At 34.9% G+C, this 72,089-nt stretch overlaps 2 protein-coding genes across 11 annotated transcripts; both read right to left on the reverse strand.

Moving 5' to 3' along the window:
• Positions 1-14,368: 14,368 nt before the first annotated feature.
• LOC139875044 (uncharacterized) lies at positions 14,369-14,869 on the reverse strand. The gene has a single exon (XM_071862421.1). The coding sequence runs from the start codon at positions 14,867-14,869 to the stop codon at positions 14,369-14,371; it is 501 nt and encodes a 166-aa protein (XP_071718522.1).
• LOC139876672 (uncharacterized) lies at positions 14,381-48,578 on the reverse strand. 10 transcript variants are annotated; one of them, XM_071864042.1, is made up of 11 exons: positions 48,393-48,578; positions 18,717-18,845; positions 18,472-18,597; positions 18,298-18,372; positions 17,510-18,179; positions 16,483-17,423; positions 16,014-16,377; positions 15,743-15,885; positions 15,386-15,509; positions 15,015-15,316; positions 14,381-14,922 (listed from the first exon to the last, which is right to left on the reverse strand). In XM_071864042.1, the coding sequence occupies exons 6-10, from the start codon at positions 17,312-17,314 to the stop codon at positions 15,193-15,195; spliced, it is 1,587 nt and encodes a 528-aa protein (XP_071720143.1). In that variant the 5' UTR covers positions 17,315-17,423; positions 17,510-18,179; positions 18,298-18,372; positions 18,472-18,597; positions 18,717-18,845; positions 48,393-48,578; the 3' UTR covers positions 14,381-14,922; positions 15,015-15,192. The 10 variants fall into 10 exon arrangements, with proteins under 10 accessions (XP_071720143.1, XP_071720139.1, XP_071720144.1 ...); XM_071864038.1 differs by having other exon boundaries at positions 15,015-15,509; positions 17,510-18,171; XM_071864043.1 differs by having other exon boundaries at positions 15,015-15,509; positions 16,014-16,242.
• Positions 48,579-72,089: the final 23,511 nt, after the last annotated feature.

The raw sequence follows: 72,089 nt of genomic DNA on the forward strand, positions 1-72,089 counted from the left end.
CTAATATATGATCATTTATCGAATCTACTTCTTCATTTGTCGGAGCGAGTATGGCCTTGGAACTAAAATAATCTCCAACACCTAGATTATCATGGAGTGATGGATATGTAGAGTCAACAATGGTCTGAATAGCATTAGAATTCGTTTTTAATAACATGTCATCATGAAATTCTACTTCTGCTTCACCATCATTAGGCTCGTTGATTTTACCTTCCCCTGTTTTTAATATCCATTCAGCAAACTCAGCAATTTCTTGATGGTTAGTAACATTGCTATTAGATCTAAGGCACATGTTTTTAGTTAACTTAAGTACCTTACAGTGGCGCCATAAATCTGATGAATGAAGTAATGCGTGCACAATTTTAGCTCTAGTACCTTTTTGTATTACCGGTAAGATCTGACAGAAATCACCACCAAAAACAACAACCTTACCACCAAATGGAGCTTTACTATTTGGTGACACTATTATGTCTCGCATAGTTCGGTCAAATGCTTCAAAACAATGTCTATGCATCATAGGTGCTTGATATCGCGTATTTCATATGCATTTTCCTTAGCGATATCGGGTACATTTTGGTCCTTTTGGATACGATTTAGAGTTATTTTGGTTAAAGTTGTGAAAGTTTGAGTTCCAAGACCAAGAAGGTTAAATTTGATGTTATTTGATGGTTTTGGATGTCTTTCGATGTTTACGAGTGAAAAGGTTTGATTCGGTTCGAGTTTTGGTGTTTATATGATGTTTTTAAGCTCGTTTCAGCAATATTATAATGGAGCGCCGCTCCAAAATAGGGCGCGCCGCGCCAAACAACTAGAAAAACAAGTCGAGCAGTTTTGAAGTTCAAAGGATTGATTTTCAGTGATTCGGCGCGCCGCGCGGTATATTGGCGCGCCGCGCGGGGTTGTGCCCGGGTTCAGAATTCCCTCCTATAAAAGCCCGAATTATACCCTAACTTATAATAATCGTATCCTGACGAATTCCAGCCACTTTTTGACGAACTTAGGTGATTTTTGGAGATCTTGAAGGTCATTCTAAGGTATTAATCATTCCGGGAACAAGTCTCGATTCGTGTATCATTCAGATTTCAATCTTTAATTAGTTTTATTCTTTTGTTATCAACAATGAATTATTCTATGTCTTTGATTGTTATTTTGATTTCAGCCATGATTGTAGGCTAAACCTTTAATGTTTGTCTAGATTGAATATTTGCAAGTGTTTGGATGTTACTTTGAGGTTTTATTGATTGATGCATGATTAATTATGAGTTTTGATTAAAGAACCATTCTTGTGGGTGTTAATTATTGTTACTAGGCTGATTAGTGAAACTTGTTTGAACAAAGGGAACCCTGTTTCAATTTAGTGATCTAATTTCCAATTGATTTGTCTTAACCGATTGGGTGCTTACTGGACCAAGGGGGTAAACCGTGTAACGTAATTAACCAAAATAGGGGTGAATTGTGTGGAGCGAACGCGTAACCAATTGAATCTTAATCTTGTAATTAGCTAGTTACTAAGTCACAAACGAAAGATAGTTTTTGGTGAAAGGGAACCCTAAGCCAATAAGTCCTAGTTTGATGTGTTTGCTAAAAGAGAACTCTGGGTAAACCGACTCTGTAATTGCGTGCATTGATTAATAGAACTAGTGCTTAATAACAAATCATCCAACACTGCGAATAGGATATCTAGGCGAACATTCTTTTATCCATTGAATTCAAATATCTTTATTTTTCTGTCGAGTCTGCATTTATTTTATTTAAACTTAAAAATCCAAAAATATTGTCTTTTACTTTTAAAGCTATCTTGATTTGGCTAATCGTTAAATAGCCGCAAAACAAACTATCTCGTACTTTCGATTTTCATAGTTTAACTTAGTTTACTTTTATTAGTTTCAAACTTAATTCTCACGTTAATACTGTCCTTGGAACGATACTTGGAATTACCATTTTTATACTATTGCACGATCGGGTACACTGCCCGTTAGTGTGTAGTAATCTTTAAACCAGGCATATTTCCAGAGATAATTTATATACTAGATTTAACACATCAAGTTTTTGGCGCCGCTGCCGGGGACAGTTGTGTTGAAAATTAAGTTTGATAATTAAGTTTGTTTTTAGTTAATTTTAACTGTTTAGTTTAATTTAATTCTAATTGAGTCGGTGCGTTTAATCGGTTTGTTAGCTGTGTTCTTGCAGTTACAGGTAGTGCATGCAACATACGCGTTCTTCAGATTCTCCAATTGTTAAACCATTTGACGAGCCTGAAAGAGAGTTGTTTAAAGCTTTAAGTCAGAAGCAAAAGTTAACAGTGGATTCATCAGTTTCATCGGGTGATACTTACGTTAATTTGGGAAGTACTTCTGAGACTGTGGTGCCCGAGACACCACCTGAAATTTTTAACGAAGAAGACTCTTACGCTTCGTCTGATACTACAGAAACTGAAGAAATGGCCGAAGGAGAAGCACCCCGTCCTCAGACTATGGCTGAAAAGTTAAAGGCCACCCGAGGAGGCCAAGGCAATTCGATTACTCAACCGAATATTACTCAGCCTTTTCAAATTACAGGGCCGATCCTGAATTTGATTTCTTCTGATTGCCGATTCTATGGCAAAGATACCGAGGATGCTAACGAGCATCTTCGTAATTTTAATGATGTTTGTAACTTGTTTAAGCTACATGAGGTTGCCGACACTTCAATTAAGACAAGACTTTTCCCTTGGACTCTTAAGGGAGAAGCTAAGAGATGGTTAGATAAGCAACCCGAGGGTACGATTAGATCTTGGGAGACTTTGGAGGATAAGTTTTTGTCAAAGTTTTTCCCTGCATCTCGAGCTGCTCGACTTCAAGCAGATATTTCTCAATTTAGACAAAAGAGCAGTGAGACATTGTTTGATGCTTGGGACCGTTTTGCTACTTTGTTACGCTCGTGTCCGCAACACGGGTTGAATGATTTACAGAAGGTTCAGATTTTCTACAAAGGTTGTGATATTCCTACGCGTCAGTGTATTGATCAAGCTGCAGGTGGTACGTTAATGGATAAGACTGAAGAAGAGGCGTTAGAAATCATTGAAAAGCAAGCTGCTTACTCTCATGAGTGGCATCAGGATCATGAGTCTTTCCAACCGGGTACAGGTGCTTATGATGATTTTGGGTCTATCAGTGCTAAGTTGGATTCGTTTGGTAGGAATTTGGAGAAGATGAACAAGGATATTCATGGTATGAAGGTTGGTTGTGAATACTGTGGAGGTTTGCATCTGGGCAAAGATTGTGATGCGGGTTTGACTATGAATCAGAAAGAAGAGGTCAACTATATTAGTCAGCAGAATAACAATCAGTTTCAGGGACGTGCTCAGTTTAATAGGAATTTCAATAATCCTTATAATCCGCAAGGTAATCAGGGTTCGAGGTTCCAACCGGGTTCTAGTGGAGGTTTTCAGCAGCAAGCTCCCGGTTATTTTCAGAAACCACAGGTCGAAGAGAAAAAGTCCAACCTTGAGGCTATGCTTGAGAAGTTAGTGATATCTCAGACTCAACTTGTCACTACCGTTACTCAGAATAATGAAAAGAATGACCAAATGTTTCGAAATCAACAAGCAGCGATTCATAATCTTGAACAGCAGATTGGTCAACTTGCTAATAAGAGTAGTGAGAGGAAACCGGGAGAGTTACCTAGCAAGACGGATACTAACCCGAAAAACGGGCATGTTAATGCTATCACCACCCGAAGTGGTTTAGCGTATCATCCACCGAGGAAGCCCGACGAGTATGATTTGAGGGTACCGTTAGTTAATGATAGTGAGCCGGTTGTTGAAAGTGAACCGGCAAAGGAAAAGGAGCCGGAACAGGTGGCTGAAAAAGTTGTTAAGGAACCGGTTACTGTTGCTGCTAAACCGGTAGTTAGAGAGTATCAACCACCGCTCCCATTCCCGAGGAAACAGCGATTGGAGAAGCTAGAGGCCGAAAAGTCCAAGTTCATGGACTTGATTAAAAAAGTTAACATAAATATGCCTTTTATTGATGTTATTGCAGGTATACCTAAGTATGCGAGGTTTCTTAAGGATTTGCTGACTAACAGGCGGAAACTGGAGAACGTGTCTTCAGTCAGGTTGAATGCCGCATGCTCAGCGGTTGTTGCAAACAAGCTTCCCGAGAAGCTTGAAGATCCTGGAAGTTTTACCATTCCTTGTTTACTTGGTAATTTGGACTGTATGAGGGCTTTGGCGGATTTGGGGGCTAGCATTAATTTAATGCCTTATTCTATTTACTTAAAGCTAGACCCCGGGGAGTTAAAACCCACGCGTATGGCTGTGCAGCTAGCCGACCGCTCTATTAAATTCCCTCGTGGAATCATAGAGAATATGCTAGTGAAGACCGGGTCGTTAGTTTTTCCGGCGGATTTTGTGGTTTTGGATATGGAAGTGGATGAAAGGATTCCACTAATTTTGGGTCGGCCATTCTTAAACACTGCTAGGTGTATGATTGATGTGTATGGCCAAAAGTTGACCCTTAGGATAGATGATTTGAGTGCAACATTCTCAATCGACCATGCTTTGAAATACCCTGGTTACACTGATGATACATGTTATTTTCTTAACACTGTGAATGTCCAGTCTGAGTTTTTGCAGGAATTCCCAGAGTTACAGGGTTCAGGAGAATGCTCATTGGTTGAGATTGATGAGGATGTGCAGGTTGAGGAGGTGGATCTTTTAACCACCTTGATGGAAAACGGCTATGAGCCGACTGAAGAGGAGTTCAAAGAACTCGAACGTGATTCAAATTACCGGAGCAAATCTTCAATTGAAGAACCTCCCGAGCTTGAATTGAAGCCACTTCCAGATCATTTGGAATACGCTTACTTGCATGAGGAATCTAAGCTTCCGGTAATTATTTCTTCTTCTCTTTCAGCAGGTCAGAAAACTGAGCTTGTAACCATGCTAAAGGCCCATAAACCGGCCATTGCATGGAAGATTCACGACATTAAGGGTATTAGTCCCTCCTATTGCACCCACAGGATTCTAATGGAGGATAACTCCAAACCCGTGGTGCAACGCCAAAGGAGGTTGAATCCGCACATGCAAGATGTCGTGAAGAAAGAGATCATAAAGCTCCTTGATGCAGGTCTGATTTACCCGATTTCTGATAGCCCGTGGATTAGCCCGGTACACTGTGTACCTAAGAAAGGTGGAATGACTGTTACCACCAATGATAAAAATGAGTTAATTTCCACGCGGACTGTCACGGGGTGGCGTGTTTGTATCGACTACCGAAAGTTGAACGACGCCACACGTAAAGACCACTTCCCGCTACCTTTCATGGATCAAATGCTAGAGAGGTTGGCGGGAAACAGTTTCTATTGCTTTCTCGATGGTTTCTCGGGCTATTTTCAAATTCCTATCTCGCCCGAGGACCAAGAGAAGACTACTTTCACGTGCCCGTATGGAACGTTCTCTTATCGACACATGCCCTTTGGCCTTTGCAATGCTCCGGCCACTTTTCAAAGGTGCATGATGGCCATATTCCATGACATGATCGAAGATTGCATGGAGGTGTTCATGGATGACTTCTCGGTTTTCGGTGACACTTTCGATTCATGCCTTCTTAACTTAGAACGGATGTTGGTCAGGTGCGAAAAGTCCAATCTTGTGCTCAACTGGGAGAAGTGCCATTTCATGGTTCAAGGGGGCATCGTTCTCGGGCACAAGATTTCTAAAAACGGTATAGAGGTGGATCCCGCAAAGGTTACCGCTATTAAGAACCTTCCACCCCCTACCGATGTTAAGGGTGTTAGGAGTTTTCTCGGGCACGCCGGTTTTTACCGGCGATTCATTAAAGATTTTTCTAAGATTGCCAACCCGATGAATAAACTCCTTGAAAAGGACACCCCGTGGAACTTCTCCGACGAGTGCCAAAAGGCATTCGAGCTTTTGAAGGAGAAACTCATCAATGCACCGATCATAATTGCTCCGAATTGGTCTCTTCCATTCGAGCTTATGTGCGATGCATCTGATTTCGCTGTTGGCTCAGTTTTGGGTCAAAGGGTCGAGAAGCATTTCCGACCCATCTACTATGCAAGCAAGACCTTGCAAGGAGCGCAATTAAATTATACTACCACTGAAAAAGAGCTCCTTGCGGTGGTCTTTTCGTTTGATAAGTTCCGGTCCTACTTAGTCTTATCTAAGACTATTGTCTTTACGGACCATTCTGCTCTAAAGTACCTTTTTGCTAAACCGGATGCAAAACCACGACTTCTTAGATGGATCTTGCTTTTGCAAGAATTTGATGTGGAGATCCGGGATAAAAAGGGTGCTGAAAACTTGGCGGCCGATCACCTTTCACGTCTTGAGAACCCCTCCCGTGAGGTTCTCGATGAGACTACCATTCATGATGATTTTCCCGGCGAATATCTCATGAAGGTGGATAAGGTTGATGAGCCGTGGTACGTGGACATAGCTAATTATCTCGTTGGGAGATTCTTGGAGAAAGGGTGGTCACATCAAAAGAGGAAGAAATTCTTCAGTGACCTTAAGTACTATTTCTGGGAGAATCCCTATCTTTTTCGTTGTTGTCCCGATGGTATTATCCGCCGGTGTGTTTCCGGTGATGAGTGTATGCGGATTTTAACCGAGTGCCATAGTGGGCCTACCGGTGGGCATTTTGGACCCCAAATTACGGGGCGTAAAGTCTATGATGCCGGCTTTTATTGGCCGACAATCTTCAAAGATGCCCACCTGGTTTGTAAGTCATGTGATTCGTGCCAAAGGGCCGGTAAAGTCACCAAACGTGATGAGATGCCTCAACAAAGCATCCAAGTTTGCGAAGTATTTGACGTTTGGGGAATTGACTTTATGGGGCCATTTCCGAAATCCCAGAATTATAGTTACATACTCGTTGCCATCGACTACGTGTCTAAATGGGCTGAAGCGCAAGCTTTACCCACAAATGATGCACGAGTTGTGATTTCGTTCCTTAAGCGTTTATTCTCTCGATTTGGAACTCCTAAAGCTTTAATTAGCGATAGGGGTACTCATTTTTGTAACGCTCAAATGGAGAAGGTATTGAAGCGATATGGAGTTGTCCATAAAGTTTCTACTTCATACCATCCCCAAACGAGCGGACAAGTTGAGAATACCAATCGAGCTCTTAAAAGTATTCTTGAGAAAACTGTGGGTTCGAATCCGAAGGAGTGGGCAAATAAGCTCGATGAAGCTTTGTGGGCGTTTAGAACCGCCTTCAAAACGCCACTTGGTACCACTCCTTATCGGTTGGTTTATGGGAAAGCGTGCCATCTCCCATTGGAGATTGAGCATAAAGCTATGTGGGCACTTCAAAAGTGCAATTTAGATTTGAAGGAAGCCGGACGCCTAAGGGCGGGGCAATTGAATGAGCTTGGTGAGTTACGCCTTGATGCGTACGAGAATTCATTGATTTATAAAGAAAAGACCAAGAAATGGCATGATAGGAAGTTAAAGGGTCCAAAAGAGTTTAACGAAGGCGACCGAGTGCTTTTGTTTAACTCTAGATTGAAGCTTTTACCAGGAAAACTTAAGTCCCGGTGGACGGGACCATTTGAGGTTGTTAAGGTGTACCCATATGGTACGATCGAGTTGAAAAATGCGAATGGTATCACCTTTAAGGTTAACGGACATCGTGTGAAGAAGTATGTTGATGGTCCGTTAGTGATTGATGATGAGGTTCACGTTGAACCCGATCCCAACGCCACTTGAAGTTGGGGACGAGTCGTGTGAACGACTCGTTAAATAAGGTTCACGTTGTTGTAAAGTTTGTATATTTTTGGTGCTAGTTTGATAATATGTGCAATACGATCATGTTTAGTTTTTATTGGGGATGGTTTGGTTGTTTTATGGCGAGAAAACTGGGTTTTATTGCTTAAAAATGCGGATTTTTGAAGTTACAGTACATGGAGCGCCGCTCCAATAAGGGGCGCGCCGCGCCACTTGAGTATATCTGAAGTACCAGTTTTTGAAAACAGCTCGGCATCAATTTTTAGTTAATCGGCGCGCCGCGCGAGACTTTGGCGCGCCGCGCGAAAACACTGCGCGCCGCGCGATATCCTGGAGCGCCGCGCCACCCTGTCAGCCAGCTGTTTTTGGGTTTTTATTTAAAGTCAATCCGAATTTTTACATCCCCACAATTTAGAAACGGGTGACCAGCTGTTTTTATACCCTTTCACTTCAATTATTTTCATTCTTACATCTCTTAAACACCTACAAATCCTTTGATCTTTCAAAACCCTAATTCTACAAAGTTTAATTTCTTGTTTCAAGTAACCTTAATCTTTCAAGAATGGCACCTAAGAAGGTCCGAATTTGTTCTTTTCTTTACTAATTTCATCTTATTATATGTTAATTGCTTGTTTAATTCTTAATTGTCTTGATGAATTAGTGTGGGGTTGCTTTAATTTGGGTTATATGATTCAATTAGTCATGGGTTTTTGTTAGATATTGTTTATATGCTTTGATTTCATGCTAAAGTTGGTGTTTTTAGAAGTTTAACATGAACCTAGGGTTTGTAGGGTTAAAGGTCCGAATTTTGTAAGTAAAAAGGGGTTTATTGCTTGAAAGTGTGATGTTCTTTGAATTGTTCATATGTTTTTGAACTAGTGTGGGGTAGTGTCCATATGGGCGGGTCACTTTGTTTTGAATGACTTTTGCTACATTGTTCCAATTATGTGATATGCCATGCTAGTGACGATTAAGTATATGATTTTGTATTGAGATGAAGCTTTTGTTTAATGGTTGTTGAATTTGTTAAAAGTTGCTAACATGATGAAGTTGATTGGATTTTTAGAATTTAAAGGAGTTATAAGTAATCATGTTGGTCGTGTTTTGGTTATGTTGTTTGATGACCAAGGTTATGAATTATTTGTTTATGGATAATGTGATTTGGTTGAGAGTTAGTTTTTGAAAAGTTTTCAAAAGAGTTATTGGTTTAAATGGTTATTGTATTTGAAAGTGATTTAGCATGAAACAAGGATTGATTGTAAAGGTGTTTGGTGCTTATTATGATGACTAACACTAACTTTTGAGTTTTGTGTTTGTTTTCTTTACTTGTTTCATGAATGCAGAGAACAAGAGGTAACCCACCACAGCAACCACCGAACAACCCTGAATTGTGGTTGTCCCAAGTTGGTAATATTGAGGATTTGGAACAAAGGTTTAACATCAATCTTGCTCGTCCGATTGAGCAAACCTACTACTTGGATTGAACGCCACTTCGAAATGAATGTGTTCAAGCTTATCGAGAATTGCGCGGTTACTTATGGGTTACGTATAGCGGTAATGAGTTGAGACCGTATGAGCGTTTGTTTCAGATTAACGAAGATGTTTATGAGCAATTGACTGTCGAGTTCTTTTCGACTGTAAGTTGTCGGCCCCGAGTTGCTCCTCGTGATTCGGACTTTTTGATATTTAGGCTTGGCGGGGCGGACCGTCAAATGAGTAAAGTTGAGTTAGCTCGGGCGTTGGGTTTGTACCCCGAGTTAAATGATGACATCGATTTAGGGTACCATTTGTTGGGGTGCAGGGTATTCGGTGACGGCGAGTTTAGTGAAAGTGAGTATTGGCCGACGATTATTAATCCGGGGGTTAGGGCTTTCAGTTCTAGTAGAAGCATTCAGTCTAATCTTCGACGTCCGGTGGACCGTATTCTGTTTAAAATGATTGCTACTATGTTCATGGCCCGGAGGAATGCAAACAAAATCAAAAGAAAGGATCTTTGGATCCTCCAGCAGATAAAAGCGAGAGAGGCAATTGATGTGCCGACTATGTTGGGGTCCTGGTTTCAGGAAATCGGTGAAGATAATCGTCCCGAGCGCCCGTTGTTAGGGGGCCATTTAGTGACACGGATAGCTGAGGCATTTTCTGTGCCTACTGATAGGTGTACTATCGCGGGGGTCGAAGCAATGGTAACAAACATTTTGTTTTTCGCTAAAGCCGATTTTATTAGGCGAGGACCGAACGGTTGGGTTTTGGTAGAGGATGAAGAGCAACAACAGGGTCAAGGTCAACAACAACAGCAAGAGCAAGGTCGAGGTCAAGGTAGAGGACGTGGTATTGGGTCCACGTATGAAGCAGGGAGTTCTAGTGGTAATGTTCGGGGAGGATGGGCTCCCGATGAGGAAGCTTTTAATGGGTTGGTGAATAGTGTTGACGGGCTGCATCTCGAGTTCCAAGATAGTCGTACATTTTATAATGATCAGGTTGCGCATAATCAGCGTATGTATGACGAGCAGCGCCGTCATAATGAGGAGTTGATGACGTGGCACCAGGGTAACTATGGGTCGCTTAACACGAGTTTGGGTCAGGTTCGGACAGAGGTTGGTAATTTGGGCGACCGTGTTGACAGGATAGAGTATGATGTTCGAGGGATTCGGGCCCACAATCAGTGGGAAATTCATCAGAGGCAGCTCCAACGGCAGATGCGTCATGTGCCGGATGCGTACATTCCTACGCAAACCACTATTCCGGACTACACCGCCGTGACGCCTCCGAGACCGGATCCGTATTATGACCCGTATCAAGCTTGCCAAGATACTTATGGCGTGACTTGGGACCCGTTGAGAGATTTTTGGCCGGGAAGCGATTGATGTGTTGCACGTATTATTGTTGTATTTGTTTAAACTATTTCCGTTTCGATTTGGTTGTACTTGACTATTTTTATTTTTCGTATGATGTACTTTGAGACCTATTTGGGGCAAGGCGTTTCGGTACCGGGTGGTACCACCTTGCCCATTTATGTATTTGGTGTGTTTTTCTTTTTGTTAGGTGTGTTGGTGAAACGGTTTTTCAAGTCTGGCATTAAGTTCAGCAAAACTACTTTAATGATGGTATTGGTGTGAGGATCGGGAATGGACGATGTTCTTATGCTGGCAGTCAGTTCAGCGCCATCTGTCACTGTCATTCCACGATCTGTGGTTAAGCTCGATAAGTTTTTATTTTTCTTACCCTTTTGATTTTAATCCATTTTTGATCTCAAGTGATGGGGACATTACTTGATCTCAAGTGTGGGGTGGGGGATGTAAAATCTCTCGGGTTGGTTATTAATAGAATCATCATTATTTTGGTTTTGATATTTAAATGACGTTTCACGGGGTTTTGGTCGTAAAAAAAAAAAAAATTGAAAAATTTAGGGGAAAATAAAAAAAAAATAAAAAAATTAGTTAGTTAAAAAAAAAGAAAAAAAATATATAAAAGTAGTTAAAAATTCGACCAAAACCTTTGTTTAAGTATGGCTTGGAATTTATATTTCATGATGTTTAAAGAAGCCAAAGTTGTGTTACATGTTCATTACCATTGAACATGAAATCCTACGAGTTCGAAGAACTCAATAGTAGGTCACCTGTACCAAAACGGGTGTAAACCGTGAGAGATCGGTGATTGCATAGCGTGATTGTGACCGAATCACGTGCCAGATCAAAAACTTTTGGTTACTTGGTATAGCATACTTCCGAAACTATATCATTTTATTATTGCATCATTTAATGATGTGATACTGTGGGAAGAGGAGCCTTGAGCTTCACCAGTGCTGTCCTTTTCAGGAGCAATAGCTACGTGCTTGTGTTTGCTTAGACAACACAACCCATAGCCAAAAGCTATGGAACCCGAAGGTTTTCGGGATTTTTCAAAACCGGTGTCAAGTGAAACAGATTGGCACTTCCGAGTGATTCAGATCCACTCATAAGGAAGTAAAGTCTTCCGATCGTCCTACTTGGTTCGTATACCTCTTAAGCGTGCCATTTCATTACCCATCATTTCACGATGAGGTACTGTTAGAGGAGAAAGTCTTGAACTTTCAAAACACGTTCATTATTTTGAATGTGAAATCCTACATGAACATTCAGTTCATACGTAGGTCACTTGTACAAAAACGGGTGTCAACCGTATGAACGGTGATTGGATCGTGTGGTCGAAGCCGGGCCACACGCTAGATCGAAAACTTTATAGGGCGGTCTTCATTGTTTCTCCTAACAAGGACAATGTATGCGCTCGACCACCTTTTATGACCATACAGGATGTATCCACTCCATCCTAAAGGGAGTCAAGTCTCCCGAACGACACACTTGCTGATTTATTTCAGAAGTTGTAGTCCAGACCAGTCGTAGGGTGACGAAAAACCTTGAAAAGTCATTGCTAAAATCGACTGGAAATCTACCAGGCCTCAACATCAAACAGGGAAACTGGTAGTCAAAGCTTATCTCAATGAGGGAGATTTGCTAGCCAAATGGGAAGCGCACCATGATACACAAAATGTCAGTGATTGATCAGATTCCCAGTGGATAACCTCCGGAAAGGTAAGATATCAGCTTTTAAGCCTGATGAACCTCAATCTTTATGGTTGAAATAACGGATTAGACGGTTACCTCATAACCATCGATGATATCCGGACGTAATGTGTATCCTCCTAAGCACATTATTTTCTACCGACATCTCGCGATGTTAGGTACTGTGGGAGGCTTGGCTTGACCAATTGCGGGGTAGCCCGTACGTTCTCTTGGCACACATGGTTCGATTGTTACATCTTTGGTGCTTGGTTCCTACTTGATTCCCGGTTTCTTTGAAGACTTTTATTATGATTCGAGATTCTCTATTTCATCAGTATGGTACGTTATCGAGATTATTTTTGGTTACTATTTTGATTCATATTGATTGCGGTTTGGGAAGTTACATCGGGGGAATGCAAGTGGGAACCATGGTTGTTATTTACTCCAAATCGTGCCCACGCTAGTTGCTTGATTGGTTCTTGTTCGTTTGATTCTACATATTTGCTTGAAGACGTTATTTTATTGTAGAAGATTATTATCGAGTTTCATTGCTTGAGGACAAGCAAAACTCTAGTGTGGGGTTGTTTGATATCGCGTATTTCATATGCATTTTCCTTAGCGATATCGGGTACATTTTGGTCCTTTTGGATACGATTTAGAGTTATTTTGGTTAAAGTTGTGAAAGTTTGAGTTCCAAGACCAAGAAGGTTAAATTTGATGTTATTTGATGGTTTTGGATGTCTTTCGATGTTTACGAGTGAAAAGGTTTGATTCGGTTCGAGTTTTGGTGTTTATATGATGTTTTTAAGCTCGTTTCAGCAATATTATAATGGAGCGCCGCTCCAAAATAGGGCGCGCCGCGCCAAACAACTAGAAAAACAAGTCGAGCAGTTTTGAAGTTCAAAGGATTGATTTTCAGTGATTCGGCGCGCCGCGCGGTATATTGGCGCGCCGCGCGGGGTTGTGCCCGGGTTCAGAATTCCCTCCTATAAAAGCCCGAATTATACCCTAACTTATAATAATCGTATCCTGACGAATTCCAGCCACTTTTTGACGAACTTAGGTGATTTTTGGAGATCTTGAAGGTCATTCTAAGGTATTAATCATTCCGGGAACAAGTCTCGATTCGTGTATCATTCAGATTTCAATCTTTAATTAGTTTTATTCTTTTGTTATCAACAATGAATTATTCTATGTCTTTGATTGTTATTTTGATTTCAGCCATGATTGTAGGCTAAACCTTTAATGTTTGTCTAGATTGAATATTTGCAAGTGTTTGGATGTTACTTTGAGGTTTTATTGATTGATGCATGATTAATTATGAGTTTTGATTAAAGAACCATTCTTGTGGGTGTTAATTATTGTTACTAGGCTGATTAGTGAAACTTGTTTGAACAAAGGGAACCCTGTTTCAATTTAGTGATCTAATTTCCAATTGATTTGTCTTAACCGATTGGGTGCTTACTGGACCAAGGGGGTAAACCGTGTAACGTAATTAACCAAAATAGGGGTGAATTGTGTGGAGCGAACGCGTAACCAATTGAATCTTAATCTTGTAATTAGCTAGTTACTAAGTCACAAACGAAAGATAGTTTTTGGTGAAAGGGAACCCTAAGCCAATAAGTCCTAGTTTGATGTGTTTGCTAAAAGAGAACTCTGGGTAAACCGACTCTGTAATTGCGTGCATTGATTAATAGAACTAGTGCTTAATAACAAATCATCCAACACTGCGAATAGGATATCTAGGCGAACATTCTTTTATCCATTGAATTCAAATATCTTTATTTTTCTGTCGAGTCTGCATTTATTTTATTTAAACTTAAAAATCCAAAAATATTGTCTTTTACTTTTAAAGCTATCTTGATTTGGCTAATCGTTAAATAGCCGCAAAACAAACTATCTCGTACTTTCGATTTTCATAGTTTAACTTAGTTTACTTTTATTAGTTTCAAACTTAATTCTCACGTTAATACTGTCCTTGGAACGATACTTGGAATTACCATTTTTATACTATTGCACGATCGGGTACACTGCCCGTTAGTGTGTAGTAATCTTTAAACCAGGCATATTTCCAGAGATAATTTATATACTAGATTTAACACATCAGTGCTTCATCCCATATTATTAATTTAGCTTTATTCAATAATGTTGCAAGTTCACTATCTTTCTTAATGGAACAAAATGAATCTTCTTGTACATTTATGGGTATCTTAAAGCGTGAATGTGCTGTGCGTCCTCCAGTTAAAAGTAAAGTGGCTATCCCACTTGATGCAACATTGATCACTATATCACCCCGAGACCGAACAGCAGCAGCAAGTGTTTTCCATACAAATGTCTTTCCTGTTCCACCATAACCATACACGAAAAATACTCCTCCAACATCTTTATCGAGTGCATGTACGACGGTATCATATACATAAATCTGTTCATTAGTCATAGTAGATTTCAACTTTTGATATTCTGCTTTAAGGGCGTCTATATCATAAGAAATCTCATCCTGAATGAGCATGTTACAGGATGACTGTATGAATTCAAAATCTGGAAAAGGCATATTTGGTATGTTACGCAATGTGTAACCTGCACTATTAAGTTCCATTTCTATTCTGGCTAGAGCAATATTGTGTAGCACACATTTGAATGTCTCCGGATCTACAAAAAGTTAACTTATTTAGCATTTTTAATCATTTTACAAAAATGTAATCTATTCAATTTGTTGAATAATAATTATAAATGTAACATACCGTTAGACCTTATATGTTCTGGGCATTCTCGAGTCAAATCATCAGAAAGTAAATCACATGTTTCTTTCCAAACACGATCCGGAAAGGAAAGACTATCAGATGTAATCAAGGCTACGAAATGTGAACGACATGAATTTCCAGTAGACCAATGATGAACTTCTTTGATGGAAGCAATATATTATTTATCATCGTCTAATAGTCCCATAGCATAACACACTTCCTTAAAAGTATTGTATGTTGTGCCATCAACGGTCCTTAGATCTTCGTAAGAAGTAGCACCTTTTATTTTGTTCAGCATGATCCTAAGATAATATGCTTCATCAGCTTTAGGATGAACAAAATGTACTCTAGCTACAGTTTTTCGGCCTAACCGTTTTGTCCACTTTCGCAATTCTGCTTTCCAAACATAATGTCTTGGAAATTTAACATAAGTGTATTGACGCGCTTCATGATCTATTTGATTGCATTTCATCCACTCAATGAATTGAGATGCACCTACAGAAGGCTTAGAAATAATAGATTCCATGTTATCATCACCATAAAATAGTATTGGCTGTTGGTTTGGTAGGTGAAAGGAAAGTCTATAAACAGCTAGTGATCGAAATACAATCTCATAGTTAAACAAACGCCAGGAGGCCTCACATGCAGAAAGATAACGACAAGTATAATATTCATTGATCTCATCTTTAGGTACGGATGTGTTTCATTGTTGGTTGCATTACTATTACCTTGAATATGTATAGATATCCTATCTGGACATTTGTTCATATATTTGAATAAATACTTGATAGATCCAACCTGATTACACCATTCGATGTTCATATGTGCCTGATATTGTTTGAGTAAGCTCTTGTTATAACCTACTACGTTTCTGTAAACATATAAATAAAATTATAAGTTTAAATGCAAGAATATAAATATAAAATATATAAGATATATTATTAATCTATAAAATTGTATTTTAAGATATAATTTATGGTAATTAGAAAAAATACTAACCTATTGTCTAACTTTTCCCCTTTTTTCATTATAAATTTACCATCGTCGCGGCGCTTGTATAGTGGGAATCCATCTACATCAAAGTGAGTTTCGTTTGTGAAATCCTTTGGGAAATGTTTGGAACATCTACCTCTTTTCATGCATGAACACTCTAAATGTTTCGTTCCACATGGTCCATGTATCATAAAATTGGATACTAATTCATACAATTCAGGTTCTTCATCCTTGTCTGGTATTTCAGCAGATATGACATTGTCTATTTCAGATGCAGTTGGGCCATTTGAGATTTTTCCAGTTTTATCGAGAAACAAACACATGTGGACATGTGGTAAACCACGCTTTTGAAATTCTATAACATAAAGTCCTGTTTAATTTAAGAAGTACAGAGATAGATATTATATGTTGGTTTTGAAGAATATATTTTTAAATAAAATAAAGGGGAAAAATATAATGCTTTAATTGTACATACCTCCCAAAAGATAAGCGAATATTTTTTCATCTCTAATTTGATCATACAATGCATCTAGCTTTATCTTGAAAACCCGTGATATAATATCCGGTCTGTCTTCTGGCTTTTGGTTTAGAGGTGTTAGAACCCTCATTATTTCAGGACACTTAGGATTACATGTTAATGTAATAAAAAGATCTGGTGAGCCGTAAGCTCTAACAATAGCCATTGCATCCATATAATTAGCGTACATGTAACGTGCTCCACCTGTAAAACTTGAAGGAAGCATAATCCTATTGCCTAAAACTGAAACATCTTCATTTCCCGAATCTTGTGCTTCTAGCAAATTTGATATTTGTTCAATTCTAAAAGCCTTTTGATTGTTCCTTATGTAATTCAATCTTGTATTCTCAACCATTGTATACACATCAACGATGAATTGTTGTAACAGTGCTCGTGACATTAAAATCAAGGAAGTCTCACCAACTCTCATTTGTAAACGATATGCAAAAAATTCCCTTAACGTAAGTTTTGCATGACCAGTTATGTCGTCTATTTCGACACCTCTATGAAGTATATTAACTCTATATCCATCCTCAGCGTAAGGAAACAAAAGAGGATATTGAAGAGCTAAATACGAAGTATGCAATTCACTAATACGTCTCGATCCTTTTTTACGATGTTCTAATATAATGTCACGCTTGTCGTAAGTACCATCAATATCTCCAATAATTAAAGCTGCAACTTCGTTTGCTGTTGGTAGATTATAGGTTCGACCATTTGTATCTCTGCTACCAATGAGTTTAATGCGTATAGGTTCTTTATCATCCATGTCGAACCTATCTCTTGCCATGCGAAATTTTTTGACTAAAGTGTTGACATAATCAAGTAATCCATTCAATTGATGTACGGTTTGTGAATTTAATGCATATTGATTTGAAGATTTGTCTGTGTTGTTAGAGCTGTTTAGTAAAAAAAATTTAATATTAAAAATTAAATATTAATAATCTATTATAAGAATACAATAAAAAGACAATAATACGTATACCTGTATGCATTTATTCGTTTATGAACTTCATTTCTTGTGTCATATATATATAATTGACAGAATCTTGGATCTTGACCAGGTTCGGGTAATAAGCTACCTTACTAGGTGAAAATTCTGCCCTTGCATGCGAAATGCATAAGGTCCTTTTCCTTTGTTGATTGAGTGGTCTATTTTTCCTCCTATAGACGTGAAACTAAAAATCATATTATAACGCCTGATGTTCTCAATAAAGTTCTTACTTATGTCGGTAGCTCCACTGAATAGATCTAATAGTAGTTCTGGTGGATCAATAAAAGCAGGTAGCTTGACTTTGCCATTTAAACAACACAGAGAGTATACTTTTTTACTAAAACTTTGGTTGCCTCGCATTGCCTCAGATTTCCACAACCGTGCTTTACATGAAGTGCATATATATATTGGATCACCAATGTCTTTGTATTCTGTATTTGATCAAAAAAATGAAGATTGCATTGTAGATAGTATTTTATTATTGAAGAATTAATTAATATTTATTTAAATTTAAATTAATAGCCTCATAATCATCCATGTTTATGTTGCTATTATTATTCAAGTCCAAAGGTTACTTCTTCATCAGAAAACTTATACTTAGTGGGTCTTCCTCTGCACTTTTTGTTGGATGTTATGGTATTTGTAGAGCTTCCCTGCATTTCTTTTTTTAATTTTTTTGATAAGACAATTAAATAATTAAGTTAGTAATGAAATATTATTTAAGTTAACTTTAGTCTTATAAACGGAAAATAAAAAGTTAATGACATTATGTTACATACCATTTGTTTTCATAGTTGGTGCAACTTGTGAAATTTGTTCTGTCTTGATTGATTTGCTTTTTACTCCAGAACTTCCTAATGTAATATAAAAGTTTTCACCATAATCAAATAATTAATGTTGTTATTTTCAATACTGTTAGATATTTGAGAATGATTAATATGAACTAAAGTTACCTGATTTATTATCTTCACATTGTAATTCCAATTTGTTTGGCAAATCAATGTAATTTTCTGAAAGGTACTTTGGAGGCCTCCCACGTCTTTTACTTAGAGAAGTATTGTTGGTTGATTTCTCACTATCTGTATTGTTTATGTTTTTTGTGACATATATTTACTTCAAAAGGTAATACAATAATTGCATATTAAACATGAATATATAGTTATTAAAAGCTAACTGCTTCAAACATATATTTACTAACCATCCTTTCTTGTAGTCTTTGGTATGACAATTGGGATAACATCAGAGGGAGATACGTTGTATTTTGGTGGCCTGCCTCTTCGTTTCGTTTGAGTAGTAATGGTAGTATGACAATTTTCATCTGTTGTAGCTGTAGTTGTACCTTTAATTAAATAATAGGATAAAGAGCAAATATTCCGTATATAATTGATTAAAATAACTTAAAAAATCACTCTACACCTAATACCAACATTGTATTATAAACCAAGGTTATTTGGGATTTAGCATAGTCTGTATGTAAATCCATTGTTACTCAACCCACCTATTTAGCAACCATTAATAGTAAAAAATAAAATAAAATATGCAGATGTTACAAATAAGTTGAAAAGAATATCTGCAGAAGACTAAACAGCAATCAGAACAACTATTATATTGATGATATACACTCTTGAAATATAACACATTCAATAAGTCATATCACAAACACGTTGTGTGCTAAATCAATTTAAAGAAAGCGTTTGTTATCACTGATACTTTAACATTGAGGATCAAAATCAATCACAAGAAACATTAATAGAATAAAAACGTTGATTACATACCTATTGGGGTTTTTTTTTATCGACATCAACAGTAAGTTGTATTGTAGTGACCCGAACTAATCCATCCGGACGGAGTCTTCAACAGTTGGTTCCATTGCGATGATCGACTCCAAGTAAGGTCCTTGACATGAGCTAATGCACAGCGGAAGACTTAATTCGTACCTGAGAATAACATGCTTTAAAAGGTCAACATAAAGTTGGTGAGATATATAGGTTTGATGCTAGCAGCGTAATAACTATGGACCACAAGATTTCATATATAAAATATAATACACTCGCAAGTGTATAAAATCATTCTGCTTATGTTGAGGCCTCAGTAACCAACCTTAACAATAATATAATAAGTCATCTTCGCAAAGATGGATATGTACACTCGCAAGTGTATAAATAATGCTCGAAGTACTAAACATCCGCCCACTAGTTCTTATGTCTAGTGCAGCCTACTGGATGGGGGTGTTAAACCCGATAGATCTATCTTTAGGATTCGCGCTTACATGCTATTATAACATATAACTAAATTACCTAGCACATCAATCCGCAGAATATCATTTTTATTCACTTGTGTCCATAACGTAAATCATTTATAAAAACAGTGCATGTATTCTCAGCCCAAAAATATTTAAAGTTTAAAAGGGGACTATATACTCACCATACTGTATTTTGTAGTAAAAATACATATAACATCACTTAACATGTGCAAGGTTGGTCTTCGATTCACGAACCTATATCATTTATATGTATATTAACACATATAGTGGTAATTGGACAAATTTAGATATTATTATGAATTGTTATTTTATTAACTTGCATGTTTTATTAATAACTAAATAAACTATATTTATAGAGAAATAATATAGTTTTATTAAGTATATTTTTATATAACTAACTTTTATTTTAATAATAATAACGATACTAGTAGAAAAAAAATGACATTAATAATTTTAATAAAAATGATATCTTTAATGATAAAATGATAATTTTAATAAATAAATAAAAATAATACTTTTAATAATAATATAAAAAAAATAAACTTATTAATAATGATAATGAAAATAATAATTTTAATAATAATACTAACAATATCAATAATAATAATAACCCTAAATATTTATTCTTTGGTAGTAGTAATAATATTAATAACAATTTACTTACCATGATTATAACAATAATAATAATAAGTGTTAATTAATGATACTAATAATTATTATAATTCTAATACTTAATGTCAATAATAATAATAATAATAATAACAATAATAAGAATTTATATTAATATTAATAGTAATAGTTTAATGAAGAAACTACCTCAAAATGATTTTCTAAAAAGAGTTGCCTTGGTCCGGGATCGAACCCGAGACCTCATGTTCTCCTTACAGACCCTTAACCATCTGTTCTGTCCCTTCTTTCTGTTTTAAGAACCATTCGTTTTAAATATAACCGGTATAATACTATCATCATAATCATATGTATCTTTTACGTTCATCATTTTTTTCTCCTCATCTCTAATTGCGTTTTCACTCTTCAACATAAGGCAATCAGCAAAATAGTTCGGCCCAGCTAGGATATAGAATATGGTGGCCCAACTTCATAAACAAACACGGCCCAAGATGCCTACCTAGTAATTTACGGCCCAATTACAAGCTTAAAACCTTCGGTCCACTTATATAAACAAGTTTATGGCCAAATCTCACGGCTTATCTCAATAGAAATATCAGCAAGATATCTAGTACTAGCTGGAAATAATAGTTAAATATGATTGTGTGTGCCCCATTTCATTTTACAGCTCAATACTAGAAACAAACATAGTGATCCAACAAATTATTCCAATTCCAACATGGTTTAGTTTAAATCGAACAAGGATAAGTGGGTGGGGTCAGGTTTATATTTTGTGAAGTCATAATACATTAGCAATAGTCGATCAAAATAAAAGTGATCTTTCATCACAACGTAAACAGTCCCACCATTGTGACCCCTCCTCTTTAACCTATTTGATAGTTTATCTAAAATAACCAACTGAAACTGAAATCGTTTGCAGCCATAGCAGTTTTGTCGATGGGTTTTGCATTGTGGTGTCAGTTCTTGAGGTGACAAGAGTAGTTATAATCGAAAAGGAAACAGAAACTCTAGTCGAGCTGCTGTAGCAACGAAAAGAAAAATCAATCGTAGTAGGTTAGTAGTTCAAGTGTGTTTGGTTTTGGTGATTAGAGAATAGAAGCTGGAATCTAGCTCCTACAGTAGCAAGTTATATGGGTTCGACGGTTTGGTGATTTCATGGTAGTTGTCGTGTCTTTCATGGGTAATGGAGGTGGTTGCAAGAAGTGGCGTTCGTTTGATCAAAAGAAGAGACAGAAAACGATATCCAGCAGCAACAATAGATAATGAAAAGATGAGGTGAATTTGTATAGGGTTTTGCGTTTTTAAATAGAAAGAAGGATTAAAAGTAAATGGGTTTACAACGAACCAAGAGGCAGGAAATTAGTAACAACGAATGAGTGTTCTTGGTGATCGAAGTGGGTTTTTCGTTGGTGGTGTTTGGGTTACAACACAGAAAAACAATTTACAGTAACGAAAGGAAATAGAAGCATGGCAGTTCACATGTGGTTTCTAATGGGGTCTTCATGGGTTTGGTTTTGGGAAGCTTGATCGAAAACAGAAAACAGAAGATCAAGCAAGTTTTGGGGGTGAGGTGGGTGAGTTACGGTGGTTCTCGAATGGTGGTGATAGGGTGGTTGTAGATGAAGAAGATAGGTAGCCGGAGAGAGTATTATAGAGAATAAGAAAGATGGAGCTCAAAGAATGATGATGAAAGTGAAGGTTGTAATGTTTGATGATTAGGAAGTTGTCGATACTCAAAGAGAAGAAGAAGGAAACTAGAGTTTTATATTGCAATGTTTCAATCTTTCACAAATCCATATTTATATAGACATAACATATAAAATACATATTATAGATAATAGATTAGGTATAGTGGAAACAAAAGACAAGTATTAAATATCTCATGAAATCATATGAATTTCAAAAGTAATACAGTAGTATATATCCTAATTCAACTTCACGGGTTGTTTACAGAAATATATATTAATATAATATAATATATCTTATAACAAATAAGAATCCAAAGGGAAACCGTACGAAATAGTGAAGCCATCAGAGAATTGAATTATTGTGCCAACAGTTTTTACGGTGTGTGTGTCGTGCATTATTTGAAATTAGTGGCGGATAAAGGTCTTCGGAGAATTTCCAAAAATTTTAATTTAAGTATCTTTTATTTAATTAGGTCACTATGGTATAAAATTTGGTCATTAATAAAAAAAATACATTAATCATTTTATAATTTAATTCATATATTATATCATACTAAATTTCAAAATATTATATAAATTTATATATTTAAGTATATAAATGTACCTATTTATGCAATAGTTCGTGAATCGTCAGGCTTGGTCAAAAGGTAACTGATTATCCGAATATAGATTTCAGACTTTCTAGACTCAACATTAGGGTTTTTGCTTATCGTGTCGGAAACATATAGAGATTAGAGTTTAAATTTGGTCGGAAATTTCCGGGTCGTTACATGTATATTGTTATTTATCGAATGCTTTTTATTATCATTTCAGCCCATTACAATTCAAACCAAGAAGTTTTACTTCTTTGGACTGTTGCAGTTGATATGGAAGCAGATCCAATTGAGTTGAAAGTGTTAGATTATGGAGACATTTATACAAAACGAGAAAAAAAAGGAAAAAAAAACTGTTCCAACACTTGCACGGATTTTGCAGATTTCGGGAAGCGTGAAGCAGTCAAATGCGGCGCATCTTGACATGGATGAGGCTCATTCATCGAGCAAAATAGTCCGAGGGTAATTGATGCGGAGCATTGAGCTGATATGGCGCATCAGGGGTCAAATGCGGCGCATCACCATCTCGATGCGGCGCATCGAGTGCTGGTACATGAATCTGGAACGTGAAAAACAAGTGATGCGGCGCATCACACATCAGATGCGGCGCATCTGGTGTCTGGCAGCAAGTTGGCAAGTTGCAACCTTTACATCCGAGCATGCTTTGGCCTCCTTTCACTTTAGGTGCAAAGTTAATCACTTTACACCTAAAATTAGGGCTGTGATCATGCCATTACAAGGTGGAAAGCATGGCTAGTTGGTAAACAAGATGATTACTTGTCATGATGAAGATTCCTAGCTAGTTGTCATGGTGTTCTTGTTTTCTCCTATATATAGAACTCATTGTATGCAATTGTAACATACCAAATACAGATTCTCAGTAATAAACACTCTCTAGTTGGTCCGTGGACTAAAGCAATCACACCGATTGCATATAACCATGTTATATCTTGTGTCGTTCTTACATTTACGCATTTATTATCTTTCGTTCATTAAGTGGGTTTGAGTGATCTTGATAGAATCACTACTCGGCTAGTAGTCTTGTAGAATTACTAGCGTTGTTTGGGTCCTAATATCCTAACAACTGGTATCTAGAGCACAAGGTTTCGTTAAGGGAACGATGGCGGAAGATGGGAAGTTTAGAATCGATCGATTCGATGGGAGAGACTTTGGCTTTTGGAAGATGCAAATTGAAGATTACTTGTATCAAAAGAAGCTACACCAACCCTTGTTAGAGACCAAGCCCGAAAGCATGGACGATGCCGATTGGATGCTTTTGGATCGTCAAGCTTTGGGTGCTATTCGTCTTTCACTTGCTAAGAACGTTGCATACAACGTTGTGAATGAGAAGACGACGTTTGCTTGCTTGAAAGCACTCTCTAACATGTATGAGAAACCTACAGCTGAAAATAAGGTATTTCTCATGCGTCAATTGTTTAATACTAAGATGAAGGAAGGTACGAGTGCAATGGATCATATCAATGAATTTAATAATATCGTTTCAAGACTTGAATCGGTAGAGATTAAGTTTGATGATGAACTAAAAGCACTTATCTTGCTTTCATCATTACCGGAAAGTTGGTCGGGTACGGTTACCGCGGTTAGTAGCTCTACGGGAACTACTAAGCTAGCGTTTGAAGCTATAAGGGATTTGATTCTTGGTGAAGATACTCGTAGAAGAAACTCGGGAGAATCGACATCCGGTTCTTTGTTAAGTACCGACAACCGTGGTAGAAAATTTGAACGCGGTGAGAAGAAGGGTAGGAAGAAGTCTAAGAAGAGGCATCCATCGAAAGATAGAAGTGAAGTTACTTGTTGGGGTTGCAATCAAAAAGGGCACTTTCAAAGGAATTGCAAAAATGGTTCCACGAAAGGTGTAAACTTGGCCGAAGGGGAAAGTGATGATGCACTTTTGTGTAGTGTTGAAAATTCTATGGAGTCTTGGATCTTGGATTCGGGAGCTTCGTTTCATGCTACTCATATCAAAAGCATGATGAAGAATTTTCGTTCATACCAAGGCAAGGTGAGATTGGCGGACAACAAGCAACTCAATATAGAGGGCATTGGAGATGTTGTTTTGAAGACTACTCTTGGTTCTAATTGGACTTTGAAGAACGTAAGGTACATTCCTAAATTGAAAAGGAAACTTATTTCAGTTGGTCAATTAGATGATGAAGGTAACGCGGTTACTTTTGAAAACCGCCAATGGAAGGTGGTTAAGGGTAGTAGTATTGTGGCTCGTGGACATAAAAGGGGAACACTTTATATGGTTGAAGTGTTTGATGAAGACACGGTGGTTGCTACGGTTAATGTTGAGTCCGAATCAACTCTATGGCACCGAAGACTCGGGCATATGAGTGAGAAGGGTATGAAGATGCTTGTTTCGAGTGGGAGAATTCCGGATTTGAAGAAGGTAGAACTTGGGTTTTGCGAACCATGTGTTTATGGGAAGCAAAAGAAGGTGACTTTTGGGAAATCAGGGAATGCACCTAAGTTGGAGAAATTGGAGCTCGTTCATACGGATGTGTTTGGTCCAACTAATGTAGAATCACATGGAGGTTCTCGTTATTATGTCACCTTCATTGACGACTCCACTCGAAAGGTATGGGTTTATTTTCTTAAAGCTAAATCCGATGTATTTAATACTTTTGTGAAGTGGAAAGCTATGGTAGAAAATGAAACAAACTTGAAAGTCAAGAGCTTGAAGTCGGATAATGGAGGGGAATATGGTAGTCTTGAGTTTAAAGACCATTGTGCAAAGCTCGGTATTAGAATGTTGAAAACGGTACCGGAGACACCGCAACACAATGGGGTCGCCGAACGTATGAATCGTACGTTAAATGAAAGGGCTAAGAGTATGAGACTACATGCCGGTTTGCCTAAAATGTTTTGGGCGGATGCGGTTAACACGGCGGCTTATTTAATAAATAGGGGACCCTCAACACCGTTGGGTTTCCGAATTTCCGAGGAAGAATGGCAAGGCAAGAAGGTGAGTTATGGTCACCTTAGGATCTTTGGGTGTAATGCATATGTGAAGACCAAAGATGCGGATAAAGACAAGCTTGAAGCTAAGTCAAAGAAGTGTATTTTCATAGGCTACGGGTCGGATGAAATGGGCTATCGTTGTTGGGACAACGAAGCTAGAAAAGTAATTCGTTCGCGAAATGTTACTTTTGATGAAGATTCGGTCTATGGCAAACCGGAAACGGGGAGTCCTAAACCGAGTCAAGTTACTTTTGACGATGTTTCTATTGATGATCTTGCAGGTTCTAGTGGGAGTTTGGGAAACAATGAATTGCCGAATGACGGTGAGGTGTCGGGAAATGCTAATGATGGGGATGATTCGGAAAGCGGTGATGATTCCGAACATAGTGCGAGTTCTAGTGATGAGGAGGTTACAAATGAAACCGGTCCAACCATTCCAGTTAATCCTACACTAAGACGCTCGACTAGAGTGCCCAAACCTAATCCTAGGTATTCTCTGTAGCGACCCGACAAAATCGTCATTGACGGCGCCGTCTACTTAGGTCCCGTTACGTGGTCATAAGTCCTTAAGATGACGTTTGACCAAAAATATGTCGCATTCATTTCAAATGTAAAGGACGTTTCAAGTTTACAAAAGTAGTTCAACGACTAGTTACATTACAATGTTTAACGTACAATTGAAACCTATGCGACACAATTTAAAAGCAAGTCAAAGGGGCTCCAAATATGCATGTATACTCGACATCCAAGCAAGTATCAAAAAGAGTGCGGAAGCATGTATCATATAGCATTCAGGGACCTGAGAAAACATAGAGAATCTGTCAACGAAAACGTTGGTGAAATCATAGGTTTAGTAAATGAGTATGTAAGTAAAATAAGTTGAACCACAAGTTATAGTATAAGTCGATTTTCCGAATCGTTTGAATTCCATAAGTATTGTTGTTTACCGAGCACCCAATTATCAAAGCTTAACCGTATCATTTACCTCAGCATAAAAGTGTTAGAACATACTGAAAGGACCCGTTCATATATATTATAAATGATTCACAATAGTTGATTACATTGCGAGGTATTTGACCTCTATATGATACATTTTACAAACATTGCATTCGTTTTTAAAAGACAATCTTTCTTTACATCAAAAATTGACAGACATGCATACCATTTCATAATATCCACTATCCAACTATAAATTGATTTAATAATAATCTTTGATGAACTCAATGACTCGAATGCAACGTTCTTCGAAATATGCTATGAAAGACTCCAAGTAATATCTTTAAAATGAGCAAATGCAAAGCGGAAGATTTCTTTAACACCTGAGAATAAACATGCTTTAAAGTGTCAACCAAAAGGTTGGTGAGTTCATTAGTTTATCATAATCATTTATTTCCATCATTTTAATAGACCACAAGAATTTCATTTCCAGTTCTCATAAATATACGTCCCATGCATAGAGACAAAAAATAATCATTCATATGGTGAACACCTGGTAACCGACATTAACTAGATACATATAAGAATATCCCCTATCATTCCGGGATCCTCCTTCGGACATGATATAATTTCGAAGTACTAAAGCATCCGGTACTTTGGATGGGGTTTGTTAGGCCCAATAGATCTATCTTTAGGATTCGCGTCAATTAGGATGTCTGTTCCCTAATTCTTAGATTACCAGACTTTAATAAAAAGGGGCATATTCAATTTTGATAATTCAACCATAGAATGTAGTTTCAATTACTTGTGTCTATTTCGTCAAACATTTATAAAAGCGCATGTATTCTCAGTCCCAAAAATATAAAGGGTAAAAAGGCAAATGAAACTCACCATACTGTATTTCGTAGTAAAAATACATATAACGTCATTGAACAAGTGCAAGGTTGGCCTCGAATTCACGAACCTAAATTAATTATATATATTTATGTGTTGGTCAATATTTGTCTAACAAATTAGGTCAAGTCATAGTGTACCACAATCCTAATGCTCGAGACTAATATGCAAAAGTCAACAAAAGTAAATTTGACTCAAAATAATTTCCAAAAATTTATACATGATTAATATATAGTTTAAATATCGTCGTTTTATATTTTTAAATATTTTTAAAAGATTTATTAGAGTAAATAATATAATTTATTTATTAATAAATAAAATTTTATATTATATTTATATAATAAAATATACTTTTATATATTTTAAGTAATAAAATTTATAGGGTTCATTTAATATTATAAAGATAATATGATACGTATTATTAAACCAAGTTATTACACGTAGTAAAATATGTTTGTATCAAATATTCATTTGATAAAATAATATCTATAATGATAGTAAGTAAAAGTTGTATTATTTTGTAATAATAATAATTATTATAAAAATATCAATATTTATAATTACTAAGATGACATTATGATAAAACGATAATTCTAATTATGATAACTTTAATATTTACGATAATTTTTAATATTATCTTTAAAATAATAATTCTATTTAAAATAATAATAATAATGATATTTTATAGTAACAATGACATTTCTATTAAAATGATAATTTTTGTTAAAATGATAGTTTTAATACTAACGATAATTTTAATAATAATAGTAATGATAAAAATAATAAGAACGATAATTTTATCTAAATCAATATCTTATAATATTTTAATTTCATCATGATACTCTTACCCATTATTTCCTAATCGTTTCGTTTAATAGCTTTTAATCGTCTTTTATATCGTGTTCGTAATAATGATAATAATAGTAATCAAAATAATTAGGTGTTACAAATATTTGTTTTAATTACACTAATATTAATAATGATAGTTACTATAACATTATTAACGATAATACTAATAATTATCTTAATGATAATATAGTAATAATAATAATAACAATAACAATAACCATTTTTAAATAATGATATATATATTAATAATGATAATAATAATAATAATAATAATAATACCAATAATAATAATAATAATAATAATAATAATAATAATAATAATATTAATAATAATTGGATAATAATAATAATACTAATTATAACTTTAACGATAATAACGATAGTAATAATAAAAAAATAACAATTTTTAATGATAAATCCTTTTATTGATAAAGATAATAATAATAATAATAATAATAATAATAATAATAAGATAAAACTAGAACGATGATAATAACGACGATGATAATAATCATTTTTAATAATAATACAAAAATTCGATGGACTATAACTTCAAATCCGTTCATCGAAATCATTCGATATCTAAATGAAAAGTTCTTAATTTTTCGCTAGCGTTCCAACGACATGCATATCTTATACCTTATCTCAGTCGCGTATATAACTAATTCAGGATTCAACATAACCTAACTAAAGGCAATATCAAAAGTACAAACATGCATAATCCTATATACTCGAGCACTAGTCAGGGATACACTATTAGTATGTAAAAGTTAAATTATGAGTACTCACGTATCAATATTGAGATTCAATATTGCAGGAAAGGTACGTAGACGCAACGGAGATGATAAACACTATATTGACCTCACGAGCATACCCATGAACCATACCAATCACCTCCATAGCTATAACCCATAATTTCCTTAATCCAATCCCACTCGAAAAAACAATTTCGAAATCACTCGGACAGCACTCTGACGTAATATTTTATGTATACTAATAATATCTTGAAATAATACGGAGTAAATATATATATATGTAAATCGATTGAGAGAGTTTAGAGAAAAATATTTTCAAGTTTCTATGAAATAATAAAACCTATTGAATTCTATTTATAATAGATTTTTGAATTATTAAAGTGAATTATTAAAGTATGAATTATTAAAGTGAATTATTAAAGTATGAATTATTAAAGTATGAATTATTAAAGTGAATTATTAAAGTATGAATTATTAAAGTGAATTATTAAAGTTAAAGTAAAGTAAAAATAAAGTAAAGGTAAAGTTTAAGTATAGTAAAAGTATAAAACTATGTACGTATAATACGCGTATAAATATATATAATATTAATTTAAATCGTTATATATATTTAATAAAATAAAATATAAATATCGTTATCTTTATCATACTGGTTAAGTAATGAGTTGTCAAAAGTGGTTCTAGATATTTATAAAAGTTATATACGTTTTAATAATAAAGTTCTTTTTTAACTGAAAACGTTTTTGTACGTTTGAAACTAAATCAAATAAATATAATAATTTTGTTTTCCAAAACCAAATATATTTTTAAGAATCATTTTGTTTAAAGGTTAAAATAATGGAAATCGTTATATCATAAAATGTTTTAAAAAAGTAGAATCATATATATTCATAATAGGTTTCAAGTTTTTAAATTACAGTTTGTTGGTGAAGCATGGGATAAAGTTCAAAGGTTAAATAAACGTATGAAATCATCTTAATGAAAAATGTCGAGTTACTTAACTTGTCGATATCCAACATCTAAGTTATTTACACTTCACGTTCTTACTTATAAATCACTTTACCATTTTCCGAATGTTGTCAAAAAGAATAGATTTCTTAAATCACAGTGGACCTCATAACATAGACCCGTAATCATATCATAATGTATCTGATAAATCAATAATTTGATATTATCTTCTAATTCCATCGATAAACATATTGAAACAAATACGATCATGTAAAGTATTATACGTTTAATACTTTATTAATATTCTCAAGTTATAATATATATATATATATACATATATATACATATTTATTTATATATAACGGTTCGTGAATCGTCTGAATTTGGTCGAGGTTATAATGAATGTATGAACACAATTTAAAATTCTTGAGATTTAACTTAACAAACTTTGCTTATCGTGTCGGAATAATATAAAGATAAATTTTAAATTTGATTGGAAATTTCTGGGTTGTCACAGTACCTACCCGTTAAAGAAATTTCGTCCCGAAATTTGAGTGGAAAGGTCGTGAATGATAATAAGTATGTTTTCATGATGCATACAGGCTGAAAATTAGAGTTTTATCATCAGCGAATAATTTGGATAAACAATCCATTTATATGAAGAGTACGAATGAAGCTAACATAGAAGAGTGAAATGAGTAAGTGTAGATTCATCTTATCATTTGACGTAGATATGATTGATTTCCAGATTTCAAGGTATTTGAAGAAAATCTTTGTAATAAGATTTGATTCTCTAGTAACAAAAGGAATTAGGATCCGCTTTAAATGCGATCGTCCATTTTAATTGTTCTGTCGGAGATTTTCTTATAAATTCACCTCCTTCCTTTTCTTACAACTCACACCTTCTGTTGATGCATTTTATGCAAGTCCCTAGACATCTACCCACGTCCATTGCAGGTACAACAGTTTACAGGCCACCATGATCGTTCGTTATTATCCTATCCGTGTTTGTATGTGGTTACAGCAACTGCAGGAACGAGATGTGGATGTTTGACTATGTTAGACTTAGTCAGACGTCCGAGTGAAGCCTCACTCGTACGGCTGACAGGCTCATACGCACGGTTGATGCTGAGCTAGGTCACAATTACAACCTAAATGAGAAGACACGAGTGAGTGATCACCCGTACGGCTGATGAAGCCAACTCGTATGTGTGATGGATGAATCGTACGGGTGAGTCAACAGCAAGGGTATATAAAGTCTTATGTTCTTCATTTTTAGGTTAAGCCTCTCATTTGTTACACACACTCAGATCTGGTGAGCTCCTCCGATTCTCTCTCAACCCAAATCACCCAGGTGGTGAATAATAGCTCTAGGTGTTGATCTAATCACACTTGATTTAGTTGTGGTATGACTAAATTAATCACAAAAAGCTTAACCTATTCACTAGAGGGTTTGATTCACTTATTCCGTCATTGTGTGAGTTAAATCTGTTGATTTCTAAGTTCCTAGTCATGTTTCATCACCTTCTATTCTTTCCCCCTCAAATCATATTTTAAAGTATTCATCAATATGCTCCATCCAGTTCTGATTCTCGATATACTTATAACTTTCATATCGGTCATTCTTCTTTTTCATCTACCGCCGGAAGAATCTATTTGCTTCTACTATACTCTTGGGTTTATAGTGTTTCTAGTTCTCCCGTGTCTTTATATTGCTATATGCATCGATATATATGGTTTATAATTTTTGGTTTGTCGTTGGGCTTTATATCTTCCCTTATATTTCAAAGTCTCTGTTTCTATCTTCTATAATCATTGTCATCCACAGTTAATGCTCTCTTTTATTTGCTGCAATTTATACCCCAATTTCTATTTCGGAGTTTTGTCCTTTCGTTTCTTCTTCTTGCGATTAAGCACCGCTTGTAATGGTCCAGAATTCACAAATATGATTTTCGGAATGAACATTGTTAATGTTCTAGGAAGGAAATTGTGATGACACGATCTTGACTTGTCAAATTACTAGAATACCTTGGAAAAGGCCGAATCATCAAGAAATATTTTCTTGATATTTTAGAGGTTAAATAGAATACAAGAGTCGTATAACGTGGCACATGATGATGTTATGATCTGTGAATCATCACGTTTCATTTAGAAACTCGGCATGAATTACTGTAATATAATCACGTTGATCAAGTGTCATTATATTATACTAACTCATGCTTCAGTTTCCAACACTACTTCAAAAACATTCATATTTTAAACTCAAAGGTTTACAGAGTATAGGAACTAAACAGCTTCCTTTTTGATGTAATACAGATAGCGCAAAGAGATAAATGATTCCAGATAAGAATAGTTATGGAAATATCTTCAGAAATATGGAGGATATTTATAATGAAAGATACGATGATATCTTAGAATTTCTAATATCAGAGGATGATGAAGAATATTTTCTGTAAGGGTTTAGTGTCAGGAGCAAGGTATTCGTTAATGACTTCAGCAGACACTGAATCATTTGGATTCTTTGAAGGCAGGTTCAGTCTTTGTGATTTGTCCACAGCCTCCTTCATACTTTGCTCAATCCGTTTTCCAGTTCCAAAACTTCTCTATTTCTGAGCTTAATTAATACACTAATCTTTATCATCAAACTTTTTACTGCTAAGGTCGTTTACAGTTTTTGTTGCTTCATCAGCATTTCGAGAACTAGTTCGCGGTTCAGAGTGTTTTTCAGAAACTTCACATTGGAAGTATGTAAGCCTTGGAAATAGACGTTATGTATAACTGTTGGTGTCAACATGCTGTGAGATTTTAAAATACTGATTGCTAACTCCCAATGATTCGTATGACAATTCTCGTTACAAGAGGCAGATGAGTAAATGATGAGGTTTCGATAAATATAAAGATTCTTCGAAATGCCCAAGATCAGTGAAGTTGTTGGTAAGTTTATTGCTAATGTGGTGGAATATGAAAGGTTCTCCGGTAACAAAAGGGTAATCACATATATCAAAATTATGATAAGGCTACTTCGAATGAAAAAATCGAAGTTGTCTTGCTGGAGCTGTGATATAATTTGCTACTTTGCAAAGGAATTGCAAGGTTATTTTTGCTAATAAATGCCAAAAGATCTGACACATATATGTGTTGAATTATGACTTTGGTTTCGAGAGCTTTTTAAGTACATAACTGTGGGTAATATGTTGTTGGATCATCATCTCGATTGCTCATTATTTGAAGTGTCTTCAGAGATTTTCGAAGGGTTTGAACATAGATTGTAATCGTTTGTATACATTTGATGTTCTAACACACTTTTGAAGTCAAAGTATAGCTTTGAAAGATGTAGGAATCTAAAAGTAATGGTACCGGTTATATCTCGAATTGAATTCTGAGATTTTAAAATCAGAATACGTAATTGGGTTTGAATGAGTATGGTTGTTTTGATTTCTATGAAAGAATGTATATTATTGTGAAAGTAGGAAGTATAATTGATAATTTGCTTAATCTGATTCAAAGAATGTAACATATTAATTGTGAATTTATATATATCTCTCGGGTATTACCTACCCGTTAAAAAAAATTTCACAATTAATATTTTGTACATAAGAATTTTATTACAGTCTTTATGAAAATATATATGTATATATTCTCCTCAGATGTAACATAGATTTTAATGAGTTAATACTAAATTAAACTCATTCGATTTACGGTTGGAACTAGAATTGAATAATTCCTTGAAGGTTTAGAGGTTACATAAGTATTTCTTCAATAATATTGAAATTATGAATCAATACTTCGTTATTTGTTGAGATGTGATGTTGGTTTTCGTTAAATTCTTGTGAACTTCGCAAAGTACGAATGATGTTATCTGAAAAGTTTCGGTTACATCAATGATGAAGTGTAAAATCAAATATATACTTGATTTATTAGGAATTGGAATTTGTTGAATTGAGACAGAGATTGTAGTTAACGATGGTTAAGTCGCGGGTGAGGGACGTACATTATTGCATATTTGTAATATGAATTAACTGAGTAGTTAAGATTCACACACAATAGCTTAGCACGGAAAGATTTATTTTTTATTTCAAAATATATATATATATATATATATATATATATATATATATATATATATATATATATATATATATATATATATATATAATATATACATAATTTCTTCAGAGGGAATGAGTTAATTCTTCATAACTTGTTGATACAATATACACGTTATTGATTCGTAATGATGTCCACAGTGATTCTTGAACTGACGGAGTTTGTGATGTTATAGGTGTTGTTGATTCTGATGTTGACTGTACTGACGATGCTGGTGACGTTGACGGTACTGTTGATGCTGTTGGTAAAACAAGTTTAACTTGTTAATCACACACCATTTTTGTCAGGGTTTCTACTCTTCCTTCTATCATTTTGGTTCGCTTAACTGATTTATGGTTAGGGCTAGATTAGATAATCTCTAAGACTTTAGAGATTATATAATCGCCGCGGAATGTTTCTCCAATGAAGTTATGAATTAATACTTCGTCAGTTATTGTTGTTGGTACTCCTTGGTATCTATGGTGCGTATGACGTTGATGCTCGTGGGACAGATTGTGAAGTTAAGGTTTACAACGCAGTTGTGGTTGGAGGTGGTAATGGTACTGTTGGCGTTGATAATGGTGGTACTGGTTATGCTGCTGGTGCTGCTGCTGGTGTTTGTAATCTCTGCACCATATTCTCCAAAGCCACTACCCGAGCGCGAAGTTCGTTGACTTCTTCTATTATTCCAGGATGATTTTCGGTCGGAACGAGCGGATAAATAAAATCTAGAATTTGATGTAGTATATAATCGTGACGAGATACCCTGGAAATGAGAGAGAAAATGGTGTCTCGAACAGGTTCGCCGGTAAGTGCTTCAGGTTCTTCGCCAAGAGGGCAATGTGGTGGATGGAAAGGATCGCCTTCTTCTTGTTTCCAATGATTGAGGAGGCTACGAACCCATCCCCAATTCATCCAGAATAGGTGATGACTGATTGGTTGATCCATTCCGGTCACACTGCTTTCGGAGCTTGAGTGAGATTCCATTTCGGAATCCGAGTGACTTGAACTGATGACAAATTCCATTTCGTACGATTGGATAAAGGATTTTCGATATAAAAATGATTTTTCGGCTATCGGGTGGTATTCTATTTACATAGGATATCTATATATAGAGATCAAAAGATTTCATAGATTACGGAGGAATTTGCGGGGTATGTCAGGTAAAGTTTAAAGTAACAGATACGATAAGATATGATTTAGCAGATACGCTAAGATATGAAGTTTGTCTATACACTACTCATGCAATTAATGTAGCAAGACGTGTCTAGACTAATAATGATAAGCAGGTAATTTCCTATGGATGATAAGCAGATGATTTCCGACTAGAAATGATAAGCAAAACTTTTGACGTGCAGACACGGTCGAAGTCCAGACTCACTAATGCATCCTAACGACTTATCAGTTAGACACACTAATGCAGACCTGGTTCGCTAAGACCACCGCTCTGATACCAACTGAAAGGACCCGTTCATATATATTATAAACGATTCGCAATAGTTGATTACATTGCGAGGTATTTGACCTCTATATGATACATTTTACAAACATTGCATTCGTTTTTAAAAGACAATCTTTCTTTACATCAAAAATTGACAGACATGCATACCATTTCATAATATCCACTATCCAACTATAAATTGATTTAATAATAATCTTTGATGAACTCAATGACTCGAATGCAACGTTCTTCGAAATATGCTATGAAAGACTCCAAGTAATATCTTTAAAATGAGCAAATGCACAGCGGAAGATTTCTTTAACACCTGAGAATAAACATGCTTTAAAGTGTCAACCAAAAGGTTGGTGAGTTCATTAGTTTATCATAATCATTTATTTCCATCATTTTAATAGACCACAAGAATTTCATTTCCAGTTCTCATAAATATACGTCCCATGCATAGAGACAAAAAATAATCATTCATATGGTGAACACCTGGTAACCGACATTAACTAGATACATATAAGAATATCCCCTATCATTCCGGGATCCTCCTTCGGACATGATATAATTTCGAAGTACTAAAGCATCCGGTACTTTGGATGGGGTTTGTTAGGCCCAATAGATCTATCTTTAGGATTCGCGTCAATTAGGATGTCTGTTCCCTAATTCTTAGATTACCAGACTTTAATAAAAAGGGGCATATTCAATTTTGATAATTCAACCATAGAATGTAGTTTCAATTACTTGTGTCTATTTCGTCAAACATTTATAAAAGCGCATGTATTCTCAGTCCCAAAAATATAAAGGGTAAAAAGGCAAATGAAACTCACCATACTGTATTTCGTAGTAAAAATACATATAACGTCATTGAACAAGTGCAAGGTTGGCCTCGGATTCACGAACCTAAATTAATTATATATATTTATGTGTTGGTCAATATTTGTCTAACAAATTAGGTCAAGTCATAGTGTACCACAATCCTAATGCTCGAGACTAATATGCAAAAGTCAACAAAAGTAAATTTGACTCAAAATAATTTCCAAAAATTTATACATGATTAATATATAGTTTAAATATCGTCGTTTTATATTTTTAAATATTTTTAAAAGATTTATTAGAGTAAATAATATAATTTATTTATTAATAAATAAAATTTTATATTATATTTATATAATAAAATATACTTTTATATATTTTAAGTAATAAAATTTATAGAGTTCATTTAATATTATAAAGATAATATGATACGTATTATTAAAACAAGTTATTACACGTAGTAAAATATGTTTGTATCAAATATTCATTTGATAAAATAATATCTATAATGATAGTAAGTAAAAGTTGTATTATTTTGTAATAATAATAATTATTATAAAAATATCAATATTTATAATTACTAAGATGACATTATGATAAAACGATAATTCTAATTATGATAACTTTAATATTTACGATAATTTTTAATATTATCTTTAAAATAATAATTCTATTTAAAATAATAATAATAATGATATTTTATAGTAACAATGACATTTCTATTAAAATGATAATTTTTGTTAAAATGATAGTTTTAATACTAACGATAATTTTAATAATAATAGTAATGATAAAAATAATAAGAACGATAATTTTATCTAAATCAATATCTTATAATATTTTAATTTCATCATGATACTCTTACCCATTATTTCCTAATCGTTTCGTTTAATAGCTTTTAATCGTCTTTTATATCGTGTTCGTAATAATGATAATAATAGTAATCAAAATAATTAGGTGTTACAAATATTTGTTTTAATTACACTAATATTAATAATGATAGTTACTATAACATTATTAACGATAATACTAATAATTATCTTAATGATAATATAGTAATAATAATAATAACAATAACAATAACCATTTTTAAATAATGATATATATATTAATAATGATAATAATAATAATAATACCAATAATAATAATAATAATAATAATAATAATAATAATAATAATAATAATAATAATAATAATAATAATAATAATAATAATAATACTAATTATAACTTTAACGATAATAACGATAGTAATAATAAAAAAATAACAATTTTTAATGATAAATCCTTTTATTGATAAAGATAATAATAATAATAATAATAATAATAATAATAATAATAAGATAAAACTAGAACGACGATAATAACGACGATGATAATAATCATTTTTAATAATAATACAAAAATTCGATGGACTATAACTTCAAATCCGTTCATCGAAATCATTCGATATCTAAATGAAAAGTTCTTAATTTTTCGCTAGCGTTCCAACGACATGCATATCTTATACCTTATCTCAGTCGCATATATAACTAATTCAGGATTCAACATAACCTAACTAAAGGCAATATCAAAAGTACAAACATGCATAATCCTATATACTCGAGCACTAGTCAGGGATACACTATTAGTATGTAAAAGTTAAATTATGAGTACTCACGTATCAATATTGAGATTCAATATTGCAGGAAAGGTACGTAGACGCAACGGAGATGATAAACACTATATTGACCTCACGAGCATACCCATGAACCATACCAATCACCTCCATAGCTATAACCCATAATTTCCTTAATCCAATCCCACTCGAAAAAACAATTTCGAAATCACTCGGACAGCACTCTGACGTAATATTTTATGTATACTAATAATATCTTGAAATAATACGGAGTAAATATATATATATATGTAAATCGATTGAGAGAGTTTAGAGAAAAATATTTTCAAGTTTCTATGAAATAATAAAACCTATTGAATTCTATTTATAATAGATTTTTGAATTATTAAAGTGAATTATTAAAGTATGAATTATTAAAGTGAATTATTAAAGTATGAATTATTAAAGTATGAATTATTAAAGTGAATTATTAAAGTATGAATTATTAAAGTGAATTATTAAAGTTAAAGTAAAGTAAAAATAAAGTAAAGGTAAAGTTTAAGTATAGTAAAAGTATAAAACTATGTACGTATAATACGCGTATAAATATATATAATATTAATTTAAATCGTTATATATATTTAATAAAATAAAATATAAATATCGTTATCTTTATCATACTGGTTAAGTAATGAGTTGTCAAAAGTGGTTCTAGATATTTATAAAAGTTATATACGTTTTAATAATAAAGTTCTTTTTTAACTGAAAACGTTTTTGTACGTTTGAAACTAAATCAAATAAATATAATAATTTTGTTTTCCAAAACCAAATATATTTTTAAGAATCATTTTGTTTAAAGGTTAAAATAATGGAAATCGTTATATCATAAAATGTTTTAAAAAAGTAGAGTCATATATATTCATAATAGGTTTCAAGTTTTTAAATTACAGTTTGTTGGTGAAGCATGGGATAAAGTTCAAAGGTTAAATAAACGTATGAAATCATCTTAATGAAAAATGTCGAGTTACTTAACTTGTCGATATCCAACATCTAAGTTATTTACACTTCACGTTCTTACTTATAAATCACTTTACCATTTTCCGAATGTTGTCAAAAAGAATAGATTTCTTAAATCACAGTGGACCTCATAACATAGACCCGTAATCATATCATAATGTATCTGATAAATCAATAATTTGATATTATCTTCTAATTCCATCGATAAACATATTGAAACAAATACGATCATGTAAAGTATTATACGTTTAATACTTTATTAATATTCTCAAGTTATAATATATATATATATATATATATATATATATACATATATATACATATTTATTTATATATAACAGTTCGTGAATCGTCTGAATTTGGTCGAGGTTATAATGAATGTATGAACACGATTTAAAATTCTTGAGATTTAACTTAACAAACTTTGCTTATCGTGTCGGAATAATATAAAGATAAATTTTAAATTTGATTGGAAATTTCTGGGTTGTCACACATACACCGTACCAGAATATATTTCATTCGCTTAACGGTAGCGAACCGTCCGAATGAGGGTCAGTCAAACCCGTATGGATCCACACAACATAGTCTCGCTTACACCATCTGATGTAATTAATGATAATTGAATTGAGGGTTTTCGTTCAAACTCGTCCGTATCCTTGTATTCGTATTCGTGTTCAATGTATAAAAGTATGAAAGGTATATATACATATGAAATGTATATAAGTATGTAACGTATATGTTTCTCAGCCCACGATTTAAAAATATAAAAGTTGTTGAAAAAGTGGGACTATGATCTCACCTCGAGTACACGAGTATAAAAGTACTTCACAAAGTAAACGTGTGCATGAAAGTTGCTTAGCCTTGACCTAAACAAGTAAGTTGTATCAATTTACCGGTTACGACACAAGGTCGGGTGAAATGTGTTCAATTAGTCCTATGGCTCGTTACGACTCGATTATATAGCATGTGAATCAAATTGTCAAGTTTCATACAAGAATCAAATATAAAATAAGATTAGAGCGATTGCATAAGTGTTTTGTTAAGTTTGACTAAAAGTCAAACTTGGTCAAAGTCAACGAAAAAGTCAATGGGGTCGGGTCGGGTCGGGTCGGGTCCCGAACTATTTTCATGAGCTTAGAAATCATATATGAGCATGTTGTCCAAGTTTCATGTTGATCGGGGGTGTGTAGCATAGCAAACATTATTCAAAAATCGACAAAATTGGACAGACCACTTTGGCGCGCCGCGCGGGTATATGGCGCGCCGCGCCATTACCTGTGCAGAGAATTCTGGCAGTTTTCACACTCAAGCACGAATCCAACTTCAAATACCCATAAATCCTAAACCGTAAACATCCAAAACAAGTATCTTATATCGTTGGAAAGGTATTTTGACAAGGAATACAACTAACTACTTTTCACCAAGCAAAAACATCAATTACAATAACCGAAAACTCGTCAATTGATCAATAAAGGTTTATTTTCAAAGTGCAAGTTCATCAAATGCATTTTAAGTTTCGGGAATCCAATTCACACATATGATATGCCGTTTTGAAGGTAATGAAACGTGCATTACAACTAAACACTTACTAACAACATTTCATGGCATCCAAAGTATCAAAAGTTCATTTCAAGTTCATCAAACCCTAATCAAGAATCACAAAATCAATAATCATGTTAACGCAAGGTTTTCATATCATCCAACATACCAAAACGAAACTAACGATGCTAGTAACACTTTTAACCCAATGGGTTTAACATCTAACAACATTTAATCAATCAAAATCAAAGATTAAACTAACCCATTTCAAGTGTTCATGCTAGTTACACCAAATAACAAGATCGAGCATACAAATTACATACACGACATCACAATGAGCCATAGACACTAACTAACATCATTTCAAGTCAAAAACACGAATTTAGAGAAATCTAGAGTTTTAGAAATGTTATCCAAACGAGATGAAATTGGTACCAAAATGTAGAGGATGAAGAGAGGATCACGAATATGTAATTCATTTTGATGTTGGCCTCCTAGATCGAATTTAGATGATGATTGAATGAATTGGGTGGTATGGTAATTCTTGCAACTAGAGAGAAAAGGAGGAGAAAGGAGGGGGAAGGTGGATGGAAATGAATGGATGAGAATGGTGGGTTGACTAGTTGACCCAGTCAACTAGTTTGCCCACTTGACAACTTCGGTCCCTCAAGTTTCAAAGCGGGTGCGTGAATTAACCGAACGAATATTTTAAAAACGCTAAAGTAACCGAGAGATGTTATAATTAAATAACAGAAATATTAAGAACGTTAGTTAACGAAAACTACGAATTTAAATAACGAAAGATATTATTAAAAAAAAAAATATAGTGTTAAAAATAAATTTTAACGGAAAAACGTGGGATGTTACATTACCTACACCTTAAAAGAAATTTCGTCCCGAAATTTAGTTGGAAGTAATAGTCGATGTCTCTTACTCGAGACCTTACGTTGTCAATGCTATGAATAAGTGAAGATACGTCCTTGGGCATTCTCATGAACTTTGACATTTGGGATTTCACGTTGTATTAAGGCTTGATTTTACGATCCACAATTTCAACCGGTTTTCCCACGAAGGGGAGTTTGTCATCAATAGTAAGTTTATCTAGAAGGATAGCACGTTCCTGTTACGCAGGATACGTCTCTAAGTTTGTTACACGAAATGTAAGGTAAACGGAAATCTTAATTGAGTCAGGAGACCTATACGGTAGGAGGCGGTTCCAATACGCCCCAAGATTTTAGAAGGATCAATATTGCGGATATAGCTTCCCTTGATTTCCCGAACGGATTACACCTTTCCAAGGTGCGGTTTTTCAATATTACACAATTGCTGGCTGGGAATTTGGAAGGTTTATGCCTAACATTGGTATAGTCCTTTTTGGCGACTACGGGCCGTCTAGAGCCCTTCTCGGACATGAACTATCTCAACAGTCATTTCTTGAATGATTTCGGATTCGGTGATTTGCTTGCCACATGCTTTGGTCTAACGAATAGGGTTATAACATTTGCGGTCACATAGAGTTTTGGAAGTGCGGCGTTAATACACGAATGGTAACTACCGTAGTGAGAGGAATCAACTAAAAGCGACAATACCAGTTGGTAACCTTTCTTTCCTAGATTTGAATCGTGCGTTTGCTTGTTCCGTCAGTTTGCGGATGATACGTGGTACTCATGTTTAAACGTGTTCCCAAGGCTTCTTGTAACACTAGAAGTGAAACGAGTATTTCGATCTGGGATAATTGACAATGGTACACCGTGTTGGAATAGAATTTATTAAGATATGTTCGAACAAGTTAGTTAGGGCTCGAAAGCGTCTGTTGGGACAAGTTTCTTATCGGCTACTAAAAATGTTCGTCTGGGCCCTCCCCCCCTCGTGGTGAATACTAGTAATACATGAAGAGTCTCTCTCTTCGTTGAGGATTTAGATATAAAGGTTTCCTTATACGGAAGTACGAGCGAAAAGATAGGAGTGAAATGAGAACTTAGAACAGGATGAGTTTACGTCTTGAGGTAGCCACATCGCGCATCTAGTGGTCAAATGTTGAGACGGGGTGGGAAACGAGATAGTACACGTAGTTGTATAGTTCGGAGTTGAGTAGTAATACTAGACGGTAACGGTGAAATAACAGAGTTATGTAATGTGGTACGTGATGACGAGAAGATTGATTGAATCCATAATTAAGTACTTAAATTCTTCGTGTAAAATGACGAATTTCAGTTTACTTGATTTCGAGTCGAGAGAGTATGCCTTTCCGGCGTTCAAGTAGAAATATTTCCATTTTTGGTTCCATCTTGTGCTATACGAATTTAGCTAGCAAGGTTGGTGTGAATAATCACGGTCAAGGTCCGGGAATGGAGAGGTTTAAATTTCCCTTAGTGAGTTAACGAGGTTAAAGATCGTACAACGCGAGAAGAAGTCGGAAATGAATCTTCGGTAATAACCAGCGAGATCTAAGATTTTACGAATACAAGTCAGAGTTGTGAGGGTTTCCCGATTACGTGTGGCTTCGATTGCGAGATTTTATTGTAATACCCTGACCACTAACAACATGGTCTAGAAATTGGACTTTGTTTAACCAAAGTTCACACTTGGAGATTTTGGTATAGAGTTGCTCTTTCCTCAAGAGTTCAAGCGTAAGACAAAGATGTTGTTCGTTTTCTTCTTTGCTTGAATTGAATAGGTTAAAACATCACCTATGAATATGATGACAGATCTATCTAGATAAGTTTACATATGCGACCCATCAGGCCCATGAATACGGAGGAAGCCTTTGTTAAACTGAAAGACACTATAAGAAATTCATAACTATCGTAACGAATTTTGAAAACCGTTTTGGAGATAACCGGAATGGGGGTCGATTTTGGAATACACACGGAATTCTTGTGATTGATCAAGAGGTCATCGGTACGGGAAAGAGAATATCGGTTCTTAACCGGAAACTATTTAGTTCACGATAATCTATACACATGTAAGGGATCATTTTCTTCTTAACGAATAGGTTTTGAGTTCCCTAGTTCTATAGGTGTCAAGTCAAAATTCAAATTCTCCACCCAAAAAGTTTAACGTAATAGTTTTCCGTCGGTCACTTGAATGGCATAGGTAGTGTCTAGGGGATATGGTGGTGTGCAAAGAGTACGAGTCAAGGCCTTGGTTATAAAACGTCTAACGGTACCCGAATTGAATAAACATGAAATATAAGGGTTGTTGAGAAGAAACGTACCCGTGACTAGTTGTCATCCCGGGCTTCCTCGGTGTTAATGTTGAAAGCTCGGCCGCGTGTATTGGGGTTTGTCTTCTTCTCCGGGCACGCATTCTTAAAATGACCCGGTTGGCCACATTCGAAACAAACGCCCGTCCGGTGTGCATTGGGCACCTTTTGGGCAACGGGGGCGACACTCCTACAATCGTTGGCCGTATGACCACTTCCTTGGCACCGGTGGCAAGTTAACTTACCACATTCACCATAATGACGGTTGCGGCATTTGCTGCAAAATGGTTTGCTACATTCGCCATAATGATGTTTGTGGCACTTGTTGCAAGATGGTAGACTTCCGGCATAGCCTTTCTTGTCGTTGGAGGTGAAAGGCTTCTTGGCGGGGTTGTTGTTGTAGTTGCTCAATTCGGGGGCTTCCCATTTTCTTTTGTTGCCACCCGACTTATCCTCGGCTTTATATGCCGACACCTCAATTTCGTCCACCGTTTCGATCAATTGGCGGGCCATATTCAAAGCCTCTTGGTGATTAGCGGGTTTGGATGACATTACTCCTTGTTTGATGCTCTTAGGAAGACCATCCATGTAAAGCTCAACCCTTAGAGACTCGGTACTCACGAGATTTGGGCACATCAAGGCTAGCTCAGAAAATCGTTGATTATAGGCCTTTAGGTCATTCCCGACCGCTTTTAAAGTTCTTAGCTCGTGTTCAAGCTTGCGGGTCTCTTCGCGCGGGAAGTATTCGGTGATCATCTTTCCTCTTAAGTCGACCCAAGAGAGAGCGTGGGCTTCGTGGATACCCACCGATTGTACATACGTATTCCACCATGTGAGAGCGATACCGGTGAAGGTGTGAGTGGAAAATCTGACCTTGTCTTGGTCCCGACAACCGCTTATGCTAAAGACGGCTTCCGTTTGCTCAAACCATCGGGTGAGCACGACCGGTCCCCCGGTTCCATCAAAAGTGTGAGGTTTGCACCCCATGAAGTTCTTATAGGAGCACCCTTCGTTTGAATTACCGGCTCCGTTGTTGTTGTTGTTGTTGTGATTGTTGTTATTGTTATTGTTGTTGGAAGAGTGACCGGCCATGGCCGCATCCACGGCGGTGGCTATCATTCGTTATAGAGTTTGTTCGGGAGTTTCGGGAGGAGCGCGTCGACGAGCCATTGTTCCTTCAAGACACAAGAATATCGTTGGTTAGTATTCTCAATAATACCAACCGTGATATGGAATAAGGATAAAGAGAAAATTTCCTTAACCCGCCTTAAATTCTTTATGTCATAATGTCGGAACGTCCATGTGAACCACCGTAATATAATCCCGGAAATTATATTACCCTGATTCACATGTGCATTTAACATTACTTCATAAAGTCAAGGTGGCGTGTCAATCAAATTTAACAACGTGATATCAAGATCGAATAAGAGTTAGATATGATAGGAGAGTTCGAGTATAATGCACAAATAGTCAAGTAGTTCCTACTTCAGTCTATATGCCGGTTGTAGTCTAGATTCACTAATGTACCCTATGACTCGGGGTCGACACCAATGAACTCTAAATCCCTACAACCAACGCTCTGATACCATCTGTAGCGACCCGACAAAATCGTCATTGACGGCGCCGTCTACTTAGGTCCCGTTACGTGGTCATAAGTCCTTAAGATGACGTTTGACCAAAAATATGTCGCATTCATTTCAAATGTAAAGGACGTTTCAAGTTTACAAAAGTAGTTCAACGACTAGTTACATTACAATGTTTAACGTACAATTGAAACCTATGCGACACAATTTAAAAGCAAGTCAAAGGGGCTCCAAATATGCATGTATACTCGACATCCAAGCAAGTATCAAAAAGAGTGCGGAAGCATGTATCATATAGCATTCAGGGACCTAAGTAGACGGCGCCGTCAATGACGATTTTGTCGGGTCGCTACATTCTCCATCAGCAAACTACTTGCTCTATACCGAGAATGGTGAACCCGAAAGTTACTTTGAGGCAAGAAAAACAAAAGAATCCATACAATGGGAACTTGCCATGAAAGAAGAGATGGGATCACTTGAGAAGAACAAGACTTGGTCACTAGTGAAGTTACCTCATGATAAAAGGGCATTGCAAAGCAAATGGGTATATAGAATCAAGAATGAGATGGATGGAAATAAAAGGTACAAGGCTCGTTTGGTAGTCAAAGGCTTTCAACAAAAGGAAGGGGTTGACTACAAAGAGATATTTTCACCGGTAGTTAAAATGACTACTATCCGTTTGGTACTTTCTATGGTTGCATCCGAAGACTTACATCTAGAGCAACTAGATGTGAAGACTGCATTCTTGCATGGTGATCTTGTTGAAGAGATCTACATGAGGCAACCCGAGGGCTTTGAGGTAAAGGGTAAAGAGAAGTGGGTTTGTAAGCTAAAGAAAAGTTTGTATGGATTGAAGCAAGCACCTCGGCAATGGTACTTGAAGTTTGATGATTTTATGAAGAAGATTGGTTTCTTAAGATGTGAAGCGGATCACTGTTGCTACTTGAAGAAATTCAAGTCTTCATATATAATCTTATTGTTGTATGTTGATGACATGTTACTTGCAGGTTCAAACATGTCCGAAATTAACAAGGTGAAGGGATTACTTTCCCGAGAATTCGAGATGAAAGATCTTGGCGGTGCTAGGCAAATACTTGGCATGAGTATTGTGCGTGATCGTTTGAAGGGTACTCTATACTTGTCTCAATCCAAATATATTGAGAAAGTAGTAGAGAAGTTCAACATGGAAGATTCAAAGGCCCGTTCTATGCCTTTGGGAAGCACCTTAAAGTTATCGAAAAGTCAATCACCAAAGACGGAAAGAGACAAGAAGGATATGGAAAAGGTTCCATATGCATCGGCCGTGGGTAGTATTATGTATGCCATGGTTTGTACAAGACCCGATATTGCTCAAGCAGTGGGAGTTGTAAGTCGTTATATGTCTAATCCGGGAAAAGAGCATTGGGAAGCGGTCAAATGGTTGCTTCGTTATTTGAAAGGTACTTCTAATATGGGATTGTGTTTCTCCAAAAACAATCTCATACTTAGAGGTTATGCGGATGTTAATTTGGGTGGATGTGATGATTCGGGGAAAAGCACTACGGGTTATGTTTTCACAATGGGGAAGACGGCGATTAGTTGGTTATCTCGATTGCAAAAGAGTGTTGCTTTGTCAACCACCGAAGCCGAATACATGGCTATTGCGGAAGCTTCTAAAGAGCTAGTGTGGTTGAAGAACTTCTTAGGTGAGTTGGGTAAAAGACAAGACTATTGCGTCTTGTATTGTGATAATCAAAGTGCGGTTCATCTTGGGAAGAATCCAGTGTTTCATAGTCGAACGAAACACATCAAGATAAGGTATCATTTTATTCGACAACATATAAATGATCGCACTTTATTCTTGGAGAAAATCCTTGGTAAGAAGAATCCTGCCGATATGTTTACTAAGGTGGTTACGACGGAGAAATTGAGGTTTTGCATTACCTCAATTGGTCTTCTCATGAATTGATGAGAGAAGACCCCAGCTAGAGATGTGAATGGTGTTAAAAGTTTAACAAGTAGTATTGAAGACCTTTTATCGAAAGTCTACTCATCCGAAGAATGTGTTGAGCGTGCATGTCCCAAATGGTATTTGGCGGTAATCGAAGGTGGTTTAATGTTCTTGGTTAATTCATTGATATGATTGGAGTTTTGTTCAAAGTCTCCAAGTGGGAGATTTGTTAGATTATGGAGACATTTATACAAAACGAGAAAAAAAAAGGAAAAAAAAACTGTTCCAACACTTGCACGGATTTTGCAGATTTCGGGAAGCGTGAAGCAGTCAAATGCGGCGCATCTTGACATGGATGAGGCGCATTCATCGAGCAAAATAGTCCGAGGGTAATTGATGCGGAGCATTGAGCTGATATGGCGCATCAGGGGTCAGATGCGGCGCATCACCATCTCGATGCGGCGCATCGAGTGCTAGTACATGAATCTGGAACGTGAAAAGCAAGTGATGCGGCGCATCACACATCAGATGCGGCGCATCTGGTGTCTGGCAGCAAGTTGGCAAGTTGCAACCTTTACATCCGAGCATGCTTTGGCCTCCTTTCACTTTAGGTGCAAAGTTAATCACTTTACACCTAAAATTAGGGCTGTGATCATGCCATTACAAGGTGGAAAGCATGGCTAGTTGGTAAACAAGATGATTACTTGTCATGATGAAGATTCCTAGCTAGTTGTCATGGTGTTCTTGTTTTCTCCTATATATAGAACTCATTGTATGCAATTGTAACATACCAAATACAGATTCTCAGTAATAAACACTCTCTAGTTGGTCTGTGGACTAAAGCAATCACACCGATTGCATATAACCACGTTATATCTTGTGTCGTTCTTACATTTACGCATTTATTATCTTTCGTTCATTAAGTGGGTTTGAGTGATCTTGATAGAATCACTACTCGGCTAGTAGTCTTGTAGAATTACTAGCGTTGTTTGAGTCCTAATATCCTAACAGAAAGTCAAAGTTTGGGTTGTAACAATCGAAACTATTAAGCATTAAGGTATTTAATGTTGTAAATCAATCAGAAGAAGCATAAATAAAATTAAAATCATTGAAAACAGACCTCTTTTTGTAGAATAATTATCTTCTTCAGGAACTGTATTCTTCTTTCATTTTCGATTTGAAGATGATTGAATTTGCTGAGGTTCCATGTTGAAATACGAACAGATGATGAATTCAAGGTTAGCCGAATTTTGAAGATGATTCAATTAGTCGTTTCTTTTTATACCGATCGATTAGCCGTATATATTAAATTGAAATCAAGATTTAAAGTAGACAATGATGTCTGGTTTTCTTTATGTATTAGCCGTATTATTATTAAATTGTAATCAAAGATTTAAAGTAGACAATGATGTCTGGATTGCTGTAAGCCCAATATATGGTGAATGTTTTTAATAATTAAATGATGGGCTTCATTAGTTTTTCTTATTTTATTTTCATTCATAGGCTACCCAATTAGGTATTTCAGCCCATTACAATTCATCTCTAATTGAATGTATTTGGGAACTAATGGGTTTTACCTTTATATAAGTTTTTAAAAAGGGATATTTACCAATACACAACTATCATCTATACATGAAAACCAAAGAAGAAATATTAAACCTGTTGAAACGTGATTTTTTCATCTGTCTTGAATATGCTCATTCATATATAAAATTTTTCTAATAAGTAACCTGGTAAAATTGGGCTTAACCTAATTGTGTTTTATCCAAACCACCCAAATTGTAATATCTAGTGTAAATCAAAGTAATCTAAACGTTGTTTCACTGGTGGTTCATAATGTACCTTGAATATATCAAACCATGGTGTCATCTTTACATTATATAAATCTCAAATTCATGAAGCCTACATTTGGTTAGTAAGGTTGCTTCTTTTTATATCTCATTAAAAATTTAAAGATATATCAGTTTGTAGTTTCCAAAAAAGTATAGCACCTAATATTGATAATCTTTGGTGCCTTGTGTATAGAAAAACACAGGTACAATCAATAATGTACTGTAGATTTTATGTGAAAATCACACAAGTAATAACAAACGACAAACCATGATGAAAAGAACATATGTACTAAATCTTGCTGCTTTTATTTATTGAATCAAACATGCAAAAACTTAATGTAGCATTGTGTGGCTAAAACACACAAGTAATAACATAGAAAAAAACATAATGAAAGGAACATAAGTAAATGTTTTATAGTGTACTCAAAAAACATAGAAAATTGGAAAAAATTAAAATGCAGCAAGATGAACGAAGATGGAAGTTTTTGAAATCAAAGTGGCTCCATCTTTGGTATTTTTAGTGCACCAATCCCAGTTGATTTTCCACCTGTTGGAGTATATTCATCACTATTATCAAGAAGATCCAATTTACGTTTTGAACTATCACGTTTTTTCCTTTGTTTGGAGCTGCCTGATGTTGACAATGTACGATCATAAGCTTCACTATTAGTGTTCTGTAGTAGAACAATAAACAACAAAGTTGACATATAACTTTTTAATTTCAAAATACAAAAGAATATAATACAATTTTAAAATATATAGTTGTGTACCTTAAAGGGCTTTGGTGTGTTGTATTCATCATCACTATCCTACAGTGTATACTCGGTAGTTCTTTGACATATTAAAGTCACTTTTTTTTCTAACCAAACGAATGTCTGATTCAAAATCCCATTGATCTCAGCAGGCACGTCATAAGGATCAGCACACTTTTGATACATGTAGAAAGCAGTTTGGCAAAAAATTATATTATTGTAATCTTCATTATAAAGAGGGTTTATAATTATGGCTCATAATAACAAAAAAAATAACTTACAGCTTGAGCACGTGCATTTAACCATATAATGCTTCAGTTACACAATTTTGATAGTTGTGAATCAAACAAAGTCATCTCACACGTATCAGATGTATCTTAGACTTTCATGGTTGTCCTAATCCTGAATAGTTGACATGTATAGACATTTATTAACAATGTTAGATGATCAATGGATAACGTGTTTTTTAAAGTATTTTTCATAATGTTAATTAGAATTATGTACCTTGGAACCCACTCCATTTCTGCTTCACATTTTTCACACCATAATATGACTTTTTCGAGTTCAACATTGTATGTATCCACAAGTTTTTTCTCATACTTCCAGCACAGCTGCTGAAACCATCCTTCATTATCAAAAAGTCTTTGCACTTTAGCACGCACAACAAAATTAACATCCTGCAATATTAAACATTGATAGGTGTTAAAAAAATAACTATTTTGTACTTAGTATTTTAGAAAGTTTAATTTGCATTGTCTTAACAAAATATAAATAAGGATTAACCTTTGGTAACTTAATAATATCCGATATCAAAGTTGGTGCAGTTGTTTCAAATCTTGCAAGTACTGAAGTCTCTTCCTCTTCAAAGTTCGGATCCATAGTGGGAATTTGACTAAGCTGAACCTTGTCCGGATTTTCTTTCAAGCTTTAAAATTTTACAAACATTATTAGAATCTTTGTATTATGTATAACCACTTTATAACCACTTTATTACATATAAAAAATACTTACAGTGAATTATAATTTGAAATTGGAGGTACAGGCTCATTGAGATACAACCTTGTACCAAAGAATATGTTATTGACTTGTGGACCATCTATAATAATACATAATATTATTAGATCTTACCTAATTACAATGAATATAAATGTATAAGCTTATATAGGGAAAATATATTATTACCATCTCAATCTTTGAGTGTGCAGTTGTGGATCAAAGCTACAATTGGATTGTCATCCAATTGGTATTTTTTTTGCCATTTCAACTAATCTGATTGCGTGTTCTCCCCATAACGCACATCGTATAAGCTCACCCCTATATAGATTTTAATAAATTTAGTTTTTGGTAATAAGTAAAAATATTGTATTACACAAAGTAATTGCCTTTGATTCTGTTACCTGTGATTTTGCAACTGGAATTCCAAAATCTTCCTTGGCCCATATTTATCTTTGATTGTTCTATATCTTATCACATTCACAACTCTCCCCGTCACATCTGCCATAAATCAATAAATAATTTATGTTTTTAAATAATAAAAATATATATGCATACATATATATATTGTTTAAAGTAACTTAAGTAATAGTAATTTACCGAATATTTCATTAGGGCGTAACAGTTTTTGGTTAACCTGCTCAAAAGTTACTACACGAAACACATCAGTTTCGATTTCAAATTCAGCAGACTTTTGCACCTTACAGATTTTGTACATTATGATCTTATACGGGTTGTTGATAAACTGGATATAGTCATATGTTGAGTCTATGACTGTGTACCTAGAGAGATATAGGAAACATCCTTCTTTAAAAGTAGCTTCAAAAAAAGTAATAGCATCCTTGTCTAGTACAGCCCTAATCTTGTTACCCTATTATAACGATTACATGAGATAAATTTATATAAGAACTGCTGTTAAATTACAAAATAGTTATCGGAATCTTTCACATCATAAAACAACAACTGGAGGATTTAATTTGTACATCTTAAGATACAATTGCAGTTTCAAGAGTTGCTGTTAAATTACAGAATAACTGTTTGTACCCTATTATAATGATTACATGAGATAAATTTATATAAGAACTGCTGTTAAATTACAAAATAGTTATCGGAATCTTTCACATCATAAAACAACAACTGGAGGATTTAATGTGTACATCTTAAGATACAATTGCAGTTTCAAGAGTTGCTGTTAAATTACAGAATAACTGTTTGACTAAGATTATATGTGCAACAGTTTGAGTAATATCGTGTTAGGATATGTTGATTATAAATTATAGTAAAACAGTTTTTTACATAAATATACAAATGCAATTATAGAGAAAATAGCCCAACAAGATTATGTATGAAACAAACTCAGAATTATATCTACTGTTGTATTTATATGCAAAAGAGGTTTTGTAAATACCTGCTCATCGACCAAAACCATCTCAACTGAAGTTGGTTTGGATTTATTGAACTTTGAGAACTTTTTCCACATAAAGTGTACCTTGACTCTAACCTTACAGCCTGCGTTTTCCTTGGTGACTTCATTAAGTGGAGTGATACCTTCGTTATTAGCCATTGATTAGAGGTTCAGAGAATACTTTTGAATGAATGTTTTTTTAATGTGAATAACAAAAAGCCGAAGATACAATCCTTTAAATAAGATGCTGGTGAACCTAGGATTACGGTTTATTTTTTAGATAATATAGGGATAGAATATAACTTAAAAATATATAATCTATCTATAGTTTCTATTATATTGCTAAAATGATGATGTCATAAAAAGGCTATTTTTCTTTATAAAAGAAAATCAAAAAGAAAAAGAAAAAATTTGAAAGCATGTTGATGATGTCATTAAGTAAATTAATTAATACTAATTAAAAAATGTTTAGGATAAATGACATTAAAATACCCTTACTGTTGGTGCATATAAATCCCGAGTTCTTATCAACCGAGGCAAACATGACTGTCGGTCGACTGTCATATCAATCGACCGATGTTGGAGACAGTCGACTGTCTCCCTGAGAATATATATACGGGTTGCCTTGTTCATTTTAGTTGTTGATCGTTCCACACCCCGTCACTGCTGCCGGTCGTTTTCCTCCCGTCCCAAAAAACCACACAAGTCGAATCTAGACTCTAGGCATCGATCTAATCCGGTCCAAAAGGATCCGGTTCGACCCATTCGATCCCGAACGTCAACGATTCACGAAAACCTTCGATCCCAAGATCCATCGAGCTCCAACAAAGTGGTATCAGAGCTTTAAGGCTTGTAGGATCGATCGTTCAATCCGTGAATTCGTTTTTGAGTCATAAAAATTCGATTTTTAAAGTTTTTTTTTCCGGTTCAAACATTGGTTTGTAAAGTCAAAAAGAGTATTGTTTTAAATAAAACTAAAATTGCAAAAGTGTTCTAAATCGTGTCACGTACCTTTCTGCAAGTTTTCAAGTCCTAACTCGCTGTTTTGGGTCTCCTCCACCGCGAACCACCACCACCCGCTGCCATTTTCTGCAAAATCACCAAGAAAACGTCATTTTTAAAGTCGACCGATTGTCAATCTACTTCGGCCGATTGTCAACCTACTTCGGCCGATTGTCACTCTCAATTCGACCGATTGTCACCTCACTTCGACCGATTGTAAAAGCCAAATCGACCGATATTTTACCAAATAACCTGTTTGACGTCGAACCTCGGCCAACTAACGATACGACAGTCGACCGACTGTCTAATCCTCGACCGATTGTCTCTCTTCTTCGACCGACTGTGTTTCTGAAAAAAAAAATATATATATAACAATTTAGGTAAGTTGCAGGTACCTATTTTTGTTTGATAAGTGTTGAGAAGAAGAAGTAACAGTGTAAATCAATTTTTTTTTTTTTTTTTTTTTTTTTTGGGGGTTTGTTTTGTCACGAAGATAAAAAAGAAAGAACAAGAGATTAGTATTGAATGTGGAAATTATCAGTTGTGGGAAGGAGATTAATAGACTTGTGACTTAAATAGATGCATGAGTTCACTGGATTATTGGTTTTAGTATAAGAGTGAGACTCATTTTGGATTGTTGTCAAACAAAGAAATAAGTGTCATTCTTGTGGGGACCATCCTTGGTGTTCTTATTTTATTCTTTGTTGAGACGTGGACGAGAGAGATAGAGATTGGTGTTGATGTACTTTGAGGCAAGTTGGACCACACTTTTTTGGAGTATTGATCAACATCACATAAAAAATAAAATAAAAAGGTGCAAGTATTGGTATTGGTGAAATCATACAAAAGTTTTTTTTTTTTAGTTACACTTCTTTTATTTTAATTCAAATTTTGTTATATATATATAAAAAAAAAACGACTTTCTTGTTTTAATATAAATATAAATAAATTTGTGGACTCCTTTTATTTTGTATTGGTCAATAATTGAAAGAAATAAGGAGATGGATCCCACTTGTGTGCTTGTTGACATAGAACAGGAGCAAGAAGCAAAGTAAGCAAACAAAGTAATTTAATTACTTGTGGTTTTTGGTGATACACGTGGGACAAGAAGAGAAAGAAAGAAGGATCAAAATTTGTGTCCAAAATTTTAAAATCTCTAATCTTTGGTTATTTTTTGGGAATTTCGCGATTTTTTGTTAGATTTTAAAGTATTCATATGTTTTACTCGTGTGACGAAATGAAGGAAAATAAGGGACAAACGTTGAAACGGGAATGGAAAAGATTTGCAGCACGGAGTACCGAGACTTTAGAGGACACGATAACGAGATATTGTCATTTAATATCCGAGATGAAAAATTGTAGAATCGAGGTGACACAATATAAGGCTGTAAAAGTTCTAAAAGAGGGATTGCCAAGGAAATGGAATGCATGCATTGAGCAACTTGAAGAGAGAGCTTGGGTTAGAGATACTGTTCTCACTCTCAATTCAGTTATTTCCATGTTGAGAGAGAAGATATTAGAACAATATGCTATAAGCAATATGCTTCAAGATCTTAAGATAAATGATACGTCTTCATCCAGAGTTGAAGAGCCGGTTGTGAATGCTGTTGCTGATGAGTCAGATAATGTTGAGCAGGATGCGGTCATCACTAAATCAGTATTGAATTCAGAATCTGAAGAAGACAGTTGCGCTAAGGAGAATAGTACGTTCATGAAAGATGCATCTAGCAGCTCTAAGGTACATGCTGAACCTTCCTTTGTATGTAATGATTGTGTTAGTCATAAACGTGAGATTGCTAAACTGGAATGCATAGTTTCTAAACTGAATGGAATCCCCTTAGATTGTGTTTACTGTCCCGAGTTAAAACGGGAGCTTCATATTTTTAAGGCGAGTTATCTAGAGATGAAATCCCTGTATGAGACTAATTTAATTCACTTTAACAATAAGAAGGAATTCAGGGAGACAATCAAAACTCTAGAAGGTCAAGTTCATGAACCGGATCCGATCCGAGTAGAAATACACCCATGAACCGGATCCCAAGATACACCCATGTCCATGTATTTCGGTTTTAGTATTTTAGGGGGAGAAAATGGTAACAGCAGAAAAAAAAAAAAAAATTGATGATAAAATGAAAAACACACAAAAATAGAAAATCAAAAAATTGAGTTGCTTGATCAACACGTTGGGAGATGACTGTATTACTAAACTTGCATGTTTATCATTTGGCGCGAATAATAAGTAGTATAGATTAAATCAATGATTATTCATATCAAGTACCATTAAGCCTTATGACTCAATCATCAGAATGAGATGATCACACTCATAATCATGTAAATATCTTGATAAGGAAATCATGGAAAGATTTACAGCGGTTGAACGGTAGTCACCTAATTATCACGTGTGCATATTCTAGAAATAATTGTTCAGGAAATCAACAGAAGGTGAGGGTATTCCCTATTGAGATTTATACTGGACATATTTGGCGTTGAATATCCCCAAGCAATAATCAAAATTTGCTCTACCATTGAGTCTAACGACTAATTGGGATATTCAAGTGATCAATACAAGGTGAGGATATTTTGTACAGATATTGTATATCAAATTCTATCGGCTCGTAATGCTTGAATCCAAATATAGAAAGGTTAGCTTACATAGAGGTAAATATATTTCGAAAATAATGTTTAAAAGTATATCCAACCATCACGGGCCGTCCTTGTCTTTAAGAGAGAACACCTATGAATGATTTGAGCATCCAAAGTAATTATGAAGTCAACGAGCATCTGCATAAAGTTCAAGTCAAGCTTTAACAAGATGAAAACAATATTCAAATGTTCAAAGATGAAGAATTCAAGTCAAAATCAATCAAGAAGAAATATAATGAAGAGAGTTCCCATAATGAGGAGAGTTCCCATAATTAAAGAAGATATGTGCTCAAATCTCAATTCATTCATAGTGTGCCGCTCTCGCGTGGCTTGGATTGTTGATCCAGGGGTTCACATTGAACTGCCGAGAATCCTTGTGCCTGTGATATACGATATACCCATTAAGACAAGAAGCTAGAAATATATTTACAGATATGTACTCTAAGTTATGCTATTACAGATGAAAAGCATGGGGTTTATAGCAGTTGTGTATGCACATCTCAGAATATTCAAATACTATGAGATCTACCCGAGCCATCTAAATCGAAGGTATAGGTTGAGGTAGAAGCCCAAGGCTGACAGAAATATTCAAAATACTGTGAGAGTACCTCCTGATCAATTAGATCAAAAGTATGTGCTAGTGATAACGGACATCGTCTGGACTTTAGTGCTCAATTGACTACCTGATACATCGTGCGATCTCAAATGAGGACTGATTCGATGATCTAATCTAGCATAGAAATATGTTAAAGTAATTAATCAACGTGATCATCAAAATGTCTATGAGGAAAGAATATGAAAGCTTAATGTGACTTGATATCTATAATCAGAGTTTTAATCTGTAGGTACTTAATCTTAAGAATTGAACGATGATGATTTGCTACAACAGTTTAGTATTGATTCCATGTTAAGATCAACATATTAAAAGAAATATGTGATTTTGTTTCCGTTAAAATATTTGTTAGTATTTTAGTGTAATTGCATCAACTTTTCATACATGCATTCATATTATGCAAAACAAAAAGATTTTTGGTATGTTTTAGCATAAATTTTAGAAAATTCAAAAATATTTTCAGTCTTATTTATTTTTCTGGTTACTCATGTGAGATGAAACTGACGTGTCAGACTGAAGTTAAGTTTTGTTGAAAAGCAATAAGTGTTTTTGCTGTTTGAAAATTCAAAAGTTTTGAATGTTTACAACAATGTGATTTGAATTTTGAATGTATATGAAAAATGTTGAGTCAAAATGGTTAAACCTGTGTTTGTTTGAACTGTATGTCTATATGACCAACATTTTGTCAAAGTTGATATATGTACGAGCCATGTTAACTGAAAGAAGAAGTTAAAGTTGGAGCTTCGGGAGTTCTGATGAACATGAAGGAATGGCGTACGTGAAAGAAATGAATAAAGCTGCTTAATTAATAGTCTCGATGATTATAATGTTAAGAAGCTTTTGAAGAAAATAGAAGTTATTGTGGGATAATCAGAAGCGTCTGATTATTTATGGGCCAAACATTGTCAAATCTTAAGACTCCGCTGCTTCTAAGAAGATTTGAAGAGATTGAAGAACCTGAAGTCACAACAGTCATAAGTTAGGGTTAATCTAATGACTGTCGAGCTTTGAAGATTGCTGAGTATAAGTCTCCGAGTATCAAAAGAGATTTTACTTAAAGGTTCAACAAATTGTATTTCTTGATAATTGTATCGACTTGCAATTGTCACTGGAATATGATAAGGATAAAGATGAAGAGAGAAGACGAGTAGAGAAAATATGTGCCATATAAGGGAGTTTATTGGTGCATAAGGAAATTCAAGTAAATCAGAATGTAATGCCACATCCTAGGGGGAGTATGTTGATCCTCAATGGAGTTTGGTGGTGTTTATGTCCGAGTTAAGAAGAAATGTTGATAGAACTAGGTCTTAGGGGGAGTTTGTTGGTGCATATAAATCCCGAGTTCTTATCAACCGAGGCAAACATGACTGTCGGCCGACTGTCATATCAATCGACCGATGTTGGAGACAGTCGACCGACTGTCTCCCTGAGAATATATATACGGGTTGTCTTGTTCATTTTAGTTGTTGATCGTTCCACACCCCGTCACTGCTGCCGGTCGTTTTCCTCCCGTCCCAAAAACCCACACAAGTCGATTTGTTGGTGCATATAAATCCCGAGTTCTTATCAACCGAGGCAAACATGACTGTCGGCCGACTGTCATATCAATCGACCGATGTTGGAGACAGTCGACCGACTGTCTCCCTGAGAATATATATACGGGTTGCCTTGTTCATTTTAGTTGTTGATCGTTCCACACCCCGTCACTGCTGCCGGTCGTTTTCCTCCCGTCCCAAAAACCCACACAAGTCGAATCTAGACTCTAGGCATCGATCTAATCCGGTCCAAAAGGATCCGGTTCGACCCATTCGATCCCGAACGTCAACGATTCACGAAAACCTTCGATCCCAAGATCCATCGAGCTCCAACAAAGTGGTATCAGAGCTTTAAGGCTTGTAGGATCGATCGTTCAATCCGTGAATTCGTTTTTGAGTCATAAAAATTCGATTTTTAAAGTTTTTTTTTCCGGTTCAAACATTGGTTTGATAGAAGTCGGTATGCATAGTCAAATAGAACATTTTCAACGCTTATTGATCGCTTGAATATCCCAATTAGTCGTGAGACTCAATGGTGCAGCAATTTGGAATTTGCTTGGGGATATTCTACATCATGTGTTTCTAGATTATACGTCATGATAGGGGATACCCTCACCTTTTGTTGATTTCCTCAACAATTTTCTTTAAAGTATGCACCTGTGGTAATTAAGTGACTACCCTCAACCGCTGTAAACCTTTCCATGAGTTCCTTATCAAGATATTTACATGATTGTGATAATGATCATCTCATTCTATGATTAAGTCCGTATCCCATTTTTATATAGATCAAACTCGTTTTTTTTTTTTTTATTTTCTGAAAATCTGATGTTGCATTCATTACTCCCCCTAAAATACTAAAAATCTAAAATCTTTTTGGTTTTTGGATTTTAAACACACAGAAACAATCAGAAAGAAAAGAAATATAACCACACAGTATATACAGCTATGCAAGCAGAACACATAAAATGAAGTTACTCGTTGGTCTCTTCGTCAGAAATGACATCTGACAATATTTTGACACTTAACTCAGTTAACAAGAAATCAAAACGCGGTTTATCAAAAGCTTTTGTGAAAAGATCAGCCCTTTGCGTAGTTGTGCCAATTTGTATAACATCAATTAGCCTTTTCTCATAACAGTCTCGAATAAAATGATATTTAATCCCTATGTGTTTGGTCTTAGAGTGATTCACAGGATTTTTCGTAACAGCTATGGCAGCAGTATTATCAACAAAAATAGGAGTGTTAGAAATATGCAAACCGTAGTCACGAAGCTGCTGTTGTATCCACACAACCTGAGATGCACAGCTTGCTGCAGCAATGTATTCAGCTTCACAAGTGGACAAAGCCACTGCTGTCTGCTTCTTGCACTGCCATGTAACTAGTCTGATTCCAAGGAATTGACAACCTCCTGATGTTGACTTAAAATCTTTCTTGCATCCACCATAGTCGGAATCACTATAAGCCGTCAGTACAAAATCATTATCACAGGGATACCATAGGCCCAAATTCGGAGTTTGCTTTAAATAACGCATAATCTTTTTCACCACAAGCAAATGATGTACATTCGGATTTGCTTGATAGCGAGCACATAAACAAACTGCGAACATGATATCAGGGCGAGACGCTGTTAGATACATCAACGAACCAATGATGGCTCTATATAAGGTTTGATCAACCTTATCACCTTCCTTATCCGGTGTAATCCCGTGATTCACCGATAGCGGCGTCCTTGCAGGACGCTCATCTTCCATTTTGAATCTTTTAAGAATATCTGATACATATTTTGTCTGATGTAAAAAGATACCCTGATTTGTTTGTACAACCTGAATACCAAGGAAGAATTTGATAGTTCCCATTGAACTCATCTTGAACCGTTTCTGCATTACCTCCTCAAAATCATCCACCATCGTCTTATCTGTAGATCCAAAGATAATATCATCCACGTACACCTGTACTAGCATTATATGCTTGCCCTTTTCTTTGATGAAAAGTGTCTGATCGATGACACCTCTTCTGAAACCATTATCAATCATATAGTTGGACAACGTACCATACCACGCTCTTGGAGCTTGATGAAGCCCATACAGTGCTTTTTCTAAACGATATACCTTTTCAGGAGAGTGTGGATCTGTAAAACCCGGTGGTTGTTTAACAAACACGGTCTCATTGAGAGTCCCGTACAAAAAGGCGCTTTTGACATCCATTTGATAGACCTTGAAGCCTTTAAAAGATGCGAATGCCAAAAATATTCGAATTGCCTCAAGTCTAGCCACTGGTGCAAATACTTCATCATAATCTATATCAGGGATCTGCTGATATCCCTTCACAACTGATGATGTAGCGTGAGGGTACGAAATAGTATTATTTTTAATACAAAATACTACAAAATATGACACAAGTTTTATTAATTTACGGATGGGATATACCTAAACCTTGCTACAACACTATAGGCAGTGTACCTAATCGTAGAGTAGTGTAGTTTTTAGTAAGTCCGGTTCGTTCCACAGGGAGCTGGTGAAGTTAACGCTATATTATTAAGTTTATTTGTAAAAATATATATATAAATAAGTAGTAGTATTATTATAAAATGGGGGTTTTACCGTTTAATGACCGGTTTGTCGATTTTAAGCGTAAAAATAAATGACAAAAATTAAAGTGCGTAAAATAAATTGCGATAAATAAAATGACAGAAAATAAAATTGCGAGTAATAAAATGACAGTAAATAAAGATACGATGAGAAATATAATAAAAGAATTATGCTTATTTAAACTTCCGTAATCATGATGTTTGACGTGTTGATTTTAATTTATTACCATGGGTTAATTGTCCTTTGTCCTGGTTTATTTGATACGTCTATCTGGTTTTTGTCCATAATAGTCCATCGGTCATAAATATAAAGTGCGAGTATCCTCGTCAAATTACCCTTATACCCGAAGTCAAATATTCCAACTAATTAAGGATTTAAACTGTGACGCAGTTATCACTTCTGTCAACAATTACACCAGTTATCACTGTATGTAATCCACCCCTGTTTTAATTAGTTTATGAATATTAATTCATCCACTTGATCAGAATGAATAATCAATTACCCAACCCAATTGATTAATTAAATGATTATAACAGATTCCATATGAACATCACTAAATAGGACAACCATAATCATTATTAATTATTAGGTTAATTAATTTGAAGATAGGTTCGACAGACTCCAATGAGTTGTCACTCAATTAGACAATACCCCCCATCTATTAATAGCCCATAGTTCAATTTCCACAAGTGTCGTTCTTTTGTTCAAACCCCAATTATGGTACAAAGCCCAATTACCCAATTTTAGTAATTAGCCCAACATCATGATTACTTCATTTTAAATAAGCATAATAACGACTTAGCTACGAGACATTAATGTAAAAAGGTTGAACATAACTTACAATGATTAAAAATAGCGTAGCGTTACACGGACAGAATTTCGACTTACACACTCAAACGATCTCTATCATAAATCTTATTATTATCATAATTTAAAATTAAAATTAAGATTATTGTTATATCTGATTACATTAACATTATGATAGAGAATTATAAATATAGATATTGATATTTGATATAGAAAAATAAGAAAAAAGATAGAAAGAAAAAAAGATCGAAAAAATATCTTCCTCCTTCTCATCGTTACATATCATTCGTTTTATAGGTGAAATTATAAATTGAATTTTCATTTACGACCCCTGAACTATGCTCAATTAACAACTTTTTATTATTTAATATTATTCTTATTATGAATTATTTAAATATTATATTTTATTCTTGTGCATAGTTGACTTGTAATTTTTACACCGTTGCGTCGAGCGTTGAGAGTTGGTTCATGCCTCGGTTCTGGATTTTCGAACGTCCTTTCGTATAATTTAATATCTTGTACTTTGCGTTTTGTAACTTGTACTCTTGTCATTTTTAGACGTTTCTCATCAATAAATTGAACCTTTTGAATTGTATCTTGTACATTTGAGCTTTTTGGATGTTTTGGTCTTTCAAATCTTCGTTTTTGTCTTTAAATCTTCATTTTCGAGCGATTTGCGTCTTTCGTCTTCGCACTTATTTATTTAACTATTACAACTAAAAATAAGGAAATTACATTTAAAAACTTTACATATTGGAACGATATTGCTACAAAATATATGTTCATTTGGAGCACTATCAAATATCCCCACACTTGAGCGTTGCTTGTCCTCAAGCAATACAGAACTTGAAATAAAAACATACATGAATCACTTCTTTATTCTTCACACTTTGTACATCAGTGATTTTGATAAAGCGGTATAAACAATGATATTAACAATAGAACCATGGTTAAAGGTGGTTGTGTCATCCACAGTTGCCTCGGGTTTAGGTCAACGACACTTGCAATCAAATAGCCGATTTACTTTCGGTTTCCAAAGCAAAGTGCACATTTGAAAGGCGGTTTACAGTCCCACATGACTATAAAAATTTAGATCCTTTAGGAAATAGGATCTTTATGAAAACATTTGATCTTTTGAAAATTCAATCTAGCTTTTACCCTAGATAAGTTTTCTGATTTGATCCACCATTGGTGTTGCAAAATATATTTGTGGATCAATATTTTGGCTAAAAACATTTAGGTTCGTGTAATCCACTGCTATCCCGGTATCGGAAAGCACACATCCAGTTTACTTGTTCCGTATATTACCTTTCGGTAAACTACCGTCCGGTTGTAAAGGAAAGCGATGAACAAGAAACTGTTAAGGCAATGTCCCGTGACATGCAGATGATTATGGTCTTTTAACGTGTCGGATGCTAGAACTATCCTTGGTAGGAGCGATAGTAAAGATCATCCTATGATTTTTCGGTCTGGCACAAGGTCCTGTCTCTGACCATGCTATGCAACCACCGTTCTTACGGTTGACACCCGATTTGGTTCAGGTGACCTAATGAATTCTGATGAATTCTCAGGATTTTACGTTCAATGGTAATGAACGCATTGAAAATGGGTTTTCAGAAAACAAATCGGTTTGTATTTTTGATCAAAATATTTTCTCGTTCAAGCTCGAGTTTAGATATCATTGAATTCCATGAGTTTGAATTCTCAATCTTTAAGGTCAATCTCTAGGATTGAGTAATATCAGTCTTAAAAGCTGATTTTTAATCTTTAAGGAGATTATCCTTTCTGGGGATCTGATTCATTAGTCTTATCAAGCTAATTTGCACGGTGCCCTCCCCATTTTACAAGACAGACCCTCTCATGGTTAGGATAAGTCTGACCACTTGGCGACCCTGTTTGATGCTGAGGTCCGTGGATTTCCTGCTGATTTTAGTGATGACTTTTCTAGGTTTTTCGTCAACCTACAGCTGGTCTGGACGACAACTTCATGACCTAAATCAAGAAGCGCGTGTCTTTTTCGGAAGACTTTACTTCCTTCAAATGATGGAATTGATTCATCGTGTAGATCCATCTCTTCTTTTCTTTCATCGGATAAAACAGTTGATTATCGTTCAAAACAAAAGTATTTTCAATTGTTTGTACAAAAATATGTGATATATGTTTTAAATTGAATAACTTGGTACATTCTTCCCACACTTAGTTTCTTTCTTTGCCTTTTTATTTTCTTTTATTTCATTTTAAATGAATTCAAGCGTTTTAGGGTGTTTCTCAATTTATGTCCTTTTCGAGGTAACGATAATTTCGGTATTATCACCTAGTTTTCACTGTTCATAAATATGTATAAACATGATTTTAAATTCATTTAGTTGAAAATTTTTCAAATTTTCACAAAATTTGGCAAATAAACTAAGTGCAAACCCGAGAGAATTTATAACCCTTCCCCACACTTGAGATCATGCAATGCCCTCATTTGCATGAAATCAGACTATAATTATAAATTCATGAGGGTGATTAGTGTAGAAAAGTGATTAAAAATACCCAGTTTGTAAGCATATTATTTTACATCACATTTGATATTTTGCTTCTTGTCGTCAAAATCAGTAGCTATTGCTGAACTTAATGTTAGTCTTTGAAAGTGCGTTGTTCTACCCTGTTTTGTACATAATATAAAATACAAACATATATATACATATTTTTGAAGTTGAGTATATTACCCTACGTTCAAAAATTTATAAAGTCTAATATCTTTTTGGCATACTTTAGATCAATAAAATTAAAAATAATGATAACAAAATTTGCCGTCCCACCCTCGGGTAAAGCAATTTCGGCTTAATGACCTAGTCTTCAACTCACGACGAATTCTAGAAATCATTTTTTCAACTTAATGAATTAAAGTAAATTTTGTTTTTAAATATCACACAAAACTTAAAAGCATATTAATTTCATATAAAACCTAAAAAAAAAATAAAAATTCAGAATGGGGGGAGAAAACTAGTTCTTTAGTGTCTGCTAGCGGAAAAGACCAATCGGATTCCATTCTCGGAACTACACGAGAACAGAACAACTAACTCTAGATAGCATTTTCTTTTTAGAACATTTGAATCTCCCCACACTTAGGTAGCTGTGGTGTCAAAATTGTGATTAACTTCATCGTTAATTTCTCTTGGTCCATAATCAACTTGCATATCCGTGACTTTTTCTTTAAGCCATTGGTCGGATTCCTGTGTAATATCCACAATTTCAACTAGTTTCTCCTTTTCTTTAGGTGATAGATTGGATACTAACCGGTTACATAACTTAAAGTTCCCCTTGGTTCTAGCATCGCGAATCCGTTTAATAAGTTTCTTCATTGAACTATTAATAACGGGATTATTTAATTTCGTATCAACAACGGGGTTCTTTGTTATCATGTCATCATTAGGTGTTACTTCATTTTCCCCACACTTAGGCGTTTCATTATTGCTAAGCACTACCGTTGGAGTTGGTAAAACAACATGGTTATTACCAATCGTTTTTACTGGTTCAACGGTTTTAGTTGGTGGAGATTTAGACTTTCGAATCATAAAGGTGATTGATTTGTTACCACTTTTAAGTGTCATTCTTCCATTTCCTACATCAAATAACGCCCCGGTGGACGCTAAGAATGGTCGACCTAAAATTAGAGGAACGTTTGAGTCCTCTTCTATGTCAATGACAATGAATTCGACTAGAAAGGTTAAATTACCTACTTGAACGGGTAGGTTGTCAGCAATTCCAACTGGGTGCTTAATGGTTTGATCAAAGAGTCGAACACTCATATCCGTTGGAGTTAACTCACCTACACCTAATCTCTTATATAAGGAAAGAGGCATAACACTTACACTCGCACCTAAATCTGCTAGTGCATCATACATGACACAATCACTAAGTAGACAAGGAACAATAAATTCACCCGGATCACCTACCCTAGGTGGAGGTTTTGGTGGAACTGTCTTCACCGGGTTTATATTTACGGCTTTTGTTTCTTGCACTTTCTTATTCTTTTTCTTCTTCTTCTTTCCAGAGGTATCACAATCTTTATTACCTATCACTTGCTCATACTCAACTCCTTTTCTTGGAAACGGGATGGGTGGTTTGTATGGTGCCACCACTGGCTTTACATACTCGGGTGGTGGTGGTGTAACTTCTTCATTGTTACTCTCATCTAAAACCTTCCCATCTTCTGGTGCTGGTTTTTCAGAATTCGTTGAAACCATATTAACATTCTCATTCCGAGGATTTACTTCAGTATTACTCGGTAGCTTTCCTTGTTCCCTCTCACTCATCATGCTAGCAAGAGTACCTACGTGTTTTTCTAGATTCAAAATGGAAGCTTGTTGAGTTCTTAATGACTGATCAAATCTCTCGTTCGTTTGGGTTTGAGTTTCAATAAATTGTGTTTGAGATTCAACTAGCTTGAATACCACGTCTTCCATATTTGACTTTTTCTCTTCGGTTTGTTGTTGTGGTTTATATAAGCCAGGTCTTTGTTGATTGAAAGTGTTGTTTTGAGTTGGTTGGTTATTCGGACCTTGTTGGTTATACCAGTTATTTTCGGGTCCTTTTGGATTGTAAAGAATGTTTTGATTTCGATTGAAGTTTAGCTTTGGCGGTTGATAATTATTTTGATAATTATTTCCAGGCCTTTGGTTCATATAGGAAACATTCTCTCGTTGTTCCAATGTTGGTTCAATGTGACAATCTTTCAATAAGTGTGGTCCACCGCATAGCTCACAACTGATTCGTATTGCGTGAATATCTTTATTCATCTTTTCCATTCGTCTTTCGAAAGCATCTATTTTTGCTGAAACGGAATCAAAGTCATGGCTAGAATCGGCTCTAGCCGCTTTAGATGATCGAAAGATATCTTTTTCTTGGTGCCACTCATGCGAGTGGGAGGCTGTGTTATCAATAATTTTGTAAGCTTCAGTTGCGGTTTTCTTCATAATGGAACCACCAGCGGTTATGTCGATGTCTTTTCGTGTGGCGATGTCTACGCCTTTATAGAAGATTTGTACTATTTGAAAAGTATCTAATCCGTGTTGAGGACATCCTCTCAACATCCTTCCGAATCTTGTCCACGCCTCATATAATGTTTCATTTGGCTTTTGCGTGAACGTAACAATTTCTCCTTGAAGTCTCACGGCTTTGGATGCCGGAAAGAATCGTTTAAGAAATTTTTCAACTAAAACATCCCATGTGTCAATCGCCCCTTCAGGTAACGATTCTAACCAATCTTTGGCTTCTCCCTTTAAAGTCCAGGGAAACAACATGAGATAGATCTGCTCATCTTCCACTTCTCGGATTTTGAATAGTGTACAAATTCTATTAAACGTACGAAGATGTTCGTTTGGGTCTTCATTCGGTGCACCACTGAATTGGCATTGGTTAGTTACCATGTGTAGGATTTGTCCTTTAATTTCATAATCTGGAGCATTAACTTCTGGTTTAATAATGGCGTGACCTTGGCCCGTGCGTGTAACTCTCATTCGGTCTTCCATACTTAGAGGTTCTAGATTTTTCATGATTGGAAGTGTTGTATCTGAATCACTAGAGGTTTCTGATTTAATGGTTTCTTCCTCAACAATCTCTGTTTGAATGATTGGTGGTTCCGGAGGAAAGTTTAATGGTTCGGGATCTACAAACCGTTCCTGAATATTTTCCGAATTCTCAATTGTGAGGTCGGGTTCAAAAAATGGATTATCGGAAATTTGAACTGAAGTACTTGGGCGACTGGATGACGATTCTAAAGAAAAATCAACGGCGGTTATATTTGCTAAATGTCTTGATCTAGTTACAGGTGGTGAACGTATGACCGGCGGCGAACGTCTTGCTCGGTGCATTCACTGAATATCCTATTAGTTTTTAAAAAGGAAAGAAAAATTATAATAAGTTATCCAATTAATAGACTTTTCTGATTTTGCCCACGTTTCGAATAGCCAAAAGATGCAGCAGAGGGGCAGGATTCGTTTGGTCTCAATATAATTGAGGACTGTTTGGCTCCAATAACCCGGTCCACGTACAAATCCAACTATTACTACGAACCAGAAAATTTTGATGTCTATCAATTTAACCACTTAAAATAAATTTTCGTAATTTTAAGAAATTTAGAGAAGAAGTAGAAAAAAATTCTAAGTCCTAAAAACTAGAATGGCGAGAAATAAGAAAGAAATAGATTGCGCGTCGAAAAATGTCGAAAAATAAAAGGTCGAAAAATAGGCGTCGAAAAATAAAAATAAGAAAGTAGTGCGAAATACGGCGTCGTAAAATTCTAAAGCACCTAAAACTTAGTCTAAGGAATAAGCACTTAAGGGATTTTACGGCAAAGCCTAAAAATTCTAGAAGTAAAAATAACTATGGCAAAACTAAACTTAATACTAAAAGTTGCGACTATAGTCTAAAAATCTAAAGGTAATAAAACTAAAAAAAAAAACATTTTTTTTATAAACAAAATTTTAAAAATATATATATATTTTTTTTTTAATAATTTTTTTTTTTTTTTTACGTTTTTTTTTTTTTTTTTTTTTTTTTTTTTTTTTCGTTTTTTTTTTTAAATTTTTTTAAAAAAAAACGATTTTTTTTTTTTTTACAAATTTTTTTTTTTAAAAACGAATTTTTTTTTTTTTTAAAAAAAACGATTTTTTTTTTTTTTACACAATTTTTTATTTATTTTTTTTTTTAAAAAACGAAATTTTTTTTTTTTTTTAAAAAAACGATTTTTTTTTTTTTTTAAAAAAAACGATTTTTTTTTTACAAATTAATAATTTTTTTATAATTATAATTTTTTTTTAAAAACTTTTTTTTTTAATTCATTTACTATTCATAAATAGTAAATGAAAATAAATTAATTAATTTACTATTCACATGAAAGCGACATGATAGCAATTATTAATTATAAGTTACATAATATACCCCTGAAGTATTTAATAAATACGACTTTTTTTTTTTTAAAATTTACGTAAATTTTGATTCTTAAATATTTTTATATTATTATATTCTATTTCAATATTATTATATTATTATATTCTATTTCAATATTATTATATTATTATATTTTATTTCAATATTATTATAATTAAAAATATAGCGTTTTAGCGCTCCCCGGCAGCGGCGCCAAAAACTTGATGATGTAGCGTGAGGGTACGAAATAGTATTATTTTTAATACAAAATACTACAAAATATGACACAAGTTTTATTAATTTACGGATGGGATATACCTAAACCTTGCTACAACACTATAGGCAGTGTACCTAATCGTAGAGTAGTGTAGTTTTTAGTAAGTCCGGTTCGTTCCACAGGGAGCTGGTGAAGTTAACGCTATATTATTAAGTTTATTTGTAAAAATATATATATAAATAAGTAGTAGTATTATTATAAAATGGGGGTTTTACCGTTTAATGACCGGTTTGTCGATTTTAAGCGTAAAAATAAATGACAAAAATTAAAGTGCGTAAAATAAATTGCGATAAATAAAATGACAGAAAATAAAATTGCGAGTAATAAAATGACAGTAAATAAAGATACGATGAGAAATATAATAAAAGAATTATGCTTATTTAAACTTCCGTAATCATGATGTTTGACGTGTTGATTTTAATTTATTACCATGGGTTAATTGTCCTTTGTCCTGGTTTATTTGATACGTCTATCTGGTTTTTGTCCATAATAGTCCATCGGTCATAAATATAAAGTGCGAGTATCCTCGTCAAATTACCCTTATACCCGAAGTCAAATATTCCAACTAATTAAGGATTTAAACTGTGACGCAGTTATCACTTCTGTCAACAATTACACCAGTTATCACTGTATGTAATCCACCCCTGTTTTAATTAGTTTATGAATATTAATTCATCCACTTGATCAGAATGAATAATCAATTACCCAACCCAATTGATTAATTAAATGATTATAACAGATTCCATATGAACATCACTAAATAGGACAACCATAATCATTATTAATTATTAGGTTAATTAATTTGAAGATAGGTTCGACAGACTCCAATGAGTTGTCACTCAATTAGACAATACCCCCCATCTATTAATAGCCCATAGTTCAATTTCCACAAGTGTCGTTCTTTTGTTCAAACCCCAATTATGGTACAAAGCTCAATTACCCAATTTTAGTAATTAGCCCAACATCATGATTACTTCATTTTAAATAAGCATAATAACGACTTAGCTACGAGACATTAATGTAAAAAGGTTGAACATAACTTACAATGATTAAAAATAGCGTAGCGTTACACGGACAGAATTTCGACTTACACACTCAAACGATCTCTATCATAAATCTTATTATTATCATAATTTAAAATTAAAATTAAGATTATTGTTATATCTGATTACATTAACATTATGATAGAGAATTATAAATATAGATATTGATATTTGATATAGAAAAATAAGAAAAAAGATAGAAAGAAAAAAAGATCGAAAAAATATCTTCCTCCTTCTCATCGTTACATATCATTCGTTTTATAGGTGAAATTATAAATTGAATTTTCATTTACGACCCCTGAACTATGCTCAATTAACAACTTTTTATTATTTAATATTATTCTTATTATGAATTATTTAAATATTATATTTTATTCTTGTGCATAGTTGACTTGTAATTTTTACACCGTTGCGTCGAGCGTTGAGAGTTGGTTCATGCCTCGGTTCTGGATTTTCGAACGTCCTTTCGTATAATTTAATATCTTGTACTTTGCGTTTTGTAACTTGTACTCTTGTCATTTTTAGACGTTTCTCATCAATAAATTGAACCTTTTGAATTGTATCTTGTACATTTGAGCTTTTTGGATGTTTTGGTCTTTCAAATCTTCGTTTTTGTCTTTAAATCTTCATTTTCGAGCGATTTGCGTCTTTCGTCTTCGCACTTATTTATTTAACTATTACAACTAAAAATAAGGAAATTACATTTAAAAACTTTACATATTGGAACGATATTGCTACAAAATATATGTTCATTTGGAGCACTATCAACAACCAATCTAGCTTTATTTCGAATTACAATACCTTGCTCGTCCTTTTTATTCTTCCATACCCATCTAAGCCCATAAGGTTTGCAACCATGCGGCGGAGTCACTAGTTTCCATACTCCTAAATGCTTGAATTGCAAAAGCTCTTCTTGCATGGCATTTACCCAATCATCATAAAGAAGAGCTTCCTCAACAGAATTTGGTTCAATTTGACACACAAAGCATGAATATGCATGTAAGAAGAGTTTGCCTGACCTATTTAGTGAAGAATAGAAAGCTTGCATAACATTCTCAGTTGAAGCTTTCTGATTTTCAGACGTTGAGGCATCATTTGATGGTGCTCCAGAAACTCCTTTCGAATCAACAATAAAATCATCTAAGTGTCGAGGTAGGACAACTGTTCGTGATGATCTACGAACACCTTCAGGTCCTGGTTGTTCTTCCTGAACTTCTACATTTTGTGGCAGATTATGAACACTTTCGCCACTGTCTATAGGTTGTGACTCCTCTTCAGAATCAGATCCATCATAAGATGGATCATCTTGATAATCACCGGATTCTTCATCATCTTGAAAAAGTTGTTGTTGCGGCACTGGGTGATGTTGTGGTGCCGTTTGAGATTTCGGAACCATTTGTGATGGATACGTCTGCATTTCATTTAGTAATCTTGCAATAACTTCATCATCAGTAGCAACAGACGGAAGACCAAAAGAATCAAACAAACTTTCATAATCAAACTGCCATGAAAAACCTTTCCCAGCAGGAATAGCAGCATTTATTTGAACACCTACTTCAAAATGTTCTTCAACACGTTTAGATACAGTGTTGAAAACTCTTTTGTTTGGATTCCCATAACCAAGAAATATACCAGGAACAGCCTTAGGATTAAATTTTCCTCCAGTATCTCGTATCATGATTGAACACGGTGCACCAAAGGGTTCGAAATGTTTAATGTTAGGCTTCCTTTTATGTAGCAATTCATAGCAAGTCTTTCCATGTCTCTTGACTACTAACAATCTGTTCATTGTATAACATGCTGTAGCCACAGCTTCACTCCAGAAGTTAACCGGTAAACTTGAGTCGGCTAACATAGTTCTCGCAGTTTCAATTAACGTTCTGTTACGTCTTTCAGCAACACCATTTGATTGCGGAGTATAAGCTGGACTGAACTGTTGTTGAATGCCTTTCTCATTGCAGAAACTCTCCATCTGCTGATTCTTGAATTCAGTACCATTATCTGTTCGAGTCTTCCTAACCTTTAACTTGTACAAAGATTCCAGCTTCAAAAACAACAACTTTATATTGTCAAACGTGTCAGACTTCCTTTTTAACATCACTACCCAAGAGTATCGTGAGTATTCATCAGTCACTACCAAACAATATGAATCTCCAGAGATGCTTGTTCGATTAATCGGACCAAAGAGATCCATATGTAACAACTCCAGAGGAACAACAATTGAATGATGTTTCTTTGTTGCATGTGACTTTTTAGTCTATTTCCCTTTCTTACACGGAAGACATCCTTCAGGAATTTGAAAGCTCTTAACATTTACTCCCTCAATCATATTATTATGAACAAGATTGTTCATCTTTCTCAAACTCAAATGACCCATACGCTTGTGCCATGAAATTGATTCTTGTTCTG

The sequence above is a fragment of the Rutidosis leptorrhynchoides genome, chromosome 11 (assembly GCF_046630445.1).
Source record: "Rutidosis leptorrhynchoides isolate AG116_Rl617_1_P2 chromosome 11, CSIRO_AGI_Rlap_v1, whole genome shotgun sequence".
NCBI classification, from domain to species: domain Eukaryota; kingdom Viridiplantae; phylum Streptophyta; class Magnoliopsida; order Asterales; family Asteraceae; genus Rutidosis; species Rutidosis leptorrhynchoides.

What these genes read in the sequence shown, in the direction of transcription:
- LOC139876672 (XM_071864041.1), bottom strand. Translation starts at nt 17,314, where the DNA reads ATGGCAAGAGATAGGTTCGACATGGATGATAAAGAACCTATACGCATT. An exon ending in GGGGAAAAGTTAGACAATAG is followed by an intron (nt 15,886 to 16,013) that starts GTTAGTATTTTT and finishes ATATGTTTACAG; the next exon opens with AAACGTAGTAGGTTATAACA. An exon ending in GATATCTATACATATTCAAG is followed by an intron (nt 15,510 to 15,742) that starts GTAATAGTAATG and finishes AGCCTTCTGTAG; the next exon opens with GTGCATCTCAATTCATTGAG.
- LOC139875044 (XM_071862421.1), bottom strand. Translation starts at nt 14,869, where the DNA reads ATGGAACTTAATAGTGCAGGTTACACATTGCGTAACATACCAAATATG.